Source organism: Mesoplodon mirus, assembly GCF_964341445.2.
Source record: "Mesoplodon mirus genome assembly, chromosome: 1".
Lineage (NCBI taxonomy): Eukaryota > Metazoa > Chordata > Mammalia > Artiodactyla > Ziphiidae > Mesoplodon > Mesoplodon mirus.
The window spans coordinates 193,251,103-193,323,191 of record NC_138976.1 but is presented as its reverse complement, the minus strand read 5'-3'; positions in this window follow the sequence as shown (position 1 = coordinate 193,323,191).

Sequence of the window (72,089 nt, the reverse complement as noted above, 5' to 3'; positions counted from 1 at the left end):
GTTCTGTAGGAGTTGTTCCACGTGTAGATGAATTTCTGATATATCTGTGGGGAGGAAGGTGATCTCCGTGTCTTACTCTTCCACCATCTTCCTCCCTGCTGCTGCTTTTTATTTCTTAGCCCTAGACACTTTTTTAAAGGGCTCGCCTGATTAGGTCAGACCCACCCAGGGTAATCTCCCTTTCAAGTAACTCAAAGTCAACTGATTTTGTGTCCTTAATTACATCTGCAAAGCCCCTTCATTTTTGCCATATAGCATAACCTAACCACATCACTGATATCCCATCATATTCACAGGCCAGGAGGCCAAGGGGATCCCCTCAAAGCGAGATTATACAGGATATGCACACCAGGAGGGAGGAATCTTAAATTCTGTTTGCCACACTTCCTCTATGATTCATTCCCTTTACCTCCAACTGGCACTTCAGCTGGTTGACATTCTATGCCTGCTAAGGGACCCAAACCTTCATGCCTAGGGAATACTGGTCCCTGATGGTCCTGCCTGATTAAGGTTACAGGGGTCTTCCATGAACTTTGACCACTGGGCATGGCATCACTAGGAGGTGCCCCAAGTACCCAGGGATTACCCCCACATACATAGCTTCTCACACCACTTGCCTTCCGCTGCCTCACCCACATCAGGATTAATCACAAAGCCCTGTCCCTCCTGAGCCTCTGTGTTTGCTGTTCATTCCACCTGGAATGTCCTACTTCCTGCCTCACCCATCCTCAAGGCTCTGCAGAGCTCCCTGTTACATGGAGCCTCCCTTGCCTTCCCTCTGGCCACCCTACCCACCAGGCTCATCACCAGTGACACAGGTCACCTTCTGCTTGGTTTCAGAGGCCCTTGTTTCCTGCACGTCTCCTGAGAAGGCTCAGTCCAGGCCCAGAAATCCTGGGGCCCAGAGTGGCCCAAACTGCAGAAAATGAAAGAGAGGGGGTGTTCAGGAAATCCTGGCAGTGACTGAGGCAGTCCTTCAAGATGCTGAGGGCAGGAGGCAGAGAAGGAGGGTGTACTATTGCTCAAGACTTCCCCCCATCCTGATGTCCAGTCACCTCCAGAAGTGCTGTGCAATATCCTACCCACACTTGGACTAAAGGGACAAGCTCTGCCCTGCAGGCTGGGTCAGGAACCTCTGGATGTGGACAGAGGGTTTGGAGAAGGATTTGCGGGGTGAAGCAGACCCCCTCCTAGGATCAGGGACTTTCAGAAGCTGAGTCATCAGGCTTCTTGCTCATTTCCAGCTCCTTTCTGGAATAAGAGAGCCCAGGCTCCTCAGACCAGAGCCCCACTTCCACAGGCCACACAATCTATTTTTCTCTAGACACTATATGCCCTCTGCAGGCCCCATGAGGTTGGAGCACAGGCCAGGGGACTCGCATCCGCTTTCCCTGTGCACTGGATGCCCCCTGCAGGCCTTCTGAGGTTGAGAGCCACAATGGGATGGATTAAACAGAACACACATATACACACAAGCACAAAAGTGGGGACACCCTTACCCACTTACATACGTCCATACCCACGCACACATACACAGGCATATAATCAATCACACAGCCAATCACTCGCATCTACCAAGGACACACCACAGACAGTTAAGCATATAATCACAGTACGGACACAAGGAGACATATAGACACACATACACAATTACACACAAACCGTCATGGGCACACAGACACAAAGACACATATGGACACAATCCTTCCTCCCAGAGAAGAGTATTTGTTTGGAATAAATAGGTTAAAAAGCCACCTGGGGAACAGGGTAATATCATGAATGGTGGACTTGATAAAAGAAGGTACCTAAACTGCCTCTCAGTCTAATGGGGCCTGTTGACTAGAGAGCCTTTTGTATGCTGGGCACTGGAGTGGTTACAGTTGTGGAACAGTATGGACAAGAGTTGGGGTAGAGCTACTAAAAAGAGAAATTTGGAGTTTGCAAGAGCTTAATCTATATAACTTGTATGAAAGCACATTCTTAGAAGTTGGGCTCCTGAACTCAGAAAGCCAGATTGAACTATCCTCACTGCATCCCAGGACACCCTAAAAAGAGAGAGGCCTCCTGATGCTGGTAATATATGGGAGGCGATGAATGAGAAATGGGGATGGACCTAACCACCACTGAATGCACCCACTGTGTGTCAGGCACATGGACCACCTCACAAGATACATATTATTCCCATTTTACAGATCCTGTTCCCTCGACTGTCCAGGGTTCTAAAACCGGATTCAAATACAAGACTTTGAGTATAAAAACCCTGTTGTTTCCACTACATTAGTAATGGCAAATGCAAGGAATATACATTTCCATTCCCTACTCATGTTCCCAACAATGACAGAACGTATATGATTTCCCCACTGATCCAGATCAGTGATTGGCAAACTATGGCCCAGCCAGCCTGCTGCCTGTTTTTGTAAATAAAACTTTATTGGACTATAGCCATGCCTGTTCATTTACATATTGTCTATGGCTGCTTTGGGGCTACAACAGCAAAGCTGACAAGTGACTACAGAGACAGTATGGCCTGCAAAACCTTATTTCCTAGCTGAACCTTTAACACAAAAGTTTGCTAACCTCTGATCCAAACCCAGCCTCAAATTGGAGTTGGCAAGTCTTATTGCCTTTGGTGCCTTGGCATTGAAGGATGGTCAGATAAATAAATAACTGGGATGGATGGATAGATGGATGGACTGAACCAACAGATGGACAGACATATATGGGTAATATGTCAGAGTTTTGCTCCAAATATGTACCAATGTTCTGCCATTTATAAGCGGTGAAACATGGGGTAAATTAATCTTTCTGGATATTAGTTTCCTCATCTGTAAAATGGGGATAATAATACAATGATCATTATCTAGGGCTCTTTCTATTGCGAGTGAAAAAAACCCAACTTAAAGTAGCTTAAGCAAAAAGTTAAATTTGTCATATCACATAACTAGATTAAGATTTGGTCTACTTCAGCACTGGTTGGACTCAGGGAATCAAATTATGTTATCTCCATCTTTTAACTTGACTTCTCTCTAATTTTTTTTTGTGGCAAGCAGGCCTCTCACTGCTGTGGCCTCTCCCGTTGTGGCGCACAGGCTCCGGACGCCCAGGCTCAGTGGCCAGGGCTCTTGGGCCCAGCTGCTCTGCGGCATGTGGGATCTTCCCGGACCGGGGCACGAACCCGCGTCCCCTGCATCGTCAGGTGGACTCTCAACCACTGCACCACCAGGGAAGCCCCAAATTATCTCTATTTTTTTTTTATGTGGAGGCTTCATTCCGGTTATAGACAGGTGATCTTCTAGCAGCAGAAAATATGACCACTGGAAGCCTCAAGTCCACATTTGTATAGTGAGTGATCCAAAACGCAGGGCCTCTTTCTCCTAACATCAAAGCTCATGAAAAGCTTTGAACTGTGCTTGTGACACACACTCAGTTCTTCAATATATTACAGTGCCCAGGGAATGGAGTACTCTGATCAGATCACTACTGTGAACATAGCCACAGAGACCACGTGAAGTGAGAGAGAACTTCCCTAAAGGAAGCAGGAAAAGGAGTATAAAAAAGTGTCTGCATGAACAAAAACATCACTCACAGCATTCTACTTCATATATTTGTCATGAGAAAATGATTTTAGAGCTCTTAGCATGGTGCATGGCACTTAAGTATCAACAAATGTTCATTATTACCGTAACTGATAAATAGATGAATTGATGCATTAAATACACAGCTAATGGTTAAACATACAGATGAATAAATGAAAAGAAAGATGTGAAAACACAGATGAAAGTAAAGATGGGAGAATGGACCAATGAAGAGACAAAGATGGGGAGACATATGGACACATAGATGGACGGATCGATCAATTGATAAATGGATGGATGGATGATGGAAAGATAAGGCAGAAAAAAAAGGGGTCACAGTTAAGTTTGTCACATCATATGCTCTAGGGCTGGTAACGGGAAAGGGACAGCACTCTACAATTGGTGACTCCTGAGAGGTCTCCTGCTCTGGTCTCTGTCTCTTGGGTCCCTCTCATCAGGTGGGTTAAACACTTGCTCCCCTCCCTCATCTCTAGTTTCCTTGTGTCCCTGGGAACTAACCAGCCCCTCTCCTCAGAAATCCCCTCTCAATCCCCAGGATAGGGAAGGCATGGCAGAAGGGGGTGTTCTAAGCCAGGTTCCCCTCATGCTATCGATAATTCTCTGACTCAGTTTGGGGCACAGGAAAATAATGGGGGAGAGGGACAGTGCCGGCTGGGCCAGGAGAGTGAAGCCCAAGAGTCCTGAGATGTGAGATATGGGAGCTGGACCTGCTTCCAAAGATCTTTCCCTTTAGCCCTGCTTGTCGAAGAGAGGAGTAGGTCTCAGATGAGGGATGTGTAGTCACTGTGATAGGCCTATGGAGACCTGGGAGGAGATCTTCCCCAGTCTTACCCTGATACTTGCCATTGTCCTCAGGGAATCTGGGGGACCAGCTGGGTCCCATCTTTCCCACTCCAGTAGTCTTAGGACCACAGAGAAGAGGTGGGAGTTAGGAGAAACCTGGGAAAGAGGGAGCCCTCCCCCCACCATATTGCTCTGACCTCTAACCCAGAACCAAACTCTGACCCCTAGCCTTAAAACTGATGTTCAAATGCCTTCAAGGGGACGACACTGCAAACCTTCCCCTAACAGGGACAATGCAACCCACTTCCCTTGTCCAAAATGTTGAGTGCTGAGGTTCTCAGAGCTAAAGACAAAGAGTGGGAAATGGGGACAGGGAGGCTACTAAGGAGTTATGAAAGGGAGAAAAGGTTCCAGCTAGATGGAGACAGTGGGGAGTGCACTCAGTGGAAAGGTATTCTGCTGCCAACTCATGTACTGCAATTCAATGCAGACACTAACTACCCAGAGCTAGTGTTAGACTCCACAGGTTTAAGGGCACAGTCCCAACAAGCCTGCCTCCACTTGAGCTGCCAGTCACAAGTGGGGTCCCCAGGACACCTGCATTTCTGCCTAACTAGCTACAAGTCCAGAGGTCTTCAAACCCCCCTCAGGTCCAATGGTTCACTAGAATGACCCACACAACTCGGAAGTGCTATCCTGACAACTAGTTTTTTATAAAGTACATATATCAGGAACATCCAAATGAAAAGACACACAAGGAGGGTCTCGGTGCAGAGCTCCCATGCTCTCTCCCCATGGAGACACAAAGGGCATGTCACCCTCCCAGTACATCAATATGTTCACCAACCAGGAAATTCCATGAGCTTTGGTGTACAGAGTTTTTACTGAGATTTCATACATAGGCAGGAATGAATTGTTGGCAACATGACTCGATCTCCTCTGACGGATTGGCTCAAAACCCCAATTCTGCAATGATATGGTTGGTCTTTCTGCTGACCAGGCCTCAGCCCAAGTCACCTCATCTCTTAGCATCAACTCAGGTGTGAGCCGAGGGACTCATAGATAACAAAGACACTCGTATTACTTGAGGTATTCCAAAGATTTAGAGTCTCCCTCTCAGGAACCAGGGACAAAAGCCAAATTGTTTAGTATACAACAGACAGAGCCCTGCATCTGAGTGAAGGGATGTGAATTACTGAAGCCCTGGGGACCAGGCCTCCTCTTCCCGTGCACCAGACTTGACCCAGCTGCAGCAGGGCAGGAGTGTCACTGTGAGTGTGAGTGTAAGTGAGGGTGAGTGCGGTGGAAGCACAGCTTCTCCATGCCCAGACTGCAATGCTTCCCACTGGCATCCGTGGATCTGTCTGTCACCTGTCTGTATGTAGCCCAGGCAGGGGACGATAGGTATGAGAGGGGAAAAGAGTGTGGACTGGTGGGAAGAGGATAGGTGAATCCATTCTCCACACTTCAGCCTGAGGGAACTTTTATTTCACTCATTTCTGGTCATTCTCTCCCATACCGTCCAGCCACAAGGCTCCCTTCCCCCCTCCCCAGACCAAATAGGGCAGCTATTTCCAACCTCCCACACTGGGTTAATTGCTCTTTCTTGGTTTTGCCAAAGCACCCTCCACGGCCCCCAGCCAGTCAGCTTCGTCTATTGTAGTGATCTTATTGTCTCTTTTGATTCCCCTGCCCTGTCCAACCCAGATGACAAGCTCTCTGAGGGCAGAGTCTGTGCCTGTCTTCTCTGCTGTATCCTCATGCCCAAGCACATCACCCGGCACCTAGTAGTCACTCGATAAATATTTGTTGATTAGTGACTGCAGGAACAAAAATCACATGAAAGGAGGTCTCAGCTCAGAGAGGAAGGGCTGTGACCCTCTAACCATGAAGTGACTTGGCCAAGGCCACTCAGCCAACAAGTGTTCCCATAGCCTGGCCTGTCTAGACTGGGCCCTCTCTGGAGCCCTATTCCTCCTCTGCCCAGAATCGTACAAACAGAATGGGGCAGACAAGAAAGGTAATTGTCGGAGCAGAAGCCAGGAAGACAGAGGAGAGGGGATTGGCAAAACAGTACTGGACAGCGTCCCAAAGCTCTTTTCTTGCTGCCTGGTGCTGAGGTCTCCGTCTTCCCAGGGTGCAGCTCTGAAATCTGACTCCACCCTTATAAAAGAGGGTCCGTGCCCTGCCTCTTTGTAACAAACCCTAACTCCACCTCTTTATTGATAGGCTCTGGCTCCACCTTCTGGACTACCCCTCCTCTGAAGAAATGCCCTGGCTCCGCCCCTTCCTGGTAATAGGTAAGCCCCACCCCTAGTGCGTGATGCTGTCTTTGTGACCTAATGCACCGGCGTGTTTCCAGGGTGGAGCCAGAGAGGGTGGGCATTTAGGCTGTGCCGAACCCTCAACCCCCATCCGGGTGACCACAATCCCCGAAAATCCTCACGCGGGACCCCAAATATCCCAGCCCCATGGCCTCGAAGGCCTTTGGCTCTAACCCCCTAAATGCCCCATGCCCCCGAGAGGCCCTACCACCCAATCCCTTAACGACTAGTGCCTCCCAAATCTTCAATCCAACCCTGTCCCAATGTGGCAACTGAGTCTTCCCGGGGGCACCTGTCTCATATTATCTGAGAACAAGTCAGACTGGTCCAGAGAATGACAGAGAAGGGGATCCTCCCAAGGATTTGGGGAATCCTTGATCCAATCATGCCGCTCACCAGGAGACGTTGGGAACCCAGGACATGTCGGGATTGAGGAGATACAAGGGGATGCAGGAAGCTGAGGAGGAGGAGGAGGAGGCGTGAGTGGAGGCGGGGTTCTGCGGAGGAGGAACCTAGCCGCTCCCGGTTGGTGGGGAAGGGGCGGGGAGGGCGCGAGTTCTCTGGGGCGGGAGAAGCGGGAGGGGAGGGGCTTCTTAGGGGGCGTGGACTGGAGGAACCGCCTCTAAAAACCGCCTGTAAAGCGCCTGTAAACCGCCTCTAACCGCCTCTAACCGCCTCTAAAAGGGCGGAGCCTCTAAAGACCGCCTGTAAACCGCCTGTAAACCGCCTCTAACCGCCTCTAAAAGGGCGGAGCCTTCCACGAGAGGGTAGAAGCGTCCAAGGGGCGGTGTCAGTGGAGTCCGCCCGGCCCCGCCCCGCCCCGCCCCGCCCTGCCCTGCTCTGCCTTCTCTTTCCAGGATCTGCAGGGGCTGTTTCTACTTTTTCCCCTGGCTGCACATGTGGTGGAGGGAGCGGAGGCGAAGGGCTTGGGATACCGCGCACCCGCCCAGGGCATGGACGAGGCTAAGTCCGGGAGAACCGGTCGCGGGGAAGCCGGGAGCCCCCGCCCTGCCTCATGCCTGTGTCGGGTCCCCACACAGCTCAGCGCACCCTCAGGAGCAGAAGCTGGAGCTTCTGCGGGGCCTGATGAGCTGTTTGTCAGGCGGACTGGGCACTGCTCTCCAGGGCTCCGGTCGCAACATCCCCCACCGCACCCCTGCTGCCGCTGCCTAGCCAGCTGGTGAGTTAAAGATTTAAACCGAAGCCACCGTCCTGCCCTCCTGATTCTGCCGCCGCTGCTGCCATTCGGGCTGGGAGCCATTCTCCATGCCGGCTGTTTCCATATCGACAGGGCCTCTCTCCCTGATAAGGTGTCCATCCGTGTCCAGGCTCCCATTATTCCTAAGGGCCCCTCATCAGAGTCAGGCCTCCCCTTACTACCAGTGATTGCCTTCCACCACCTAAGCCCCCCGCCCCACCACACACACACTCGTCTCTGTGAGTGGCCTGTATGGAGGGAGCTCAATAATCCTGGCTTTATCTTCCTCCCAGCCTTGTCCCCACGTCCATAAATCCTCACAATCCCAGCACTCTGCTGCCACCTTCCTCCTAGACAGGACTTTGCCTGGTGCCTGAAGCATCTTCTCCTCCTGGGAGTGGATCGAAAATATTTCAAGCCCATAGTTGTAGGAAGTAGGCTGTGAGAGGAGGAAAAGATTCCTAGAAGCTGCCACCCTTGGCCTGCCATAGGGGAATGACTGAGAACTGTTGGAGGTCTTTCCTACAGTTAACACCCCAGCTTCTGGCTCCTTCAGTTGGATCCCGAGTTGAAAGATACTGGGCATCAGGGACTTCCCTGATGGTCCAGTGGATAAGACTCCATGCTCCCACTGCAGGAGGTATGTGTTCTATCCCTGGCTGGGGAATTAAGATACCGCATGCTGCGCGGTGCAGCCAAAAGATAAAAATAAAAAGGTACATAGATACTTGGCATCAGCCCCCCGAAGTGTAACCTCCCTAGGAGAACCCAAGGGCCACTGCTCCCTACCTTTCCTTTCTGTCTTGTCACCGAGTTGGGCTGAAATCGACTAGCAACTGAAGTGATGAAGGGTCAGGGACTCCTAGTGGGTCTGCTTTCAGTTAGGGACTGGCCCCAGCACCGGGGAGGGCGCCACAGAATTAAGTTAAAGGGACAGCACTCTACAATTGGTGTCTCCTGAGAGGTCTCCTCCTCTGGTCTCTGTCTCTTGGATCCCTCTCATCAGGTGTGGGAAACACTTGCTCCCCTCCCTCAGCTCTAGTTTCCTTGTGTCCCTGGGAGCTCACCAGCCCCTCTCCTCAGAAATCCCCTCTCAATTCCCAGGATAGGGAAGGCATGGCAGAAGGGGTTGTTCTAAGCCAGGTTCCCCTCATGCTATCGATAATTCTCTGACTCAGTTTGGGGCACAGGAAAATAATGGGGGAGAGGGACAGTACTGGCTGGGCCAGGAGGTTGAAGCCCCTAGAGTCCTGAGATGGGTGATATGGAGATGGACCTGCTTTCAAAGAACTTTCCCTCTAGCCCTGCTTGTCGAAGAGAGGCATAGGTCTCAGATGAGGGATATGCCGTCACTGTGATAGTCCTATGGAGACCTTGGTGAGATCTTCCCCAGTCTTACCATGCTACTTGCCATTGTCCTCAGGGAATCTGGGGGACCAGCTGTGTCCTATCTTTCCCACTCCAGTAGACTTAGGACCACAGAGAAGAGGTGGGAGTAAGGAGAAACCTGGGAAAGAGGGAGCCCCCCAACCATATTGCTCTGACCTCTAATCCTGAACCAAGCACTGAGCCCTAGCCTTAAACCTCATGTTCCTGGAGCATTGGGATGAAAAGGGCATGGATCATTGTGATGACAATTTTCATGTAGCATTTTGATGACAAGAGTCCCGGGTCATTGTGTTGTCAGGGGTCATGGAGCGTTGTGATGACGGGGTCATGGAGCATTGTGATGAGAAATCATGGAGCATTGGGTTGAAAATATTCATGGAGTATGGTGATGACAGTAGTCATGGAGCATTTTGATGACAAGGGAAAGGAGCATTGTGATGACAAGGTCCTGGAGCATAGTGATGAGAAAACCATGGAGCCTTGTGAAGAAAAGTCTCATGGAGCATTCTGATGAAAATGGGCATGGAACATTTTGATTACAGGGGTCATGGAGCATTGTGATGACAAGGGCATGGAGCATTGTGATGAGAAGGCCATGGAGCATTCTGATGACATGCGTCATGGAGCTTTGTGATGACAAATGAATGGAGCATTGTGATTACAGGTCTCTTGGAGCTTTGAGGTGAAAAGGGCATGGATCATTGTGATGAAAAAGACATGAAGCCTTGTCATGACAGTGTTCAAGAAGCATACTGACGACAAGTGTCAGGGAGCATTGTGATGACAAGTGTACTGAGCATTGTGATGACAAAGGTCATGGACCATTGTGATGAGAAGACCATGGATAACTGTGATAACGAGCGTCATGGGGCGTTGTGATGACAAGTGTTTAGGAACATTGTGATCAAAAGGGTTTGGAGCTTTGTGATGACAGAGGTCATGGAGCATTTTGATTTCATTGTGATGACAATGGCATGAAGCATTATGATGATGGGCATGGTGCACTGTGATGACAGGGTTCATGGAGCATTGAGATGAAAAGGGGCATGGAGCATTGTGATTACAGGGGTCTTGGTGCATTGTGATGGCAAGGGCATGGAGCATTGTGATGAGAAGGCCATGGAGCATTCTGATGACATCCGTCTTGGAGCTTAGTGATGAGAAGGGCATGGAGCATTGTGATTACAGGGTTCTTGGAGCATGGTGAATACAAGGGTCATGGAGCCTTGTGATGACAAGGCCATGGAACACTGTGATGACAGGGGTCATGGAGCATTGTGATGACAAGGGCATGGAGCATAGGTTTGACAAGTTTCATGGAGTATTGTGATGACAGTGGGCATGGTGCATTGTGATGACAAGGATATGGAGCATTGTGATGACAAGATCATGGAGTATTGTGAAGACAGGTGTCAGGGAGCATTGTGATGACATATGTCATGGTCCATTGTGAGGACAATGGCATGTAGCAATGTGATGCCAAGTGTCATGTAGGATTGTGATGACAAACTTAATGGAGCATTGTGATTTCAAGGGCTTGGAGCATTGTGTTGACAAGGGTCATGGAGCATTGTGATGACAAGGGCATGGAGCATTGTGATGACAAGGGCCATTGAGAATTTTGATGACACTTTTGTGAAGCATTGTGATGACAAGCTCAAGGAGCTTGCTAAGACAGCGGTCATGGAGCATTGTGATGACAATTGCATGGAGAATAATGATGACAAGGGCATGTAACATTGTGATGAGAAATGTCATGGAGCATTGTGATGACAAGGACGTGGAGAATTGTGATGACAATGGACATGGAGCATTGTGTTGATCAGGGCATGGAGCATTGTGCTGATCAGGGCATGGAGCATTGTGATGGCAAGACCGTGGAGCATTGTTGTGAGAAGGCCATGGATAATTGTGATGATGAGCATCATGGAGAACTGTAATGACAATGGGCATGGAGCATTGTGATGACAGGGTTCATGGAACATTGTTATGACAGGGGACATGGAGCACTATGATGACAATGGCATGGAGCATTGTGATGAAAGGGGCATGGAGCATTGTGATGAAAAAGGCATGGAGCCTTTTCATGACAGGTTTCATGGATCATTCTGCGACAAGTGTCAGGGAGCATTGTGATGAAAAGTGTTTTGAGCATTGTGATGACAAAGGTCATGGAGCATTGTGATGAAAGTCATCATGGAGCATTGTGATGACAAGTGTGATGGAACATTGCGATCACAAGCGTTTAGAGCATTGTGATGACAGAAGTCATGGATCATTTTGATTTCAGGGAGCATGGAAAATTGTGATGACAAGGGCATGAAGCAATATGATCCCAAGGTTCAGGGAGGATTGTGATGACAAGTGCATCGAGCATTGTGATGACAAGGTCATGTAGCATTTTGCTGACAAAGGCATGGAGCATTGTGCTGACAAGGTCCATGGAGCAATGTGATGACCAGCGTCACAGAGCATTTTGTTTACAGGAGTCATGGAGCTTTGGGATGACAAGGGGATGGATCATTGTGATGACAAGGGTCATGGAGCATTTTGATGACAAGAGTCCCGGATCATTGTGTTGTCTGGGGTCATGGAGTGTTGTGATGACAGTGGTCATGGAGCATTGTGATGACAGGGGTCATGGAGCATAGTGATGACAACGGAATGGAGCATTGTGATGACAAGGTCCTGGAGCATTGTGATGAGAAGACCATGGAGCCTTGTGATGACAAGGCTCATAGAGCATTCTGATGAAAATGGGCATGGAGAATTTTGATTACAGGGGTCATGGAGCATGGTGATGAAAGGGGCATGGAGCATTGTGATAGAAGGCCATGGAGCATTCTGATGACATTAGTCATGGAACTTTTTGATGACAAGGGCATGGAGCATTGTGATTACAGGGGTCTTGGAGCATTGTGATGAAAAGTGTCATGGAGCCTTGTGATGACAAGGCCGTGGAAAATTGTGATGGCAGTGGTCATGGAGCATTGTTATGACAGGGGTAATGGAGCATCGTGATGACAAGGGCATGGAGCATAGTTATGAAAATTTTCATGGATTATTGTGCTGAGAATCGGCATGGAGCATTGTGATGACAAGGTCACGGAACACTGTGATACATGGGTCACGGAGGATTGTAATGACAAGGGCGTTGAGCATTGTGATGAGCAGGTCATCGAGCACTGTGATGACAAGCGTCATGGAGCTTTGTGAAGACAAGGGCATGGAGCAATGTGATGAGAGGGTTCATGGAGCATTGTGATTACAATGGCATGGAACATTGTGATGCCAAGGGTCATGGAGTTTGTGATGACAAAGATCATGGAGCATTTTGATGAGAAGGTCGTGGTGCAATGTGATGAGAATGGCAGGGAGCATTGTGATGACAGGGTCTTGGAGCAATTTGATGAAAAGTGTCATGGAACATGTTGATGACAGTGGTTATGTAACATTGTGATGAAAAGGGTCATGGAGCCTTTGATGACAGGGGTTATGGAACATTGTGATGTCAGGGGTCATGGAGCATTGTGATGATAAGGGCATGTATCATTCTGATGACAGGTGTCATGGAACATTGTGATGACAGGGGTGAGGGAGTATTGTGATGACTAGTGATGGAACACTGTGGTATCAGTGGTGAGAGAGCATTTTGATGAGAAGTGCATGGAGCATTGTGATGAAAAGGTTTATGGAGCATTGTGATGACAATGTTGTGGAGCATTGTGATGACTAGTGCATGGCGCATTGTGATGACATGGGTCAAGGAAAATTGTGCTGACAAGCGCATGGAGCATTGTGATGACAAGGGTCATGGAGCATTGTACTGACAAAAGAATGGAGCATTGTGATGACAAGGGCCTGAAGCAATGTGATCCCAAGTTTCATGGAGGACTGTGATGACAAGCGCATGGAGCATTGTGATGACAAGGTCATGTAGCATTTTACTGACAAAGGCATAGAGCATTGTGATGACAAGGGTCATGGAGAACTGTGATGGCAAGCGTCATGGAGCATTGTGATTACAGGGTTCATCGAGCATTGGGATGAGAAGGGCATGGATCATTGTGATGACAAGTGTCATGGAGCATTGTGATGAGAAGACCATGGATAATTGTGATGATGAGCGTCATGGGGCGTTGTGAGGACAAGTGATATGGAACATTTTGATCACAAGGGTTTGGAGCATTGTGATGACAGAGGTCATGGAGCATGTTGATTTCATTGTGATGACAATAGCATGAAGTATTATGATGATGGGCATGGTGCATTGTGATGACAGGGTTCATGGAGCATTGAGATGACAAGGGCATGGAGCATTGTGATGAGAAAGCCATGGAGCATTCTGATGACATGTGTCATGGAGCTTTGTGATGACAAGGGTCATGGGGAAGTGTTATGACAAGGCCATGGAATATTGTGATGCCAGGGGTCATGGAGCATTGTTATGACAGGGGCAATGGAGCATGGTGATGACAAGGGCATGGAACATTGGTCTGAAAAGTTTCATGGATTATTGTGATGAGAGTGGGCCTGGAGCACTGTGATGACAAGGGCACGGAACACTGTGATACATGGGCCATGGAGCATTGTAATGAGAAGGGCATGAAGCATTGTGATGAGAAGTGCATCAAGCATTGTGATGACAAGCGTCATGGAGCTTTGTGATGAAAAGGGCACGGAGCAATGTGATAAGAGGGTTCATGAAGCATTGTGATGACAATGGCATGGAGCACTGTGATGCCAAGGGTCATGGAGGTTTGTGATGACAAAGGTCATGGAGCATTTTGATGACAAGTGTGTGGTGCACTGTGATGAGAAGGGCAGGGAGCATTGTGATGACAGGGTCATGGAGCAATTTGATGAAAAGGGTCATGGAATATTTTGATGACAAGTGTCATGGAACATTGTGATGTCAGGAGTGATGGAGCATTGTGATGATAAGGGCATGTAGCATTGTGATGACCGGGGTCATGGAGCTTTGTGATCACAAGGGCATGTAGCATTGTCATTACAGGGGTCTTGGAGCATTGTGATGAAAAGGGCATGGATCATTGTGATGAAATAACACGGAGCCCTGTCATGACAGTGTTCAAGGAGCATACTGACGACAAGTGTCAGAGAACATTGTGATGGCAAGTTTATTGAGCATTGTGATGACAAAGGCATGGGGCATTGTGATGAGAAGACCATGGATAATTGTGATGAGGAGCATCATGGGGCGTTGTGATGACAAGAGTTATGGAACAATGTGATCACAAGGGTTTGGAGCATTATGATGACAGAGGTCTTGGTGCATTTTGATTTCATTGTGATGGCAATGGCATGAAGCATTATGATGAAGGGCATGGTGCATTGTGATGACAGGGGCAATGGAGCATGGTGATGACAAGGGCATGGAACATTGGTCTGAAAAGTTTCATGGATTATTGTGATGAGATTGGGCATGGAGCACTGTGATGACAACGGCACGGAACACTGTGATACATGGGTCATGGAGCATTGTAATGAGAAGGGCATGAAGCATTGTGATGAGAAGTGCATCAAGCATTGTGATGACAAGCGTCATGGAGCTTTGTGATGAAAAGGGCATGGAGCAATGTGATAAGAGGGTTCCTGGAGCATTGTGATGACAATGGCATGGAGCACTGTGATGCCAAGGGTCATGGAGGTTTGTGATGACAAAGGCCATGGAGCATTTTGATGACAAGTGTGTGGTGCACTGTGATGAGAAGGGCAGGGAGCATTGTGATGACAGGGTCATGGAGCAATTTGATGAAAAGGGTCATGGAATATTTTGATGACAAGTGTCATGGGACATTGTGATGTCAGGAGTGATAGAGCATTGTAATGGTAAGGGCATGTAGCATTATGATGACCGGGGTCATGGAGATTTGTGATCACAAGGGCATGGAGCATTGTCATTACAGCGGTCTTGGAGCATTGTGATGAAAAGGGCATGGATCATTGTGATGAAATAACACGGAGCCTTGTCATGACAGGGTTCAAGGAGCATACTGACGACAAGTGTCAGGGAGCATTGTGATGGCAAGTGTATTGAGCATTGTGATGACAAAAGCATGGAGCATTGTGATGAGAAGACCATGGATAATTGTGATGAGCATCATGGGGCGTTGTGATGACAAGTGTTATGGAACAATGTGATCACAAGGGTTTGGAGCATTATGATGACAGAGGTCTTGGTGCATTTTGATTTCATTGTGATGGCAATAGCATGAAGCATTATGATGAAGGACATGGTGCATTGTGATGACAGCGGTCATGGAGCATTGAGATGAAAAGCGGCATGGAGCTTTGTGATTACGGGGGTCTTGAAGCATTGTGATGACAAGGGCATGGAGCATTGTGATGAGAAAGCCATGGAGCATACTGATGACATGCGTCATGGAGCTTTGTGATGATAAGGGCATGGAGCATTGCGAAAACAGGGGTCTTGGAGCATTGTGATGACAAGGGTCATGGTGCCTTGTGATGACAAGGCCGTGGAATATTGTGATGTCAGGAGTCAGGGAGCATAAGTCTGAAATGTTTCATGGATTATTATGATGAGCGTGGACATGGAACATTGTGATAAAAAGGCCACGGAACACTGTGATACATGGGACATGGAGGATTGTAATGACAAAGCCATGGAGTATTTTGATGAGAAGGGCATAGAAAATTGTGATGACAAGCGTCATGGAGCATTGTGATGCCAAGGGTCATGGAGATTTGTGATGACAAAGGTTATGGAGCATTTTGATGACAAGGGCGTTGTGCATTGTGATGAGAAGGGCAGGTAGCATTGTGATGAGAGGATCAAGGAGCAATTTGATGAAAAGTGTCCAGGAATATTTTGATGACAGAACTTATGGAACATTGTGATGTCAGGGTCATGGAGCATTGTGAGGATAAGAGCATGTAGCATTGTGATGACAGGGGTCATGGAACATTGTGATGACAGGGGTGAGGGATTATTGTGATGACTAGTGATGGAACCTTGTGATATCACTTGTAAGAGAGCATTTTGATGAGAAGTGAATGGAGCATTGTGATGACAAGTTTTATAGAGCATTGTGATGACAATGTTGTAGAGCACTGTGTTGTCAAGCGCATGGCTTATTGTGATGACATGGGTCATGGAGCATTTTGCTGACATGGGCATGGAGCATTGTGATGACAAGGGTCATGGAACATTGTGCTGACAAAGGAAGGGAGCATTGTGATGGCAAGTGTCAAGGAGCTTTGTGATGAAATGTTCATGGAGCATTGTGGTGACAAATGTCAGAGAGCCTTGTGATGATGAGGGCAGGGACCATTGTGATGACAAGAGTCATGAAGAATTGTGATGACTGGAAACACGGAACATTGTGATGACAGCGGTCATGGAGCATTGTGATGACAAGGGCATGGAATATTGTGATGACAAGGTCATGGAGTATTGTGAAGACAGGTGTTAGGGAGCATTGTGATGACATATGTCATGCTCCATTGTGATGAGAATGGAATGGAGCATTGTGATGCCAAGTGTCATGGAGGATTGTGATGACAAATGTTATTGAACATTGTGATGAGAAGCTTGTGGAGTATTGCGATGACAATGGCATCGAGCATTGTGATGAAAAGGGCATGGAGCATTGTGTTTAAAAAGCATGGAGACTTTTCATGATAGATTTCAAGGAGCATTTTGACGACAAGTGTCAGGGAGCATTGTGATGACATGTGTATTGAGCCTTGTGATGACAATGTTCATGGAGCATTGTGATGACAAGTGCATGGAATATTGTGTTGAAAGGAATCATGGAGCGTTTTGATGACAAGTGTTATGGAAAATTGTGATCACAAGGGTTTGGAGCATAGTGATGACAAGGGCATGAAGTAATGTGATGCCAATGTTCATGGAGGATTGTGAATGACAATGGTAAAGAAGTATTGTGATGACAAGCGCATGGAGCATTGTGATGACAAGTCATGTAACATTTTGCTGACATAGGCATGGAACATTGTGATGGCAAATGTCATGGAGCATTGTGATGAGAAGACCATGGATAATTGTGATGATGAGCCTCATGGGGCGTTGTGAGGACAAGTGATATGGAACATTTTGATCACAAGGGTTTGGAGCATTGTGATGACAGTGGTCATGAAGCATGTTGATTTCATTGTGATGACAATAGCATGAAGCATTATAATGATGGGCATGGTGCATTGTGATGACAGGGTTCATGGAGCATTGAGATGACAAGGGCATGGAACATTGTGATGAGAAAGCCATGGAGAATTCTGATGACATATGTCATGGAGCTTTGTGATGACAAGGGTCATGGGGAAGTGTTATGACAAGGCCATGGAATATTGTGATGCCAGGTGTCATGGAGCATTGTTATGACAGGGGCAATGGAGCATGGTGATGACAAGGGCATGGAACATTGGTCTGAAAAGTTTCATGGATTATTGTGATGAGAGTGGGCATGGAGCACTGTGATGACAAGGGCACGGAACACTGTGATACATGGGCCATGGAGCATTGTAATGAGAAGGGCATGAAGCATTGTGATGAGAAGTGCATCAAGCATTGTGATGACAAGCGTCATGGAGCTTTGTGATGAAAAGGGCATGGAGCAATGTGATAAGAGGGTTCCTGGAGCATTGTGATGACAATGGCATGGAGCACTGTGATGCCAAGGGTCATGGAGGTTTGTGATGACAAAGGTCATGGAGCATTTTGATGACAAGTGTGTGGTGCACTGTGATGAGAAGGGCAGGGAGCATTGTGATGACAGGGTCATGGAGCAATTTGATGAAAAGGGTCATGGAATAGTTTGATGACAAGTGTCATGGAACATTGTGATGTCAGGAGTGATGGAGCATTGTGATGATAAGGGCATGTAGCATTATGATGACTGGGGTCATGGAGATTTGTGATCACAAGGGCATGGAGCATTGTCATTACAGGGGTCTTGGAGCATTGTGATGAAAAGGGCATGGATCATTGTGATGAAATAACACGGAGCCTTGTCATGACAGGGTTCAAGGAGCATACTGACGACAAGTGTCAGGGAGCATTGTGATGGCAAGTGTATTGAGCATTGTGATGACAAAGGCATGGAGCATTGTGATGAGAAGACCATGGATAATTGTGATGAGGAGCATCATGGGGCGTTGTGATGACAAGTGTTATGGAACAATGTGATCACAAGGGTTTGGAGCATTATGATGACAGAGGTCTTGGTGCATTTTGATTTCATTGTGATGGCAATAGCATGAAGCATTATGATGAAGGGCATGGTGCATTGTGATGACAGGGTTCATGGAGCATTGAGATGAAAAGCGGCATGGAGCTTTGTGATTACAGGGGTCTTGCAGCATTGTGATGACAAGGGCAAAGAGCATTGTGATGAGAAAGCCATGGAGCATACTGATGACATGCGTCATGGAGCTTTGTGATGATATGGGCATGGAGCATTGCGATAACAGGGGTCTTGGAGCATTGTGATGACAAGGGTCATGGAGCCTTGTGATGACAAGTCCGTGGAACACTGTGATGTCAGGAGTCATGGAGCATAAGTCTGAAATGTTTCATGGATTATTATGATGAGCGTGGACATGGGACATTGTGATGAAAAGGCCACGGAACACTGTGATACATGGGTCATGGAGGATTGTAATGACAAAGCCATGGAGTATTTTGATGAGAAGGGCATCGAGCATTGTGATGACAAGCGTCATGGAGCATTGTGATGCCAAGGGTCATGGAACTTTGTGATGACAAAGGTTATGGAGCATTTTGATGACAAGGGAGTTGTGCATTGTGATGAGAAGGGCAGGAAGCATTGTGATGACAGGATCAAGGAGCAATTTGTTGAAAAGTGTCCAGGAATATTTTGATGACAGAGTTTATGGAACATTGTGATGTCAGGGGTCTTGGAGCATTGTGAGAATAAGGGCATGTAGCATTGTGATGACAGGGGTCATGGAACATTGTGATGACAGGGGTGAGGGATTTTTGTGATGACTAGTGATGGAACCTTGTGATATCAGTTGTGAGAGAGCATTTTGATGAGAAGTGAATGGAGCATTGTGATGACAAGTTTTATAGAGCATTGTGATGACAATGTTGTAGAGCACTGTGTTGACAAGCGCATGGCTTATTGTGATGACAGGGGTCATGGAGCATTTTGCTGACATGGGCATGGAGCATTGTGATGACAAGGGTCATGGAGCACTGTGCTGACAAAGGAATGGAGCATTGTGATGGCAAGGGTCAAGGAGCTTTGTGATTAAAAGTTCATGGAGCATCGTGGTGACAAATGTCAGAGAGCCTTGTGATGACGAGGGCATGGACCATTGTGATGACAAGAGTCATGAAGCATTGTGATGACTGGAGTCACGGAACATTGTGATGACAGCGGTCATGGAGCATTGTGATGACAAGGGCATGGAGTATTGTGATGACAAGGTCATGGAGAATTGTGAAGACAGGTGTCAGGGAGCATTGTGATGACATATGTCATGCTCCATTGTGATGACAATGGAATGGAGCATTATGCTGCCAAGTGTCATGGAGGATTGTGATGACAAAGGTTATGGAGCATTGTGATGCCAAGTTTGTGGAGTATTGTGATGACAATGGCATGGAGCATTGTGATGAAAAGGGCATGGAGACTTTTCTTGATAGGTTTCAAGGAGCATTTTGACAACAAGTGTCAGGGAGCATTGTGATGACATGTGTATTGAGCCTTGTGATGACAAAGTTCATGGAGCATTGTGATGACAAGTGCATGGAGTATTGTGATGAAAGGAATCATGGAGCGTTTTGATGACAAGTGTTATGGAAAATTGTGATCACAATGGTTTGGAGTATTGTGATGACAGAGGTCATGGATCATTTTGATATCAAGGAGAATGGAGCATTGTGATGACAAGGGCATGAAGAAATGTGATGCCAATGTTCATGGAGGATTGTGAATGACAATGGTAAAGAAGTATTGTGATGACAAGCGCATGGAGCATTGTGATGACAAGTCATGTAGCATTTTGCTGACATAGGCATGGAGCATTGTGATGACAAGGGTCATGGTACACTGCGATGACAATTGTCAGAGAGCGTTGTGATTAGAGGGGTTATGGAATATTGTGATGACAAATGTCATGGAGCATTGTGATGAGAAGACCATGGATAATTGTGATGATGAGCGTCATGGGGCGTTGTGAGGACAAGTGATATGGAACATTTTGATCACAAGGGTTTGGAGCATTGTGATGACAGAGGTCATGGATCATGTTGATTTCATTGTGATGACAATAGCATGAAGCATTATGATGATGAGCATGGTGCATTGTGATGACAGGGTTCATGGAGAATTGAGATGACAAGGGCATGGAGCATTGTGATGAGAAAGCCATGGAGCATTCTGATGAAATGTGTCATTGAGCTTTGTGATGACAAGGGTCATGGGGAAGTGTTATGACAAGGCCATGGAATATTGTGATGCCAGGTGTCATGGAGCATTGTTATGACAGGGGCAATGGAGCATGGTGATGACAAGGGCATGGAACATTGGTCTGAAAAGTTTCATGGATTATTGTGATGAGAGTGGGCATGGAGCACTGTGATGACAAGGGCACGGAACACTGTGATACATGGGTCATGGAGCATTGTAATGAGAAGGGCATGAAGCATTGTGATGAGAAGTGCATCAAGCATTGTGATGACAAGCGTCATGGAGCTTTGTGATGAAAAGGGCATGGAGCAATGTGATAAGAGGGTTCCTGGAGCATTGTGATGACAATGGCATGGAGCACTGTGATGCCAAGGGTCATGGAGGTTTGTGATGACAAAGGTCATGGAGCATTTTGATGACAAGTGTGTGGTGCACTGTGATGAGAAGGGCAGGGAGCATTGTGATGACATGGTCATGGAGCAATTTGATGAAAAGGGTCATGGAATATTTTGATGACAAGTGTCATGGAACATTGTGATGTCAGGAGTGATGGAGCATTGTGATGATAAGGGCATGTAGCATTATGATGACTGGGGTCATGGAGATTTGTGATCACAAGGGCATGGAGCATTGTCATTACAGGGGACTTGGAGCATTGTGATGAAAAGGGCATGGATCATTGTGATGAAATAACACGGAGCCTTGTCATGACAGGGTTCAAGGAGCATACTGACGACAAGTGTCAGGGAGCATTGTGATGGCAAGTGTATTGAGCATTGTGATGACAAAGGCATGGAGCATTGTGATGAGAAGACCATGGATAATTGTGATGAGGAGCATCATGGGGCGTTGTGATGACAAGTGTTATGGAACAATGTGATCACAAGGGTTTGGAGCATTATGATGACAGAGGTCTTGGTGCATTTTGATTTCATTGTGATGGCAATAGCATGAAGCATTATGATGAAGGGCATGGTGCATTGTGATGACAAGGTTCATGGAGCATTGAGATGAAAAGCGGCATGGAGCTTTGTGATTACAGGGGTCTTGCAGCATTGTGATGACAAGGGCAAAGAGCATTGTGATGAGAAAGCCATGGAGCATACTGATGACATGCGTCATGGAGCTTTGTGATGATATGGGCATGGAGCATTGCGATAACAGGGGTCTTGGAGCATTGTGATGACAAGGGTCATGGAGCCTTGTGATGACAAGTCCGTGGAACACTGTGATGTCAGGAGTCATGGAGCATAAGTCTGAAATGTTTCATGGATTATTATGATGAGCGTGGACATGGAACATTGTGATGAAAAGGCCACGGAACACTGTGATACATGGGTCATGGAGGATTGTAATGACAAAGCCATGGAGTATTTTGATGAGAAGGGCATCGAGCATTGTGATGACAAGCGTCATGGAGCATTGTGATGCCAAGGGTCATGGAACTTTGTGATGACAAAGGTTATGGAGCATTTTGATGACAAGGGAGTTGTGCATTGTGATGAGAAGGGCAGGAAGCATTGTGATGACAGGATCAAGGAGCAATTTGTTGAAAAGTGTCCAGGAATATTTTGATGACAGAGTTTATGGAACATTGTGATGTCAGGGGTCATGGAGCATTGTGAGAATAAGGGCATGTAGCATTGTGATGACAGGGGTCATGGAACATTGTGATGACAGGGGTGAGGGATTTTTGTGATGACTAGTGATGGAACCTTGTGATATCAGTTGTGAGAGAGCATTTTGATGAGAAGTGAATGGAGCATTGTGATGACAAGTTTTATAGAGCATTGTGATGACAATGTTGTAGAGCACTGTGTTGACAAGCGCATGGCTTATTGTGATGACAGGGGTCATGGAGCATTTTGATGACATGGGCATGGAGCATTGTGATGACAAGGGTCATGGAGCACTGTGCTGACAAAGGAATGGAGCATTGTGATGGCAAGGGTCAAGGAGCTTTGTGATTAAAAGTTCATGGAGCATCGTGGTGACAAATGTCAGAGAGCCTTGTGATGACGAGGGCATGGACCATTGTGATGACAAGAGTCATGAAGCATTGTGATAACTGGAGTCACGGAACATTGTGATGACAGCGGTCATGGAGCATTGTGATGACAAGGGCATGGAGTATTGTGATGACAAGGTCATGGAGAATTGTGAAGACAGGTGTCAGGGAGCATTGTGATGACATATGTCATGCTCCATTGTGATGACAATGGAATGGAGCATTGTGCTGCCAAGTGTCATGGAGGATTGTGATGACAAAGGTTATGGAGCATTGTGATGCCAAGCTTGTGGAGTATTGTGATGACAATGGCATGGAGCATTGTGATGAAAAGGGCATGGAGACTTTTCTTGATAGGTTTCAAGGAGCATTTTGACAACAAGTGTCAGGGAGCATTGTGATGACATGTGTATTGAGCCTTGTGATGACAAAGTTCATGGAGCACTGTGATGACAAGTGCATGGAGTATTGTGATGAAAGGAATCATGGAGCGTTTTGATGACAAGTGTTATGGAAAATTGTGATCACAATGGTTTGGAGTATTGTGATGACAGAGGTCATGGATCATTTTGATATCAAGGAGAATGGAGCATTGTGATGACAAGGGCATGAAGAAATGTGATGCCAATGTTCATGGAGGATTGTGAATGACAATGGTAAAGAAGTATTGTGATGACAAGCGCATGGAGCATTGTGATGACAAGTCATGTAGCATTTTGCTGACATAGGCATGGAGCATTGTGATGACAAGGTTCATGGTACACTGCGATGACAATTGTCAGAGAGCGTTGTGATTAGAGGGGTTATGGAATATTGTGATGACAAATGTCATGGAGCATTGTGATGAGAAGACCATGGATAATTGTGATGATGAGCGTCATGGGGCGTTGTGAGGACAAGTGATATGGAACATTTTGATCACAAGGGTTTGGAGCATTGTGATGACAGAGGTCATGGATCATGTTGATTTCATTGTGATGACAATAACATGAAGCATTATGATGATGAGCATGGTGCATTGTGATGACAGGGTTCATGGAGAATTGAGATGACAAGGGCATGGAGCATTGTGATGAGAAAGCCATGGAGCATTCTGATGACATGTGTCATTGAGCTTTGTGATGACAAGGGTCATGGGGAAGTGTTATGACAAGGCCATGGAATATTGTGATGCCAGGTGTCATGGAGCATTGTTATGACAGGGGCAATGGAGCATGGTGATGACAAGGGCATGGAACATTGGTCTGAAAAGTTTCATGGATTATTGTGATGAGAGTGGGCATGGAGCACTGTGATGACAAGGGCACGGAACACTGTGATACATGGGTCATGGAGCATTGTAATGAAAAGGGCATGAAGCATTGTGATGAGAAGTGCATCAAGCATTGTGATGACAAGTGTCATGGAGCTTTGTGATGAAAAGGGCATGGAGCAATGTGATAAGAGGGTTCCTGGAGCATTGTGATGACAATGGCATGGAGCACTGTGATGCCAAGGGTCATGGAGGTTTGTGATGACAAAGGTCATGGAGCATTTTGATGACAAGTGTGTGGTGCACTGTGATGAGAAGGGCAGGGAGCATTGTGATGACAGGGTCATGGAGCAATTTGATGAAAAGGGTCATGGAATAGTTTGATGACAAGTGTCATGGAACATTGTGATGTCAGGAGTGATGGAGCATTGTGATGATAAGGGCATGTAGCATTGTGATGACAAGGGTCATGGAGATTTGTGATCACAAGGGCATGGAGCATTGTCAGTAGAGTGGTCTTGGTGCATTGTGATGAAAAGGGCATGGAGCATTGTGATGAGAAGACCATGGATATTTGTGATGAGGAGCATCATGGGGCGTTGTGATGACAAGTGTTATGGAACAATGTGATCACAAGGGTTTGGAGCATTATGATGACAGAGGTCTTGGTGCATTTTGATTTCATTGTGATGGCAATAGCATGAAGCATTATGATGAAGGGCATGGTGCATTGTGATGACAGGGTTCATGGAGCATTGAGATGAAAAGCGGCATGGAACTTTGTGATTACAGGGGTCTTGCAGCATTGTGATGACAAGGGCATGGAGCATTGTGATGAGAAAGCCATGGAGCATACTGATGACATGCGTCATGGAGCTTTGTGATGATAAAGGCATGGAGCATTGCGATAACAGGGGTCTTGGAGCATTGTGATGAGAAGGGTCATGGAGCCTTGTGATGACAAGGCCGTGGAAGATTGTGATGTCAGGAGTCATGGAGCATAAGTCTGAAATGTTTCATGGATTATTATGATGAGTGTGGACATGGAGCATTGTGAGGAAAAGGCCCCGGAACACTGTGATACATGGGTCATGGAGGATTGTAATGACAAAGCCATGGAGTATTTTGATAAGAAGGGCATCAAGCTTTGTGATGACTAGCGGCATGGAGCATTGTGATGCCAAGGGTCATGGAGCTTTGTGATGACAAAGGTTATGGAGCATTTTGATGACAAGGGCGTTGTGCATTGTGATGAGAAGGGTAGGAAACATTGTGATGACAGGATCAAGGAGCAATTTGATGAAAAGTGTCCAGGAATATTTTGATGACAGAGGTTATGGAACATTGTGATGTCAGGGGTCATGGAGCATTGTGAGGATAAGGGCATGTAGCATTGTGATGACAGGGGTCATGGAACATTGTGATGACAGGGGTGAGGGATTATTGTGATGACTAGTGATGGAACCTTGTGATATAAGTTGTGAGAGAGCATTTTGATGAGAAGTGAATGGAGCATTGTGATGACAAGTTTTATGGAGCATTGTGATGACAATGTTGTAGGGCATTGTGTTTACTAGCGCATGGCTTATTGTGATGACATGGGTCATGGAGCATTTTGCTGACATGGGCATGGAGCATTGTGATGACAAGGGTCATGGAGCATTGTGCTGACAAAGGAATGGAGCATTGTGATGGCATGGGTCAAGGAGCTTTGTGATGAAATGTTCATGGAGCATTGTGGTGACAAATGTCAGAGAGCCTTGTGATGACGAGGGCATGGACCATTGTGATGACAAGAGTCATGAAGCATTGTGATGACTGGAGTCACGGAACATTGTGATGACAGCGGTCATGGAGCATTGTGATGACAATGGCATGGAGTATTGTGATGACAAGGTCATGGAGTATTGTGAAGACAGGTGTCAGGGAGAATTGTGATGACATATGTCATGCTCCATTGTGATGACAATGGAATGGAGCATTGTGATGCCAAGTTTCATGGAGGATTGTGATGACAAATTTTATGGAGCATTGTGTTGACAAGCTTGTGGAGTATTGTGATGACAATGGCATGGAGCATTGTGATGAAAAGGGCATGGAGCATTGTGATGAAAAATGCATGGAGACTTTTCATGATAGGTTTCAAGGAGCATTTTGACAACAAGTGTCAGGGAGCATTGTGATGACATGTGTATTGAGCCTTGTGATGACAAAGTTCATGGAGAATTGTGATGACAAGTGCATGGAGTATTGTGATGAAAGGAATCATGGAGCGTTTTGATGACAAGTGTTATGGAAAATTGTGATCACAAGGGTGTGGAGCATTGTGATGACAGAGGTCATGGATCATTTTGATTTCAAGGAGCATGGAGCATTGTGATGACACGGGCATGAAGTAATGTGATGCCAATGTTCATGGAGGATTGTGGATGACAATGGTAAAGAAGTATTGTGATGACAAGCGCATGGAGCATTGTGATGACAAGTCATGTAGCATTTTGCTAACATAGGCATGGAGCATTGGGATGACAAGGGTCATGGTACACTGCGATGACAATTGTCAGAGAGCGTTGTGATTAGAGGGGTTATGGAACATTGTGATGACAAATGTCATGGAGCATTGTGATGAGAAGTCCATGGATAATTGTGATGATGAGCGTCATGGGGCGTTGTGAGGACAAGTGATATGGAACATTTTGATCACAAGGGTTTGGAGCATTGTGATGGCAGAGGTCATGGATCATGTTGATTTCATTGTGATGACAATAGCATGAAGCATTATGATGATGGGCATGGTACATTGTGATGACAGGTTTCATGGAGAATTGAGATGACAAGGCCATGGAGCATTGTGATGAGAAAGCCATGGAGCATTCTGATGACATGTGTCTTGGAGCTTTGTGATGACAAGGGTCATGGGGAAGTGTTATGACAAGGCCATGGAATATTGTGATGCCAGGGGTCATGGAGCATTGTTATGACAGGGGCAATGGAGCATTGTGATGACAAGGGCATGGAACATTGGTCTGCAAAGTTTCATGGATTATTGTGATGAGAGTGGGCATGGAGCACTGTGATGACAAGGGCACGGAACACTGTGATACATGGGTCATGGAGCATTGTAATGAGAAGGGCATGAAGCATTGTGATGAGAAGTGCATCAAGCATTGTGATGACAAGCGTCATGGAGCTTTGTGATGAAAAGGGCATGGAGCAATGTGATAAGAGGGTTCCTGGAGCATTGTGATGACAATGGCATGGAGCACTGTGATGCCAAGGGTCATGGAGGTTTGTGATGACAAAGGTCATGGAGCATTTTGATGACAAGTGTGTGGTGCACTGTGATGAGAAGGGCAGGGAGCATTGTGATGACAGGGTCATGGAGCAATTTGATGAAAAGGGTCATGGAATATTTTGATGACAAGTGTCATGGAACATTGTGATGTCAGGAGTGATGGAGCATTGTGATGATAAGGGCATGTAGCATTGTGATGACAGGGGTCATGGAACTTTGTGATCACAAGGGCATGGAGCATTGTCATTACAGGGGTCTTGGAGCATTGTGATGAAAAGGGCATGCATCATTGTGATGAAATAACACGGAGCCTTGTCATGACAGGGTTCAAGGAGCATACTGACGACAAATGTCAGGGAGCATTGTGATGACAAGTGTATTGAGCATTGTGATGACAAAGGCATGGAGCATTGTGATGAGAAGACCATGGATAATTGTGATGAGGAGCATCATGGGGCGTTGTGATGACAGGTGTTATGGAACAATGTGATCACAAGGGTTTGGAGCATTATGATGACAGAGGTCTTGGTGCATTTGATTTCACTCTGATGGCAATAGCATGAAGCATGATGATGAAGGGCATGGTGCATTTTGATGACAGTGTTCATGGAGCATTGAGATGAAAAGCGGCATGGAGCTTTGTGATTACAGGGGTCTTGAAGCATTGTGATGACAAGGGCATGGAACATTGTGATGAGATAGCCATGGAGCATACTGATGACATGCGTCATGGAGCTTTGTGATGATAAGGGCATGGAGCATTGCGATAGCAGGGGTCTTGGAGCATTGTGATGACAAGGGTCATGGAGCCTTGTGATGACAAGGCCGTGGAACATTGTGATGTCAGGGGTCATGGAGCATAAGTCTGAAATGTTTCATGGATTATTATGATGAGTGTGGACATGGAGCATTGTGAGGAAAAGGCCACGGAACACTGTGATACATGGGTCATGGAGGATTGTAATGACAAAACCATGGAGTATTTTGATGAGAAGGGCATCGAGCATTGTGATGACAAGCGTCATGGAGCATTGTGATGCCAAGGGTCATGGAGCTGTGTGATGACAAAGGTTATGGAGCATTTTGATGACAAGGGCGTTGTGCATTGTGATGAGAAGGGCAGGAAGCATTGTGATGACAGGATCAAGGAGCAATTTGATGAAAAGTGTTCAGGAATATTTTGATGACAGAGGTTATGGAACATTGTGATGTCAGGGGTCATGGAGCATTGTGAGGATAAGGGCATGTAGCATTGTGATGACAGGGGTCATGGAACATTGTGATGACAGGGGTGAGGGATTATTGTGATGACTAGTGATGGAACCTTGTGATATCAGTTGTGAGAGAGCATTTTGATGAGAAGTGAATGGAGCATTGTGATGACAAGTTTTATAGAGCATTGTGATGACAATGTTGTAGAGCATTGTGTTGACAAGCGCATGGCTTATTGTGATGACATGGGTCATGGAGCATTTTGCTGACATGGGCATGGAGCATTGTGATGACAAGGGTCATGGAGCATTGTGCTGACAAAGGAATGGAGCATTGTGATGGCATGGGTCAAGGAGCTTTTTGATGAAAATTTCATAGAGCATTGTGGTGACAAATGTCAGAGAGCCTTGTGATGACGAGGGCATGGACCATTGTGATGACAAGAGTCATGAAGCATTGTGATGACTGGAGTCACGGAACTTTGTGATGACAGCGGTCATGGAGCATTGTGATGACCAGGGCATGGAGTATTGTGATGACAAGGTCATGGAGAATTGTGAAGACAGGTGTCAGGGAGCATTGTGATGACATATGTCATGCTCGATTGTGATGAGAATGGCATGGAGCATTGTGATGAAAAGGGCATGTAGCATTGTGATGAAAAAGGCATGGAGACTTTTCTTGATAGGTTTCAAGGAGCATTTTGACGACAAGTGTCAGGGAGCATTGTGATGACATGTGTATTGAGCCTTGTGATGACAAAGTTCATGGAGCATTGTGATGACAAGTGCATGGAGTATTGTGATGAAAGGAATCATGGAGCGTTTTGATGACAAGTGTTATGTAAAATTGTGATCAAAATGGTTTGGAGCATTGTGATGACAGAGGTCATGGATCATTTTGATTTCAAGGAGCATGGAGCATTGTGATGACAAGGGCATGAAGTAATGTGATGCCAATGTTCATGGAGGATTGTGAATGACAATGGTAAAGAAGTATTGTGATGACAAGCGCATGGAGCATTGTGATGACAAGTCATGTAGCATTTTGCTGACATAGGCATGGAGCATTGTGATGACAAGGGTCATGGTACACTGCGATGACAATTGTCAGAGAGCATTGTGATTAGAGGGGTTATGGAACATTGTGATGACAAATGTCATGGAGCATTGTGATGAGAAGACCATGGATAATTGTGATGATGAGCGTCATGGGGCGTTGTGAGGACAAGTGATATGGAACATTTTGATCACAAGGGTTTGGAGCATTGTGATGACAGAGGTCATGGAGCATGTTGATTTCATTGTGATGACAATAGCATGAAGCATTATGATGATGGGCATGGTACATTGTGATGACAGGGTTCATGGAGCATTGAGATGACAAGGGCATGGAGCATTGTGATGAGAAAGCCATGGAGCATTCTGATGACATGTGTCATGGAGCTTTGTGATGACAAGGGTCATGGGGATGTGTTATGACAAGGCCATGGAATATTGTGATGCCAGGGGTCATGGAGCATTGTTATGACAGGGGCAATGGAGCATGGTGATGACAAGGGCATGGAACATTGGTCTGCAAAGTTTCATGGATTATTGTGATGAGAGTGGGCATGGAGCACTGTGATGACAAGGGCACGGAACACTGTGATACATTGGTCATGGAGCATTGTAATGAGAAGGGCATGAAGCATTGTGATGAGAAGTGCATCAAGCATTGTGATGACAAGCGTCATGGAGCTTTGTGATGAAAAGGGCATGGAGCAATGTGATAAGAGGGTTCCTGGAGCATTGTGATGACAATGGCATGGAGCACTGTGATGCCAAGGGTCATGGAGGTTTGTGATGACATAGTCATGGAGCATTTTGATGACAAGTGTGTGGTGCACTGTGATGAGAAGGGCAGGGAGCATTGTGATGACAGGGTCATGGAGCAATTTGATGAAAAGGGTCATGGAATATTTTGATGACAAGTGTCATGGAACATTGTGATGTCAGGAGTGATGGAGCATTGTGATGATAAGGGCATGTAGCATTGTGATGACAGAGGTCATGGAACTTTGTGATCACAAGGGCATGGAGCATTGTCATTACAGGGGTCTTGGAGCATTGTGATGAAAAGGGCATGGATCATTGTGATGAAATAACACGGAGCCTTGTCATGACAGGGTTCAAGGAGCATACTGACGACAAATGTCAGGGAGCATTGTGATGGCAAGTGTATTGAGCATTGTGATGACAAAGGCATGGAGCATTGTGATGAGAAGACCATGGATAATTGTGATGAGGAGCATCATGGGGCGTTGTGATGACAGGTGTTATGGAACAATGTGATCACAAGGGTTTGGAGCATTATGATGACAGAGGTCTTGGTGCATTTGATTTCACTCTGATGGCAATAGCATGAAGCATGATGATGAAGGGCATGGTGCATTTTGATGACAGGGTTCATGGAGCATTGAGATGAAAAGCGGCATGGAGCTTTGTGATTACAGGGGTCTTGAAGCATTGTGATGACAAGGGCATGGAACATTGTGATGAGATAGCCATGGAGCATACTGATGACATGCGTCATGGAGCTTTGTGATGATAAGGGCATGGAGCATTGCGATAGCAGGGTTCTTGGAGCATTGTGATGACAAGGGTCATGGAGCCTTGTGATGACAAGGCCGTGGAACATTGTGATGTCAGGGGTCATGGAGCATAAGTCTGAAATGTTTCATGGATTATTATGATGAGTGTGCACATGGAGCATTGTGAGGAAAAGGCCACGGAACACTGTGATACATGGGTCATGGAGGATTGTAATGACAAAGCCATGGAGTATTTTGATGAGAAGGGCATCGAGCATTGTGATGACAAGCGTCATGGAGCATTGTGATGCCAAGGGTCATGGAGCTTTGTGATGACAAAGGTTATGGAGCATTTTGATGACAAGGGCGTTGTGCATTGTGATGAGAAGGGCAGGAAGCATTGTGATGACAGGATCAAGGAGCAATTTGATGAAAAGTGTCCAGGAATATTTGGATGACAGAGGTTATGGAACATTGTGATGTCAGGGGTCATGGAGCATTGTGAGGATAAGGGCATGTAGCATTGTGATGACAGGGGTCATGGAACATTGTGATGACAGGGGTGAGGGATTATTGTGATGACGAGTGATGGAACCTTGTGATATCAGTTGTGAGAGAGCATTTTGATGAGAAGTGAATGGAGCATTGTGATGACAAGTTTTATAGAGCATTGTGATGACAATGTTGTAGAGCATTGTGTTGACAAGCGCATGGCTTATTGTGATGACATGGGTCATGGAGCATTTTGCTGACATGGGCATGGAGCATTGTGATGACAAGGGTCATGGAGCATTGTGCTGACAAAGGAATGGAGCATTGTGATGGCATGGGTCAAGGAGCTTTTTGATGAAAATTTCATAGAGCATTGTGGTAACAAATGTCAGAGAGCCTTGTGATGACGAGGGCATGGACCATTGTGATGACAAGAGTCATGAAGCATTGTGATGACTGGAGTCACGGAACTTTGTGATGACAGCGGTCATGGAGCATTGTGATGACAAGGGCATGGAGTATTGTGATGACAAGGTCATGGAGAATTGTGAAGACAGGTGTCAGGGAGCATTGTGATGACATATGTCATGCTCGATTGTGATGAGAATGGAATGGAGCATTGTGATGCCAAGTGTCATGGAGGATTGTGATGACAAAGGTTATGGAGCATTGTGATGAGAAGCTTGTGGAGTATTGTGATGACAATGGCCTGGAGCATTGTGATGAAAAGGGCATGGAGCATTGTGATGAAAAAGGCATGGAGACTTTTCATGATAGTTTTCAAGGAGCATTTTGACGACAAGCGTCAGGGAGCATTGTGATGACATGTGTATTGAGCCTTGTGATGACAAAGTTCATGGAGCATTGTGATGACAAGTGCATGGAGTATTGTGATGAAAGGAATCATGGAGCGTTTTGATGACAAGTGTTATGGAAAATTGTGATCACAAGGGTTTGGAGCATTGTGATGACAGAGGTCATGGATCATTTTGATTTCAAGGAGCATGGAGCATTGTGATGACAAGGGCATGAAGTAATGTGATGCCAATGATTATGGAGGATTGTGAATGACAATGGTAAAGACGTATTGTGATGACAAGCGCATGGAGCATTGTGATGACAAGTCATGTAGCATTTTGCTGACATAGGCATGGAGCATTGTGATGACAAGGGTCATGGTACACTGCGATGACAATTGTCAGAGAGCGTTGTGATTAGAGGGGTTATGGAACATTGTGATGTCAAGTGTCATGGAGCATTGTGATGAGAAGACCATGGATAATTGTGATGATAAGCGTCATGGGGCGTTGTGAGGACAAGTGATATGGAACATTTTGATCACAAGGGTTTGGAGCATTGTGATGACAGAGGTCATGGAGCATGTTGATTTCATTGTGATGACAATAGCATGAAGCATTTTGATGATGGGCATGGTGCATTGTGATGACAGGGTTCATGGAGCATTGAGATGACAAGGGCATGGAGCATTGTGATGAGAAAGCCATGGAGCATTCTGATGACATGTGTCATGGAGCTTTGTGATGACAAGGGTCATGGGGAAGTGTTATGACAAAGCCATGGAATATTGTGATGCCAGGTGTCATGGAGCATTGATATGACAGGGGCAATGGAGCATTGTGATGACAAGGGCATGGAACATTGGTCTGAAAAGTTTCATGGATTATTGTGATGAGAGTGGGCATGGAACACTGTGATGACAAGGGCACGGAATACTGTGATACATGGGTCATGGAGCATTGTAATGAGAAGGGCATGAAGCATTGACATGAGAAGGGCATCAAGCATTGTGATGACAAGCGTCATGGAGCTTTGTGATGAAAAGGGCATGGAGCAATGTGATAAGAGGGTTCCTGGAGCATTGTGATGACAATGGCATGGAGCACTGTGATGCCAAGGGTCATGGAGGTTTTTGATGACAAAGGTCATGGAGCATTTTGATGACAAGTGTGTGGTGCACTGTGATGAGAAGGGCAGGGAGCATTGTGATGACAGGGTCATGGAGCAATTTGATGTAAAGGGTCATGGAATATTTTGATGACAAGTGTCATGGAACATTGTGATGTCAGGAGTGATGGAGCATTGTGATGATAAGGGCATGTAGCATTGTGATGACAGGGGTCATGGATCTTTGTGATCACAAGGGCATGGAGCATTGTCATTACAGGGGTCTTGGAGCATTGTGATGAAAAGGGCATGGATCATTGTGATGAAATAACACGGAGCCTTGTCATGACAGGTTTCAAGGAGCATACTGACGACAAGTGTCAAGGAGCATTGTGATGAGAAAGGCATGGAGCATTGTGATGAGAAGACCATGGATAATTGTGATGAGGAGCATCATGGGTCGTTGTGATGACAAGTGTTATGGAACAATGTGATCACAATGGTTTGGAGCATTATGATGACAGAGGTCTTGGTGCATTTTGATTTCATTGTGATGGCAATAGCATGAAGCATTATGATGAAGGGCATGGTGCATTGTGATGACAGTGTTCATGGAGCATTGAGAAGAATATCGGCATGGAGCTTTGTGATTACAGGGGTTTTGAAGCATTGTGATGACAATGGCATGGAACATTGTGATGAGAAATCCATGGAGCATACTGATGACATGCGTCATGGAGGATTGTGAAGATAAGGGCATGGAGCATTGCGATAGCAGTGTTATTGGAGCATTGTGATAACAAGGGTCATGGAGCCTTGTGATGACAAGGCCGTGGAACATTGTGATGTCAGGGGTCATGGAGCATAAGTCAGAAATGTTTCATGGATTATTATGATAAGCGTGGACATGGAGCATTGTGATGAAAAGGCCAAGGAACACTGTGATACATGGGTCATGGAGGATTGTAATGACAAAGCCATGGAGTAATTTGATGAGAAGTGCATCGAGCATTGTGATGACAAGCATCATGGAGCATTGTGATGCCAAGGGTCATGGAGCTTTGTGATGACTTGAGTCACGGAACATTGTGATGACAGCGGTCATTGAGCTTTGTGATGACAAGGGCATGGAGTATAGTGATGACAAGTTCATGGAGTATTGTGAAGACAGGTGTCAGGGAGCATTGTGATGACATATGTTATGCTCCATTGCGATGACAATGGAATGGAGCATTGTGATGCCAAGTGTCAAGGAGGATTGTGATGACAAAGGTTATGGAGCATTGTGATGACAAGCTTGTGGAGTATTGTGATGACAATGGCCTGGAGCATTGTGATGAAAAGGGCATGGAGCATTGTGATGAAAAAGCATGGAGACTTTTCATGATAGGTTTCAAGGAGCATTTTGACGACAAGTGTCAGGGAGCATTGTGATGACGTGTATTGAGCGTTGTGATGACAAACTTCATGGAGCATTGTGATGACAAGTGCATGGAGTATTGTGATGAAAGGAATCATGGAGCGTTTTGATGACAAGTGTTATGGAAAATTGTGATCACAATGGTTTGGAGCATTGTGATAACAGAGGTCATGGATCATTTTGATTTCAAGGAGAATGGAGCATTGTGATGACAAGGGCATGAAGTAATGTGATGCCCATGTTCATGGAGGATTGTGAATGACAATGGTAAAGAAGTATTGTGATGACAAGTCATGTAGCATTTTGCTGACATAGGCATGGAGCATTGTGATGACAAGGGTCATGGTACACTGCAATGACAATTGTCAGAGAGCGTTGTGATTAGAGGGGTTATGGAGCATTGTGATGACATGTGTATTGAGCCTTGTGATGACAAAGTTCATGGAGGATTGTGATGACAAATGCATGGAGTATTGTGATGAAAGGACTCATGGAGCGTTTGGATGACAAGTGTTATGGAAAATGGTGATCACAAGGGTTTGGAGCATTGTGATGACAGAGGTTATGGATCATTTTGATTTCAAGGAGCATGGAGCATTGTGATGACAAGGGCATGAAGTAATGTGATGCCAACGTTCATGGAGGATTGTGAATGACAATGGTAAAGAAGTATTGTGATGACAAGCGCATGGAGCATTGTGATGACAAGTCATGTAGCATTTTGCTGACATAGGCATGGAGCATTGTGATGACAAGTGTCATGGTACACTGCGATGACAATTGTCAGAGAGCGTTGTGATTAGAGGGGTTATGGAACATTGTGATGACAAATGTCATGGAGCATTGTGATGAGAAGACCATGGATAATTGTGATGATGAGCGTCATGGGGCGTTGTGAGGACAAGTGATATGGAACATTTTGATCACAAGGGTTTGGAGCATTGTGATGACAGAGGTCATGGATCATGTTGATTTCATTGTGATGACAATAGCATGAAGCATTATGATGATGGGCATGGTGCATTGTGATGACAGGGTTCATGGAGCATTGAGATGACAAGGGCATGGAGCATTGTGATGAGAAAGCCATGGAGCATTCTGATGACATGTGTCATGGAGCTTTGTGATGACAAGGGTCATGGGGAAGTGTTATGACAAGGCCATGGAATATTGTGATGCCAGGGGTCATGGAGCATTGTTATGACAGGGGCAATGGAGCATTGTGATGACAAGGGCATGGAACATTGGTCTGCAAAGTTTCATGGATTATTGTGATGAGAGTGGGCATGGAGCACTGTGATGACAAGGGCACGGAACACTGTGATACATGGGTCATGGAGCATTGTAATGAGAAGGGCATGAAGCATTGTGAAGAGAAGTGCATCAAGCATTGTGATGACAAGCGTCATGGAGCTTTGTGATGAAAAGGGCATGGAGCAATGTGATAAGAGGGTTCCTGGAGCATTGTGATGACAATGGCATGGAGCACTGTGATGCCAAGGGTCATGGAGGTTTGTGATGACAAAGGTCATGGAGCATTTTGATGACAAGTGTGTGGTGCACTGTGATGAGAAGGGCAGGGAGCATTGTGATGACAGGGTCATGGAGCAATTTGATGAAAAGGGTCATGGAATATTTTGATGACAAGTGTCATGGAACATTGTGATGTCAGGAGTGATGGAGCATTGTGATGATAAGGGCATGTAGCATTGTGATGACCGGGGTCATGGAGCTTTGTGATCACAAGGGCATGGAGCATTGTCATTACAGGGGTCTTGGAGCATTGTGATGAAAAGGGCATGCATCATTGTGATGAAATAACACGGAGCCTTGTCATGACAGGGTTCAAGGAGCATACTGACGACAAGTGTCAGGGAGCATTGTGATGACAAGTGTATTGAGCATTGTGATGACAAAGGCATGGAGCATTGTGATGAGAAGACCATGGATAATTGTGATGAGGAGCATCATGGGGCGTTGTGATGACAGGTGTTATGGAACAATGTGATCACAAGGGTTTGGAGCATTATGATGACAGAGGTCTTGGTGCATTTGATTTCACTCTGATGGCAATAGCATGAAGCATGATGATGAAGGGCATGGTGCATTTTGATGACAGGGTTCATGGAGCATTGTGATGAAAAGCGGCATGGAGCTTTGTGATTACAGGGGTCTTGAAGCATTGTGATGACAAGGGCATGGAACATTGTGATGAGATAGCCATGGAGCATACTGATGACATGCGTCATGGAGCTTTGTGATATTAAGGGCATGGAGCATTGCAATAGCAGGGGTCTTCGAGCATTGTGATGACAAGGGTCATGGAGCCTTGTGATGACAAGGCCGTGGAACATTGTGATGTCAGGGGTCATGGAGCATAAGTCTGAAATGTTTCATGGATTATTATGATGAGTGTGGACATGGAACATTGTGATGAAAAGGCCCCGGAACAATGTGATACATGGGTCATGGAGGATTGTAATGACAAAGCCATGGAGTATTTTGATGAGAAGGGCATCGAGCATTGTGATGACAAGCGTCATGGAGCATTGTGATGCCAAGGGTTATGGAGCTTTGTGATGACAAAGGTTATGGAGCATTTTGATGACAAGGGCGTTGTGCATTGTGATGAGAAGGGCAGGAAGCATTGTGATGACAGGATCAAGGAGCAATTTGATGAAAAGTGTCCAGGAATATTTTGATGACAGAGGTTATGGAACATTGTGATGTCAGGGTTCTTGGAGCATTGTGAGGATAAGGGCATGTAGCATTGTGATGACAGGGGTCATGGAACATTGTGATGACAGGGGTGAGGGATTATTGTGATGACTAGTGATGGAACCTTGTGATATCTGTTGTGAGAGAGCATTCTGATGAGAAGTGAATGGAGCATTGTGATGACAAGGTTTATAGAGCATTGTGATGACAATGTTGTAGAGCACTGTGTTGACAAGCGCATGGCTTATTGTGATGACATGGGTCATGGAGCATTTTGCTGACATGGGCATGGAGCATTGTGATGACAAGGGTCATGGAGCATTGTGCTGACAAAGGAATGGAGCATTGTGATGGCAAGGTTCAAGGAGCTTTGTGATGAAAAGTTCATGGAGCATTCTGGTGACAAATGTCAGAGAGTCTTGTGATGACGAGGGCATGGACCATTGTGATGACAAGAGTCATGAAGCATTGTGATGACTGGAATCACGGAACATTGTGATGACAGCGGTCATGGAGCATTGTGATGACCAGGGCATGGAGTATTGTGATGACAAGGTCATGGAGTATTGTGAAGACTGGTGTCAGGGAGAATTGTGATGACATATGTCATGCTCCATTGTGATGACAATGGAATGGAGCATTGTGATGCCAAGTGTCATGGAGGGTTGTGATGACAAAGGTTATGGAGCATTGTGATGAGAAGCTTGTGGACTATTGTGATGACAATGGCATGGAGCATTGTGATGAAAAGGGCATGGAGCATTGTGTTTAAAAAGCATGGAGACTTTTCATGATAGGTTTCAAGGAGCATTTGACGACAACTGTCAGGGAGCATTGTGATGACATGTGTATTGAGCCTTGTGATGACAAAGTTCATGGAGCATTGTGATGACAAGTGCATGGAGTATTGTGATGAAAGGAATCATGGAGCGTTTTGATGACAAGTGTTATGGAAAATTGTGATCACAATGGTTTGGAGCATTGAGATGACAGAGTTCATGGATCATTATGATTTCAAGGAGCATGGAGCATTGTGATGACAAGGGCATGAAGTAATGTGATGCCAACGTTCATGGAGGATTGTGAATGACAATGGTAAAGAAGTATTGTGATGACAAGCGCATGGAGCATTGTGATGACAAGTCATGTAGCTTTTTGCTGACATAGGCATGGAGCATTGTGATGACAAGTGTCATGGTACACTGCGATGACAATTGTCAGAGAGCGTTGTGATTAGAGGGGTTATGGAACATTGTGATGACAAGTGTCATGGAGCATTGTGATGAGAAGACCATGGATAATTGTGATGATGAGCGTCATGGGGCATTGTGAGGACAAGTGATATGGAACATTTTGATCGCAAGGGTTTGGAGCATTGTGATGACAGAGGTCATGGAGCATGTTGATATCATTGTGATGACAATAGCATGAAGCATTATGATGATGGGCATGGTGCATTGTGATGACAGGGTTCATGGAGCATTGAGATGACAAGGGCATGTAGCATTGTGATGAGAAAGCCATGGAGCATTCTGATGACATGTGTCATGGAGCTTTGTGATGACAAGGGTCATGGGGAAGTGTTATGACAAGGCCATGGAATATTGTGATGCCAGGGGTCATGGAGCATTGTTATGACAGGGGCAATGGAGCATTGTGATGACAAGGGCATGGAACATTGGTCTGCAAAGTTTCATGGATTATTGTGATGAGAGTGGGCATGGAGCACTGTGATGACAAGGGCACGGAACACTGTGATACATGGGTCATGGAGCATTGTAATGAGAAGGGCATGAAGCATTGTGATGAGAAGTGCATCAAGCATTGTGATGACAAGCGTCATGGAGCTTTGTGATGAAAAGGGCATGGAGCAATGTGATAAGAGGGTTCCTGGAGCATTGTGATGACAATGGCATGGAGCACTGTGATGCCAAGGGTCATGGAGGTTTGTGATGACAAAGGTCATGGAGCATTTTGATGACAAGTGTGTGGTGCACTGTGATGAGAAGGGCAGGGAGCATTGTGATGACAGGGTCATGGAGCAATTTGATGAAAAGGGTCATGGAATATTTTGATGACAAGTGTCATGGAACATTGTGATGTCAGGAGTGATGGAGCATTGTGATGATAAGGGCATGTAGCATTGTGATGACAGGGGTCATGGAGCTTTGTGATCACAAGGGCATGGAGCATTGTCATTACAGGGGTCTTGGAGCATTGTGATGAAAAGGGCATGCATCATTGTGATGAAATAACACGGAGCCTTGTCATGACAGGGTTCAAGGAGCATACTGACGACAAGTGTCAGGGAGCATTGTGATGACAAGTGTATTGAGCATTGTGATGACAAAGGCATGGAGCATTGTGATGAGAAGACCATGGATAATTGTGATGAGGAGCATCATGGGGCGTTGTGATGACAGGTGTTATGGAACAATGTGATCACAAGGGTTTGGAGCATTATGATGACAGAGGTCTTGGTGCATTTGATTTCACTCTGATGGCAATAGCATGAAGCATGATGATGAAGGGCATGGTGCATTTTGATGACAGGGTTCATGGAGCATTGAGATGAAAAGCGGCATGGAGCTTTGTGATTACAGGGGTCTTGAAGCATTGTGATGACAAGGGCATGGAACATTGTGATGAGATAGCCATGGAGCATACTGATGACATGCGTCATGGAGCTTTGTGATGATAAGGGCATGGAGCATTGCGATAGCAGGGGTCTTGGAGCATTGTGATGACAAGGGTCATGGAGCCTTGTGATGACAAGGCCGTGGAACATTGTGATGTCAGGGGTCATGGAGCATAAGTCTCAAATGTTTCATGGATTATTATGATGAGTGTGGACATGGAGTATTGTGAGGAAAAGGCCACGGAACACTGTGATACATGGGTCATGGAGGATTGTAATGACAAAGCCATGGTGTATTTTGAGGAGAAGGGCATCGAGCATTGTGATGACAAGCGTCATGGAGCATTGTGATGACAAGGGTCATGGAGCTTTGTGATGACAAAGGTTATGGAGCATTTTGATGACAAGGGCGTTGTGCATTGTGATGAGAAGGGCAGGAAGCATTGTGATGACAGGATCAAGGAGCAATTTGATGAAAAGTGTCCAGGAATATTTTGATGACAGAGGTTATGGAACATTGTGATGTCAGGGGTCATGGAGCATTGTGAGGATAAGGGCATGTAGCATTGTGATGACAGGGGTCATGGAACATTGTGATGACAGGGGTGAGGGATTATTGTGATGACTAGTGATGGAACCTTGTGATATCAGTTGTGAGAGAGCATTTTGATGGGAAGTGAATGGAGCATTGTGATGACAAGTTTTATAGAGCATTGTGATGACAATGTTTTGGAGCATTGTGTTGACAAGCACATGGCTTATTGTGATGACATGGGTCATGGAGCATTTTGCTGACATGGGCATGGAGCATTGTGATGACAAGGGTCATGGAGCATTGTGCTGACAAAGGAATGGAGCATTGTGATGGCATGGGTCAAGGAGCTTTTTGATGAATATTTCATAGAGCATTGTGGTGACAAATGTCAGAGAGCCTTGTGATGACGAGGGCATGGACCATTGTGATGACAAGAGTCATGAAGCATTGTGATCACTGGAGTCACGGAACTTTGTGATGACAGCGGTCATGGAGCATTGTGATGACAAGGGCATGGAGTATTGTGATGACAAGGTCATGGAGAATTGTGAAGACAGGTGTCAGGGAGCATTGTGATGACATATGTCATGCTCGATTGTGATGAGAATGGCATGGAGCATTGTGATGAAAAGGGCATGGAGCATTGTGTTGAAAAAGGCATGGAGACTTTTCTTGATAGGTTTCAAGGAGCATTTTGACGACAAGTGTCAGGGAGCATTGTGATGACATGTGTATTGAGCCTTGTGATGACAAAGTTCATGGAGCATTGTGATGACAAGTGCATGGAGTATTGTGATGAAAGGAATCATGGAGCGTTTTGATGACAAGTGTTATGGAAAATTGTGATCAAAATGGTTTGGAGCATTGTGATGACAGAGGTCATGGATCATTTTGATTTCAAGGAGCATGGAGCATTGTGATGACAAGGGCATGAAGTAATGTGATGCCAATGTTCATGGAGGATTGTGAATGACAATGGTAAAGAAGTATTGTGATGACAAGCGCATGGAGCATTGTGATGACAAGTCATGTAGCATTTTGCTGACATAGGCATGGAGCATTGTGATGACAAGGGTCATGGTACACTGCGATGAAAATTGTCAGAGAGCATTGTGATTAGAGGGGTTATGGAACATTGTGATGACAAATGTCATGGAGCATTGTGATGAGAAGACCATGGATAATTGTGATGATGAGCGTCATGGGGCGTTGTGAGGACAAGTGATATGGAACATTTTGATCACAAGGGTTTGGAGCATTGTGATGACAGAGGTCATGGAGCATGTTGATTTCATTGTGATGACAATAGCATGAAGCATTATGATGATGGGCATGGTGCATTGTGATGACAGGGTTCATGGAGCATTGAGATGACAAGGGCATGGAGCATTGTGATGAGAAAGCCATGGAGCATTCTGATGACATGTGTCATGGAGCTTTGTGATGACAAGGGTCATGGGTATGTGTTATGACAAGGCCATGGAATATTGTGATGCCAGGGGTCATGGAGCATTGTTATGACATGGGCAATGGAGCATTGTGATGACAAGGGCATGGAACATTGGTCTGCAAAGTTTCATGGATTATTGTGATGAGAGTGGGCATGGAGCACTGTGATGACAAGGGCACGGAACACTGTGATACATGGGTCATGGAGCATTGTAATGAGAAGGGCATGAAGCATTGACATGAGAAGGGCATCAAGCATTGTGATGACAAGCGTCATGGAGCTTTGTGATGAAAAGGGCATGGAGCAATGTGATAAGAGGGTTCCTGGAGCATTGTGATGACAATGGCATGGAGCACTGTGATGCCAAGGGTCATGGAGGTTTGTGATGACAAAGGTCATGGAGCATTTTGATGACAAGTGTGTGGTGCACTGTGATGAGAAGGGCAGGGAGCATTGTGATGACAGGGTCATGGAGCAATTTGATGAAAAGGGTCATGGAATATTTTGATGACAAGTGTCATGGAACATTGTGATGTCAGGAGTGATGGAGCATTGTGATGATAAGGGCATGTAGCATTGTGATGACAGGGGTCATGGATCTTTGTGATCACAAGGGCATGGAGCATTGTCATTACAGGGGTCTTGGAGCATTGTGATGAAAAGGGCATGGATCATTGTGATGAAATAACACGGAGCCTTGTCATGACAGGTTTCAAGGAGCATACTGACGACAAGTGTCAAGGAGCATTGTGATGAGAAAGGCATGGAGCATTGTGATGAGAAGACCATGGATAATTGTGATGAGGAGCATCATGGGGCGTTGTGATGACAAGTGTTATGGAACAATGTGATCACAATGGTTTGGAGCATTATGATGACAGAGGTCTTGGTGCATTTTGATTTCATTGTGATGGCAATAGCATGAAGCATTATGATGAAGGGCATGGTGCATTGTGATGACAGGGTTCATGGAGCATTGAGAAGAATATCGGCATGGAGCTTTGTGATTACAGGGGTTTTGAAGCATTGTGATGACAAGGGCATGGAACATTGTGATGAGAAATCCATGGAGCATACTGATGACATGCGTCATGGAGGATTGTGAAGATAAGGGCATGGAGCATTGCGATAGCAGTGTTATTGGAGCATTGTGATGACAAGGGTCATGGAGCCTTGTGATGACAAGGCCGTGGAACATTGTGATGTCAGGGGTCATGGAGCATAAGTCAGAAATGTTTCATGGATTATTATGATAAGCGTGGACATGGAGCATTGTGATGAAAAGGCCAAGGAACACTGTGATACATGGGTCATGGAGGATTGTAATGACAAAGCCATGGAGTAATTTGATGAGAAGTGCATCGAGCATTGTGATGACAAGCATCATGGAGCATTGTGATGCCAAGGGTCATGGAGCTTTGTGATGACTTGAGTCACGGAACATTGTGATGACAGCGGTCATTGAGCTTTGTGATGACAAGGGCATGGAGTATAGTGATGACAAGTTCATGGAGTATTGTGAAGACAGGTGTCAGGGAGCATTGTGATGACATATGTTATGCTCCATTGCGATGACAATGGAATGGAGCATTGTGATGCCAAGTGTCATGGAGGATTGTGATGACAAAGGTTATGGAGCATTGTGATGACAAGCTTGTGGAGTATTGTGATGACAATGGCCTGGAGCATTGTGATGAAAAGGGCATGGAGCATTGTGATGAAAAAGCATGGAGACTTTTCATGATAGGTTTCAAGGAGCATTTTGACGACAAGTGTCAGGGAGCATTGTGATGACGTGTATTGAGCGTTGTGATGACAAACTTCATGGAACATTGTGATGACAAGTGCATGGAGTATTGTGATGAAAGGAATCATGGAGCGTTTTGATGACAAGTGTTATGGAAAATTGTGATCACAATGGTTTGGAGCATTGTGATAACAGAGGTCATGGATCATTTTGATTTCAAGGAGAATGGAGCATTGTGATGACAAGGGCATGAAGTAATGTGATGCCCATGTTCATGGAGGATTGTGAATGACAATGGTAAAGAAGTATTGTGATTACAAGCGCATGGAGCATTGTGATGACAAGTCATGTAGCATTTTGCTGACATAGGCATGGAGCATTGTGATGACAAGGGTCATGGTACACTGCAATGACAATTGTCAGAGAGCGTTGTGATTAGAGGGGTTATGGAGCATTGTGATGACATGTGTATTGAGCCTTGTGATGACAAAGTTCATGGAGGATTGTGATGACAAATGCATGGAGTATTGTGATGAAAGGACTCATGGAGCGTTTGGATGACAAGTGTTATGGAAAATTGTGATCACAAGGGTTTGGAGCATTGTGATGACAGAGGTTATGGATCATTTTGATTTCAAGGAGCATGGAGCATTGTGATGACAAGGGCATGAAGTAATGTGATGCCAACGTTCATGGAGGATTGTGAATGACAATGGTAAAGAAGTATTGTGATGACAAGCGCATGGAGCATTGTGATGACAAGTCATGTAGCATTTTGCTGACATAGGCATGGAGCATTGTGATGACAAGTGTCATGGTACACTGCGATGACAATTGTCAGAGAGCGTTGTGATTAGAGGGGTTATGGAACATTGTGATGACAAATGTCATGGAGCATTGTGATGAGAAGACCATGGATAATTGTGATGATGAGCGTCATGGGGCGTTGTGAGGACAAGTGATATGGAACATTTTGATCACAAGGGTTTGGAGCATTGTGATGACAGAGGTCATGGAGCATGTTGATTTCATTGTGATGACAATAGCATGAAGCATTATGATGATGGGCATGGTGCATTGTGATGACAGGGTTCATGGAGCATTGAGATGACAAGGGCATGGAGCATTGTGATGAGAAAGCCATGGAGCATTCTGATGACATGTGTCATGGAGCTTTGTGATGACAAGGGTCATGGGGAAGTGTTATGACAAGGCCATGGAATATTGTGATGCCAGGGGTCATGGAGCATTGTTATGACAGGGGCAATGGAGCATTGTGATGACAAGGGCATGGAACATTGGTCTGCAAAGTTTCATGGATTATTGTGATGAGAGTGGGCATGGAGCACTGTGATGACAAGGGCACGGAACACTGTGATACATGGGTCATGGAGCATTGTAATGAGAAGGGCATGAAGCATTGTGATGAGAAGTGCATCAAGCATTGTGATGACAAGCGTCATGGAGCTTTGTGATGAAAAGGGCATGGAGCAATGTGATAAGAGGGTTCCTGGAGCATTGTGATGACAATGGCATGGAGCACTGTGATGCCAAGGGTCATGGAGGTTTGTGATGACAAAGGTCATGGAGCATTTTGATGACAAGTGTGTGGTGCACTGTGATGAGAAGGGCAGGGAGCATTGTGATGACAGGGTCATGGAGCAATTTGATGAAAAGGGTCATGGAATATTTTGATGACAAGTGTCATGGAACATTGTGATGTCAGGAGTGATGGAGCATTGTGATGATAAGGGCATGTAGCATTGTGATGACCGGCGTCATGGAGCTTTGTGATCACAAGGGCATGGAGCATTGTCATTACAGGGGTCTTGGAGCATTGTGATGAAAAGGGCATGCATCATTGTGATGAAATAACACGGAGCCTTGTCATGACAGGGTTCAAGGAGCATACTGACGACAAGTGTCAGGGAGCATTGTGATGACAAGTGTATTGAGCATTGTGATGACAAAGGCATGGAGCATTGTGATGAGAAGACCATGGATAATTGTGATGAGGAGCATCATGGGGCGTTGTGATGACAGGTGTTATGGAACAATGTGATCACAAGGGTTTGGAGCATTATGATGACAGAGGTCTTGGTGCATTTGATTTCACTCTGATGGCAATAGCATGAAGCATGATGATGAAGGGCATGGTGCATTTTGATGACAGGGTTCATGGAGCATTGTGATGAAAAGCGGCATGGAGCTTTGTGATTACAGGGGTCTTGAAGCATTGTGATGACAAGGGCATGGAACATTGTGATGAGATAGCCATGGAGCATACTGAGAACATGCGTCATGGAGCATTGTGATATTAAGGGCATGGAGCATTGCAATAGCAGGGGTCTTGGAGCATTGTGATGACAAGGGTCATGGAGCCTTGTGATGACAAGGCCGTGGAACATTGTGATGTCAGGGGTCATGGAGCATAAGTCTGAAATGTTTCATGGATTATTATGATGAGTGTGGACATGGAACATTGTGATGAAAAGGCCCCGGAACACTGTGATACATGGGTCATGGAGGATTGTAATGACAAAGCCATGGAGTATTTTGATGAGAAGGGCATCGAGCATTGTGTTGACAAGCGTCATGGAGGATTGTGATGCCAAGGGTTATGGAGCTTTGTGATGACAAAGGTTATGGAGCATTTTGATGACAAGGGCGTTGTGCATTGTGATGAGAAGGGCAGGAAGCATTGTGATGACAGGATCAAGGAGCAATTTGGTGAAAAGTGTCCAGGAATATTTTGATGACAGAGGTTATGGAACATTGTGATGTCAGGGTTCTTGGAGCATTGTGAGGATAAGGTCATGTAGCATTGTGATGACAGGGGTCATGGATCTTTGTGATCACAAGGGCATGGAGCATTGTCATTACAGGGGTCTTGGAGCATTGTGATGAAAAGGGCATGGATCATTGTGATGAAATAACACGGAGCCTTGTCATGACAGGTTTCAAGGAGCATACTGACGACAAGTGTCAAGGAGCATTGTGATGAGAAAGGCATGGAGCATTGTGATGAGAAGACCATGGATAATTTTGATGAGGAGCATCATGGGGCGTTGTGATGACAAGTGTTATGGAACAATGTGATCACAATGGTTTGGAGCATTATGATGACAGAGGTCTTGGTGCATTTTGATTTCATTGTGATGGCAATAGCATGAAGCATTATGATGAAGGGCATGGTGCATTGTGATGACAGGGTTCATGGAGCATTGAGAAGAATATCGGCATGGAGCTTTGTGATTACAGGGGTTTTGAAGCATTGTGATGACAAGGGCATGGAACATTGTGATGAGAAATCCATGGAGCATACTGATGACATGCGTCATGGAGGATTGTGAAGATAAGGGCATGGAGCATTGCGATAGCAGTGTTATTGGAGCATTGTGATGACAAGGGTCATGGAGCCTTGTGATGACAAGGCCGTGGAACATTGTGATGTCAGGGGTCATGGAGCATAAGTCAGAAATGTTTCATGGATTATTATGATAAGCGTGGACATGGAGCATTGTGATGAAAAGGCCAAGGAACACTGTGATACATGGGTCATGGAGGATTGTAATGACAAAGCCATGGAGTAATTTGATGAGAAGTGCATCGAGCATTGTGATGACAAGCATCATGGAGCATTGTGATGCCAAGGGTCATGGAGCTTTGTGATGACTTGAGTCACGGAACATTGTGATGACAGCGGTCATTGAGCTTTGTGATGACAAGGGCATGGAGTATAGTGATGACAAGTTCATGGAGTATTGTGAAGACAGGTGTCAGGGAGCATTGTGATGACATATGTTATGCTCCATTGCGATGACAATGGAATGGAGCATTGTGATGCCAAGTGTCATGGAGGATTGTGATGACAAAGGTTATGGAGCATTGTGATGACAAGCTTGTGGAGTATTGTGATGACAATGGCCTGGAGCATTGTGATGAAAAGGGCATGGAGCATTGTGATGAAAAAGCATGGAGACTTTTCATGATAGGTTTCAAGGAGCATTTTGACGACAAGTGTCAGGGAGCATTGTGATGACGTGTATTGAGCGTTGTGATGACAAACTTCATGGAACATTGTGATGACAAGTGCATGGAGTATTGTGATGAAAGGAATCATGGAGCGTTTTGATGACAAGTGTTATGGAAAATTGTGATCACAATGGTTTGGAGCATTGTGATAACAGAGGTCATGGATCATTTTGATTTCAAGGAGAATGGAGCATTGTGATGACAAGGGCATGAAGTAATGTGATGCCCATGTTCATGGAGGATTGTGAATGACAATGGTAAAGAAGTATTGTGATTACAAGCGCATGGAGCATTGTGATGACAAGTCATGTAGCATTTTGCTGACATAGGCATGGAGCATTGTGATGACAAGGGTCATGGTACACTGCAATGACAATTGTCAGAGAGCGTTGTGATTAGAGGGGTTATGGAGCATTGTGATGACATGTGTATTGAGCCTTGTGATGACAAAGTTCATGGAGGGTTGTGATAACAAATGCATGGAGTATTGTGATGAAAGGACTCATGGAGCGTTTGGATGACAAGTGTTATGGAAAATGGTGATCACAAGGGTTTGGAGCATTGTGATGACAGAGGTTATGGATCATTTTGATTTCAAGGAGCATGGAGCATTTTGATGACAAGGGCATGAAGTAATGTGATGCCAACGTTCATGGAGGATTGTGAATGACAATGGTAAAGAAGTATTGTGATGACAAGCGCATGGAGCATTGTGATGACAAGTCATGTAGCATTTTGCTGACATAGGCATGGAGCATTGTGATGACAAGTGTCATGGTACACTGCGATGACAATTGTCAGAGAGCGTTGTGATTAGAGGGGTTATGGAACATTGTGATGACAAGTGTCATGGAGCATTGTGATGAGAAGACCATGGATAATTGTGATGATGAGCGTCATGGGGCGTTGTGAGGACAAGTGATATGGAACATTTTGATCACAAGGGTTTGGAGCATTGTGATGACAGAGGTCATGGAGCATGTTGATTTCATTGTGATGACAATAGCATGAAGCATTATGATGATGGGCATGGTGCATTGTGATGACAGGGTTCATGGAGCATTGAGATGACAAGGGCATGGAGCATTGTGATGAGAAAGCCATGGAGCATTCTGATGACATGTGTCATGGAGCTTTGTGATGACAAGGGTCATGGGGAAGTGTTATGACAAGGCCATGGAATATTGTGATGCCAGGGGTCATGGAGCATTGTTATGACAGGGGCAATGGAGCATTGTGATGACAAGGGCATGGAACATTGGTCTGCAAAGTTTCATGGATTATTGTGATGAGAGTGGGCATGGAGCACTGTGATGACAAGGGCACGGAACACTGTGATACATGGGTCATGGAGCATTGTAATGAGAAGGGCATGAAGCATTGTGATGAGAAGTGCATCAAGCATTGTGATGACAAGCGTCATGGAGCTTTGTGATGAAAAGGGCATGGAGCAATGTGATAAGAGGGTTCCTGGAGCATTGTGATGACAATGGCATGGAGCACTGTGATGCCAAGGGTCATGGAGGTTTGTGATGAAAAGGTCATGGAGCATTTTGATGACAAGTGTGTGGTGCACTGTGATGAGAAGGGCAGGGAGCATTGTGATGACAGGGTCATGGAGCAATTTGATGAAAAGGGTCATGGAATATTTTGATGACAAGTGTCATGGAACATTGTGATGTCAGGAGTGATGGAGCATTGTGATGATAAGGGCATGTAGCATTGTGATGACCGGGGTCATGGAGCTTTGTGATCACAAGGGCATGGAGCATTGTCATTACAGTGGTCTTGGAGCATTGTGATGAAAAGGGCATGCATCATTGTGATGAAATAACACGGAGCCTTGTCATGACAGGGTTCAAGGAGCATACTGACGACAAGTGTCAGGGAGCATTGTGATGACAAGTGTATTGAGCATTGTGATGACAAAGGCATGGAGCATTGTGATGAGAAGACCATGGATAATTGTGATGAGGAGCATCATGGGGCGTTGTGATGACAGGTGTTATGGAACAATGTGATCACAAGGGTTTGGAGCATTATGATGACAGAGGTCTTGGTGCATTTGATTTCACTCTGATGGCAATAGCATGAAGCATGATGATGAAGGGCATGGTGCATTTTGATGACAGGGTTCATGGAGCATTGTGATGAAAAGCGGCATGGAGCTTTGTGATTACAGGGGTCTTGAAGCATTGTGATGACAAGGGCATGGAACATTGTGATGAGATAGCCATGGAGCATACTGATGACATGCGTCATGGAGCTTTGTGATGATAAGGGCATGGAGCATTGCGATAGCAGGGGTCTTGGAGCATTGTGATGACAAGGGTCATGGAGCCTTGTGATGACAAGGCCGTGGAACATTGTGATGTCAGGGGTCATGGAGCATAAGTCTGAAATGTTTCATGGATTATTATGATGAGTGTGGACATGGAACATTGTGATGAAAAGGCCCCGGAACACTGTGATACATGGGTCATGGAGGATTGTAATGACAAAGCCATGGAGTATTTTGATGAAAAGGGCATCGAGCATTGTGATGACAAGCGTCATGGAGCATTGTGATGCCAAGGGTTATGGAGCTTTGTGATGACAAAGGTTATGGAGCATTTTGATGACAAGGGCGTTGTGCATTGTGATGAGAAGGGCAGGAAGCATTGTGATGACAGGATCAAGGAGCAATTTGATGAAAAGTGTCCAGGAATATTTTGATGACAGAGGTTATGGAACATTGTGATGTCAGGGGTCTTGGAGCATTGTGAGGATAAGGGCATGTAGCATTGTGATGACAGGGGTCATGGAACATTGTGATGACAGGGGTGAGGGATTATTGTGATGACTAGTGATGGAACCTTGTGATATCTGTTGTGAGAGAGCATTTTGATGAGAAGTTAATGGAGCATTGTGATGACAAGGTTTATAGAGCATTGTGATGACAATGTTGTAGAGCACTGTGTTGACAAGCGCATGGCTTATTGTGATTACATGGGTCATGGAGCATTTTGCTGACATGGGCATGGAGCATTGTGATGACAAGGGTCATGGAGCATTGTGCTGACAAAGGAATGGAGCATTGTGATGGCAAGGTTCAAGGAGCTTTGTGATGAAAAGTTCATGGAGCATTGTGGTGACAAATGTCAGAGAGTCTTGTGATGACGAGGGCATGGACCACTGTGATGACAAGAGTCATGAAGCATTGTGATGACTGGAATCACGGAACATTGTGATGACAGCGGTCATGGAGCATTGTGATGACCAGGGCATGGAGTATTGTGATGACAAGGTCATGGAGTATTGTGAAGACAGGTGTCAGGGAGAATTGTGATGACATATGTCATGCTCCATTGTGATGACAATGGAATGGAGCATTGTGATGCCAAGTGTCATGGAGGATTGTGATGACAAAGGTTATGGAGCATTGTGATGAGAATCTTGTGGACTATTGTGATGACAATGGCATGGAGCATTGTGATGAAAAGGGCATGGAGCATTGTGTTTAAAAAGCATGGAGACTTTTCATGATAGGTTTCAAGGAGCATTTGACGACAAGTGTCAGGGAGCATTGTGATGACATGTGTATTGAGCCTTGTGATGACAAAGTTCATGGAGCATTGTGATGACAAGTGCATGGAGTATTGTGATGAAAGGAATCATGGAGCGTTTTGATGACAAGTGTTATGGAAAATTGTGATCACAATGGTTTGGAGCATTGTGATGACAGAGGTCATGGATCATTATGATTTCAAGGAGCATGGAGCATTGTGATGACAAGGGCATGAAGTAATGTGATGCCAACGTTCATGGAGGATTGTGAATGACAATGGTAAAGACGTATTGTGATGACAAGCGCATGGAGCATTGTGATGACAAGTCATGTAGCATTTTGCTGACATAGGCATGGAGCATTGTGATGACAAGGGTCATGGTACACTGCGATGACAATTGTCAGAGAGCGTTGTGATTAGAGGGGTTATGGAACATTGTGATGACAAGTGTCATGGAGCATTGTGATGAGAAGACCATGGATAATTGTGATGATGAGCGTCATGGGGCGTTGTGAGGACAAGTGATATGGAACATTTTGATCACAAGGGTTTGGAGCATTGTGATGACAGAGGTCATGGAGCATGTTGATTTCATTGTGATGACAATAGCATGAAGCATTATGATGATGGGCATGGTGCATTGTGATGACAGGGTTCATGGAGCATTGAGATGACAAGGGCATGGAGCATTGTGATGAGAAAGCCATGGAGCATTCTGATGACATGTGTCATGGAGCTTTGTGATGACAAGGGTCATGGGGAAGTGTTATGACAAGGCCATGGAATATTGTGATGCCAGGGGTCATGGAGCATTGTTATGACAGGGGCAATGGAGCATTGTGATGACAAGGGCATGGAACATTGGTCTGCAAAGTTTCATGGATTATTGTGATGAGAGTGGGCATGGAGCACTGTGATGACAAGGGCACGGAACACTGTGATACATGGGTCATGGAGCATTGTAATGAGAAGGGCATGAAGCATTGTGATGAGAAGTGCATCAAGCATTGTGATGACAAGCGTCATGGAGCTTTGTGATGAAAAGGGCATGGAGCAATGTGATAAGAGGGTTCCTGGAGCATTGTGATGACAATGGCATGGAGCACTGTGATGCCAAGGGTCATGGAGGTTTGTGATGACAAAGGTCATGGAGCATTTTGATGACAAGTGTGTGGTGCACTGTGATGAGAAGGGCAGGGAGCATTGTGATGACAGGGTCATGGAGCAATTTGATGAAAAGGGTCATGGAATATTTTGATGACAAGTGTCATGGAACATTGTGATGTCAGGAGTGATGGAGCATTGTGATGATAAGGGCATGTAGCATTGTGATGACCGGCGTCATGGAGCTTTGTGATCACAAGGGCATGGAGCATTGTCATTACAGGGGTCTTGGAGCATTGTGATGAAAAGGGCATGCATCATTGTGATGAAATAACACGGAGCCTTGTCATGACAGGGTTCAAGGAGCATACTGACGACAAGTGTCAGGGAGCATTGTGATGACAAGTGTATTGAGCATTGTGATGACAAAGGCATGGAGCATTGTGATGAGAAGACCATGGATAATTGTGATGAGGAGCATCATGGGGCGTTGTGATGACAGGTGTTATGGAACAATGTGATCACAAGGGTTTGGAGCATTATGATGACAGAGGTCTTGGTGCATTTGATTTCACTCTGATGGCAATAGCATGAAGCATGATGATGAAGGGCATGGTGCATTTTGATGACAGGGTTCATGGAGCATTGTGATGAAAAGCGGCATGGAGCTTTGTGATTACAGGGGTCTTGAAGCATTGTGATGACAAGGGCATGGAACATTGTGATGAGATAGCCATGGAGCATACTGAGAACATGCGTCATGGAGCATTGTGATATTAAGGGCATGGAGCATTGCAATAGCAGGGGTCTTGGAGCATTGTGATGACAAGGGTCATGGAGCCTTGTGATGACAAGGCCGTGGAACATTGTGATGTCAGGGGTCATGGAGCATAAGTCTGAAATGTTTCATGGATTATTATGATGAGTGTGGACATGGAACATTGTGATGAAAAGGCCCCGGAACACTGTGATACATGGGTCATGGAGGATTGTAATGACAAAGCCATGGAGTATTTTGATGAGAAGGGCATCGAGCATTGTGTTGACAAGCGTCATGGAGGATTGTGATGCCAAGGGTTATGGAGCTTTGTGATGACAAAGGTTATGGAGCATTTTGATGACAAGGGCGTTGTGCATTGTGATGAGAAGGGCAGGAAGCATTGTGATGACAGGATCAAGGAGCAATTTGGTGAAAAGTGTCCAGGAATATTTTGATGACAGAGGTTATGGAACATTGTGATGTCAGGGTTCTTGGAGCATTGTGAGGATAAGGTCATGTAGCATTGTGATGACAGGGGTCATGGATCTTTGTGATCACAAGGGCATGGAGCATTGTCATTACAGGGGTCTTGGAGCATTGTGATGAAAAGGGCATGGATCATTGTGATGAAATAACACGGAGCCTTGTCATGACAGGTTTCAAGGAGCATACTGACGACAAGTGTCAAGGAGCATTGTGATGAGAAAGGCATGGAGCATTGTGATGAGAAGACCATGGATAATTTTGATGAGGAGCATCATGGGGCGTTGTGATGACAAGTGTTATGGAACAATGTGATCACAATGGTTTGGAGCATTATGATGACAGAGGTCTTGGTGCATTTTGATTTCATTGTGATGGCAATAGCATGAAGCATTATGATGAAGGGCATGGTGCATTGTGATGACAGGGTTCATGGAGCATTGAGAAGAATATCGGCATGGAGCTTTGTGATTACAGGGGTTTTGAAGCATTGTGATGACAAGGGCATGGAACATTGTGATGAGAAATCCATGGAGCATACTGATGACATGCGTCATGGAGGATTGTGAAGATAAGGGCATGGAGCATTGCGATAGCAGTGTTATTGGAGCATTGTGATGACAAGGGTCATGGAGCCTTGTGATGACAAGGCCGTGGAACATTGTGATGTCAGGGGTCATGGAGCATAAGTCAGAAATGTTTCATGGATTATTATGATAAGCGTGGACATGGAGCATTGTGATGAAAAGGCCAAGGAACACTGTGATACATGGGTCATGGAGGATTGTAATGACAAAGCCATGGAGTAATTTGATGAGAAGTGCATCGAGCATTGTGATGACAAGCATCATGGAGCATTGTGATGCCAAGGGTCATGGAGCTTTGTGATGACTTGAGTCACGGAACATTGTGATGACAGCGGTCATTGAGCTTTGTGATGACAAGGGCATGGAGTATAGTGATGACAAGTTCATGGAGTATTGTGAAGACAGGTGTCAGGGAGCATTGTGATGACATATGTTATGCTCCATTGCGATGACAATGGAATGGAGCATTGTGATGCCAAGTGTCATGGAGGATTGTGATGACAAAGGTTATGGAGCATTGTGATGACAAGCTTGTGGAGTATTGTGATGACAATGGCCTGGAGCATTGTGATGAAAAGGGCATGGAGCATTGTGATGAAAAAGCATGGAGACTTTTCATGATAGGTTTCAAGGAGCATTTTGACGACAAGTGTCAGGGAGCATTGTGATGACGTGTATTGAGCGTTGTGATGACAAACTTCATGGAACATTGTGATGACAAGTGCATGGAGTATTGTGATGAAAGGAATCATGGAGCGTTTTGATGACAAGTGTTATGGAAAATTGTGATCACAATGGTTTGGAGCATTGTGATAACAGAGGTCATGGATCATTTTGATTTCAAGGAGAATGGAGCATTGTGATGACAAGGGCATGAAGTAATGTGATGCCCATGTTCATGGAGGATTGTGAATGACAATGGTAAAGAAGTATTGTGATTACAAGCGCATGGAGCATTGTGATGACAAGTCATGTAGCATTTTGCTGACATAGGCATGGAGCATTGTGATGACAAGGGTCATGGTACACTGCAATGACAATTGTCAGAGAGCGTTGTGATTAGAGGGGTTATGGAGCATTGTGATGACATGTGTATTGAGCCTTGTGATGACAAAGTTCATGGAGGGTTGTGATGACAAATGCATGGAGTATTGTGATGAAAGGACTCATGGAGCGTTTGGATGACAAGTGTTATGGAAAATGGTGATCACAAGGGTTTGGAGCATTGTGATGACAGAGGTTATGGATCATTTTGATTTCAAGGAGCATGGAGCATTTTGATGACAAGGGCATGAAGTAATGTGATGCCAACGTTCATGGAGGATTGTGAATGACAATGGTAAAGAAGTATTGTGATGACAAGCGCATGGAGCATTGTGATGACAAGTCATGTAGCATTTTGCTGACATAGGCATGGAGCATTGTGATGACAAGTGTCATGGTACACTGCGATGACAATTGTCAGAGAGCGTTGTGATTAGAGGGGTTATGGAACATTGTGATGACAAGTGTCATGGAGCATTGTGATGAGAAGACCATGGATAATTGTGATGATGAGCGTCATGGGGCGTTGTGAGGACAAGTGATATGGAACATTTTGATCACAAGGGTTTGGAGCATTGTGATGACAGAGGTCATGGAGCATGTTGATTTCATTGTGATGACAATAGCATGAAGCATTATGATGATGGGCATGGTGCATTGTGATGACAGGGTTCATGGAGCATTGAGATGACAAGGGCATGGAGCATTGTGATGAGAAAGCCATGGAGCATTCTGATGACATGTGTCATGGAGCTTTGTGATGACAAGGGTCATGGGGAAGTGTTATGACAAGGCCATGGAATATTGTGATGCCAGGGGTCATGGAGCATTGTTATGACAGGGGCAATGGAGCATTGTGATGACAAGGGCATGGAACATTGGTCTGCAAAGTTTCATGGATTATTGTGATGAGAGTGGGCATGGAGCACTGTGATGACAAGGGCACGGAACACTGTGATACATGGGTCATGGAGCATTGTAATGAGAAGGGCATGAAGCATTGTGATGAGAAGTGCATCAAGCATTGTGATGACAAGCGTCATGGAGCTTTGTGATGAAAAGGGCATGGAGCAATGTGATAAGAGGGTTCCTGGAGCATTGTGATGACAATGGCATGGAGCACTGTGATGCCAAGGGTCATGGAGGTTTGTGATGAAAAGGTCATGGAGCATTTTGATGACAAGTGTGTGGTGCACTGTGATGAGAAGGGCAGGGAGCATTGTGATGACAGGGTCATGGAGCAATTTGATGAAAAGGGTCATGGAATATTTTGATGACAAGTGTCATGGAACATTGTGATGTCAGGAGTGATGGAGCATTGTGATGATAAGGGCATGTAGCATTGTGATGACCGGGGTCATGGAGCTTTGTGATCACAAGGGCATGGAGCATTGTCATTACAGTGGTCTTGGAGCATTGTGATGAAAAGGGCATGCATCATTGTGATGAAATAACACGGAGCCTTGTCATGACAGGGTTCAAGGAGCATACTGACGACAAGTGTCAGGGAGCATTGTGATGACAAGTGTATTGAGCATTGTGATGACAAAGGCATGGAGCATTGTGATGAGAAGACCATGGATAATTGTGATGAGGAGCATCATGGGGCGTTGTGATGACAGGTGTTATGGAACAATGTGATCACAAGGGTTTGGAGCATTATGATGACAGAGGTCTTGGTGCATTTGATTTCACTCTGATGGCAATAGCATGAAGCATGATGATGAAGGGCATGGTGCATTTTGATGACAGGGTTCATGGAGCATTGTGATGAAAAGCGGCATGGAGCTTTGTGATTACAGGGGTCTTGAAGCATTGTGATGACAAGGGCATGGAACATTGTGATGAGATAGCCATGGAGCATACTGATGACATGCGTCATGGAGCTTTGTGATGATAAGGGCATGGAGCATTGCGATAGCAGGGGTCTTGGAGCATTGTGATGACAAGGGTCATGGAGCCTTGTGATGACAAGGCCGTGGAACATTGTGATGTCAGGGGTCATGGAGCATAAGTCTGAAATGTTTCATGGATTATTATGATGAGTGTGGACATGGAACATTGTGATGAAAAGGCCCCGGAACACTGTGATACATGGGTCATGGAGGATTGTAATGACAAAGCCATGGAGTATTTTGATGAAAAGGGCATCGAGCATTGTGATGACAAGCGTCATGGAGCATTGTGATGCCAAGGGTTATGGAGCTTTGTGATGACAAAGGTTATGGAGCATTTTGATGACAAGGGCGTTGTGCATTGTGATGAGAAGGGCAGGAAGCATTGTGATGACAGGATCAAGGAGCAATTTGATGAAAAGTGTCCAGGAATATTTTGATGACAGAGGTTATGGAACATTGTGATGTCAGGGGTCTTGGAGCATTGTGAGGATAAGGGCATGTAGCATTGTGATGACAGGGGTCATGGAACATTGTGATGACAGGGGTGAGGGATTATTGTGATGACTAGTGATGGAACCTTGTGATATCTGTTGTGAGAGAGCATTTTGATGAGAAGTTAATGGAGCATTGTGATGACAAGGTTTATAGAGCATTGTGATGACAATGTTGTAGAGCACTGTGTTGACAAGCGCATGGCTTATTGTGATTACATGGGTCATGGAGCATTTTGCTGACATGGGCATGGAGCATTGTGATGACAAGGGTCATGGAGCATTGTGCTGACAAAGGAATGGAGCATTGTGATGGCAAGGTTCAAGGAGCTTTGTGATGAAAAGTTCATGGAGCATTGTGGTGACAAATGTCAGAGAGTCTTGTGATGACGAGGGCATGGACCACTGTGATGACAAGAGTCATGAAGCATTGTGATGACTGGAATCACGGAACATTGTGATGACAGCGGTCATGGAGCATTGTGATGACCAGGGCATGGAGTATTGTGATGACAAGGTCATGGAGTATTGTGAAGACAGGTGTCAGGGAGAATTGTGATGACATATGTCATGCTCCATTGTGATGACAATGGAATGGAGCATTGTGATGCCAAGTGTCATGGAGGATTGTGATGACAAAGGTTATGGAGCATTGTGATGAGAATCTTGTGGACTATTGTGATGACAATGGCATGGAGCATTGTGATGAAAAGGGCATGGAGCATTGTGTTTAAAAAGCATGGAGACTTTTCATGATAGGTTTCAAGGAGCATTTGACGACAAGTGTCAGGGAGCATTGTGATGACATGTGTATTGAGCCTTGTGATGACAAAGTTCATGGAGCATTGTGATGACAAGTGCATGGAGTATTGTGATGAAAGGAATCATGGAGCGTTTTGATGACAAGTGTTATGGAAAATTGTGATCACAATGGTTTGGAGCATTGTGATGACAGAGGTCATGGATCATTATGATTTCAAGGAGCATGGAGCATTGTGATGACAAGGGCATGAAGTAATGTGATGCCAACGTTCATGGAGGATTGTGAATGACAATGGTAAAGACGTATTGTGATGACAAGCGCATGGAGCATTGTGATGACAAGTCATGTAGCATTTTGCTGACATAGGCATGGAGCATTGTGATGACAAGGGTCATGGTACACTGCGATGACAATTGTCAGAGAGCGTTGTGATTAGAGGGGTTATGGAACATTGTGATGACAAGTGTCATGGAGCATTGTGATGAGAAGACCATGGATAATTGTGATGATGAGCGTCATGGGGCGTTGTGAGGACAAGTGATATGGAACAATTTGATCGCAAGGGTTTGGAGCATTGTGATGACAGAGGTCATGAAGCATGTTGATTTCATTGTGATGACAATAGCATGAAGCATTATGATGATGGGCATGGTGCATTGTGATGACAGGGTTCATGGAGCATTGAGATGACAAGGGCATGTAGCATTGTGATGAGAAAGCCATGGAGCATTCTGATGACATGTGTCATGGAGCTTTGTGATGACAAGGGTCATGGGGAAGTGTTATGACAAGGCCATGGAATATTGTGATGCCAGGGGTCATGGAGCATTGTTATGACAGGGGCAATGGAGCATTGTGATGACAAGGGCATGGAACATTGGTCTGCAAAGTTTCATGGATTATTGTGATGAGAGTGGGCATGGAGCACTGTAATGACAAGGGCACGGAACACTGTGATACATGGGTCATGGAGCATTGTAATGAGAAGGGCATGAAGCATTGTGATGAGAAGTGCATCAAGCATTGTGATGACAAGCGTCATGGAGCTTTGTGATGAAAAGGGCATGGAGCAATGTGATAAGAGGGTTCCTGGAGCATTGTGATGACAATGGCATGGAGCACTGTGATGCCAAGGGTCATGGAGGTTTGTGATGACAAAGTATTGGAGCATTTTGATGACAAGTGTGTGGTGCACTGTGATGAGAAGGGCAGGGAGCATTGTGATGACAGGGTCATGGAGCAATTTGATGAAAAGGGTCATGGAATATTTTGATGACAAGTGTCATGGAACATTGTGATGTCAGGAGTGATGGAGCATTGTGATGATAAGGGCATGTAGCATTGTGATGACAGGGGTCATGGAGCTTTGTGATCACAAGGGCATGGAGCATTGTCATTACAGGGGTCTTGGAGCATTGTGATGAAAAGGGCATGCATCATTGTGATGAAATAACACGGAGCCTTGTCATGACAGGGTTCAAGGAGCATACTGACGACAAGTGTCAGGGAGCATTGTGATGACAAGTGTATTGAGCATTGTGATGACAAAGGCATGGAGCATTGTGATGAGAAGACCATGGATAATTGTGATGAGGAGCATCATGGGGCGTTGTGATGACAGGTGTTATGGAACAATGTGATCACAAGGGTTTGGAGCATTATGATGACAGAGGTCTTGGTGCATTTGATTTCACTCTGATGGCAATAGCATGAAGCATGATGATGAAGGGCATGGTGCATTTTGATGACAGGGTTCATGGAGCATTGAGATGAAAAGCGGCATGGAGCTTTGTGATTACAGGGGTCTTGAAGCATTGTGATGACAAGGGCATGGAACATTGTGATGAGATAGCCATGGAGCATACTGATGACATGCGTCATGGAGCTTTGTGATGATAAGGGCATGGAGCATTGCGATAGCAGGGGTCTTGGAGCATTGTGATGACAAGGGTCATGGAGCCTTGTGATGACAAGGCCGTGGAACATTGTGATGTCAGGGGTCATGGAGCATAAGTCTGAAATGTTTCATGGATTATTATGATGAGTGTGGACATGGAGCATTGTGAGGAAAAGGCCACGGAACACTGTGATACATGGGTCATGGAGGATTGTAATGACAAAGCCATGGAGTATTTTGATGAGAAGGGCATCGAGCATTGTGATGACAAGCGTCATGGAGCATTGTGATGCCAAGGGTCATGGAGCTTTGTGATGACAAAGGTTATGGAGCATTTTGATGACAAGGGCGTTGTGCATTGTGATGAGAAGGGCAGGAAGCATTGTGATGACAGGATCAAGGAGCAATTTGATGAAAAGTGTCCAGGAATATTTGGATGACAGAGGTTATGGAACATTGTGATGTCAGGGGTCATGGAGCATTGTGAGGATAAGGGCATGTAGCATTGTGATGACAGGGGTCATGGAACATTGTGATGACAGGGGTGAGGGATTATTGTGATGACTAGTGATGGAACCTTGTGATATCAGTTGTGAGAGAGCATTTTGATGAGAAGTGAATGGAGCATTTTGATGACAAGTTTTATAGAGCATTGTGATGACAATGTTTTGGAGCATGGTGTTGACAAGCGCATGGCTTATTGTGATGACATGGGTCATGGAGCATTTTGCTGACATGGGCATGGAGCATTGTGATGACAAGGGTCATGGAGCATTGTGCTGACAAAGGAATGGAGCATTGTGATGGCATGGGTCAAGGAGCTTTTTGATGAAAATTTCATAGAGCATTGTGGTGACAAATGTCAGAGATCCTTGTGATGACAAGGGCATGGACCATTGTGATGACAAGAGTCATGAAGCATTGTGATGACTGGAGTCACGGAACATTGTGATGACAGCGGTCATGGAGCAATGTGATGACAAGGGCATGGAGTATTGTGATGACAAGGTCATGGAGTATTGTGAAGACAGGGGTCAGGGTGCATTGTGATGACATATGTCATGCTCGATTGTGATGAGAATGGAATGGAGCATTGTGATGAGAAGCTTGTGGAGTATTGTGATGACAATGGCCTGGAGCATTGTGATGAAAAGGGCATGGGGCATTGTGATGAAAAAGGCATGGAGACTTTTCATGATAGGTTTCAAGGAGCATTTTGACGACAAGCGTCAGGGAGCATTATGATGACATGTGTATTGAGCCTTCTGATGACAAAGTTCATGGAGCATTGTGATGACAAGTGCATGGAGTATTGTGATGAAAGGAATCATGGAGCGTTTTGATGACAAGTGTTATGGAAAATTGTGATCACAAGGGTTTGGAGCATTGTGATGACAGAGGTCATGGATCATTTTGATTTCAAGGAGCATGGAGCATTGTGATGACAAGGGCATGAAATAATGTGATGCCAATGTTCATGGAGGATTGTGAATGACAATGGTAAAGAAGTATTGTGATGACAAGCGCATGGAGCATTGTGATGACAAGTCATGTAGCATTTTGCTGACATAGGCATGGAGCATTGTGATGACAAGGGTCATGGTACACTGCGATGACAATTGTCAGAGAGCGTTGTGATTAGAGGGGTTATGGAACATTGTGATGACAAGTGTCATGGAGCATTGTGATGAGAAGACCATGGATAATTGTGATGATGAGCGTCATGGGGCGTTGTGAGGACAAGTGATATGGAACATTTTGGTCACAAGGGTTTGGAGCATTGTGATGACAGAGGTCATGGAGCATGTTGATTTCATTGTGATGACAATAGCATGAAGCATTATGATGATGGGCATGGTGCATTCTGATGACAGGGTTCATGGAGCATTGAGATGACAAAGGCATGGAACATTGGTCTGCAAAGTTTCATGGATTATTGTGATGAGAGTGGGCATGGAGCACTGTGATGACAAGGGCACGGAACACTGTGATACATGGGTCATGGAGCATTGTAATGAGAAGGGCATGAAGCATTGTGATGAGAAGTGCATCAAGCATTGTGATGACAAGCGTCATGGAGCTTTGTGATGAAAAGGGCATGGAGCAATATGATAAGAGGGTTCCTGGAGCATTGTGATGACAATGGCATGGAGCACTGTGATGCCAAGGGTCATGGAGGTTTGTGATGCCAAAGGTCATGGAGCATTTTGATGACAAGTGTGTGGTGCACTGTGATGAGAAGGGCAGGGAGCATTGTGATGACAGGGTCATGGAGCAATTTGATGAAAAGGGTCATGGAATATTTTGATGACAAGTGTCATGGAACATTGTGATGTCAGGAGTGATGGAGCATTGTGATGATAAGGGCATGTAGCATTGTGATGACAGGGGTCATGGATCTTTGTGATCACAAGGGCATGGAGCATTGTCATTACAGGGGACTTGGAGCATTGTGATGAAAAGGGCATGGATCATTGTGATGAAATAACACGGAGCCTTGTCATGACAGGGTTCAAGGAGCATACTGACGACAAGTGTCAAGGAGCATTGTGATGACAAAGGCATGGAACATTGTGATGAGAAGACCATGGATAATTGTGATGAGGAGCATCATGGGGCGTTGTGATGACAAGTGTCATGGAACATTGTGATGTCAGGAGTGATGGAGCATTGTGATGATAAGGGCATGTAGCATTGTGATGACAGGGGTCATGGATCTTTGTGATCACAAGGGCATGGAGCATTGTCATTACAGGGGTCTTGGAGCATTGTGATGAAAAGGGCATGGTTCATTGTGATGAAATAACACGGAGCCTTGTCATGACAGGGTTCAAGGAGCATACTGACGACAAGTGTCAGGGAGCATTGTGATGACAAGTGTATTGAGCATTGTGATGACAAAGGCATGGAGCATTGTGATGAGAAGACCATGGATAATTGTGATGAGGAGCATCATGGGGCGTTGTGATGACAGGTGTTATGGAACAATGTGATCACAAGGGTTTGGAGCATTATGATGACAGAGGTCTTGGTGCATTTGATTTCATTGTGATGGCAATAGCATGAAGCATGATGATGAAGGGCATGGTGCATTGTGATGACAGGGTTCATGGAGCATTGAGATGAAAAGCGGCATGGAGCTTTGTGATTACAGGGGTCTTGCAGCATTGTGATGACAAGGGCATGGAACATTGTGATGAGATAGCCATGGAGCATACTGATGACATGCGTCATGGAGCTTTGTGATGATAAGGGCATGGAGCATTGCGATAGCAGGGGTCTTGGAGCATTGTGATGACAAGGGTCATGGAGCCTTGTGATGACAAGGCCGTGGAACATTGTGATGTCAGGGGTCATGGAGCATAAGTCTGAAATGTTTCATGGATTATTATGATGAGCGTGGACATGGAGCATTGTGATGAAAAGGCCCCAGAACTCTGTGATACATGGGTCATAGAGGATTGTAATGACAAAGCCATGGAGTATTTTGATGAGAAGGGCATCGAGCATTGTGATGACAAGCGTCATGGATCATTGTGATGCCAAGGGTCATGGAGCTTTGTGATGACAAAGGTTATGGAGCATTTTGATGACAAGGGCGTTGTGCATTGTGATGAGAAGGGCAGGAAGCATTGTGATGACAGGATCAAGGAGCAATTTGATGAAAAGTGTCCAGGAATATTTTGATGACAGAGGTTATAGAACTTTGTGATGTCAGGGGTCATGGAGCATTGTGAGGATAAGGGCATGTAGCATTGTGATGACAGGGGTCATGGAACATTGTGATGACAGGGGTGAGGGATTATTGTGATGACTAGTGATGGAACCTTGTGATATTAGTTGTGAGAGAGCATTTTGATGAGAAGTGAATGGAGCATTGTGATGACAAGTTTTATGGAGCATTGTGATGACAATGTTGTAGAGCATTGTGTTGACAAGCGCATGGCTTATTGTGATGACATGGGTCATGGAGCATTTTGCTGACATGGGCATGGAGCATTGTGATGACAAGGGTCATGGAGCATTGTGCTGACAAAGGAATGGAGCATTGTGATGGCATGGGTCAAGGAGCTTTTTGATGAAAATTTCATAGAGCATTGTGGTGACAAATGTCAGAGAGCCTTGTGATGACGAGGGCATGGACCATTGTGATGACAAGAGTCATGAAGCATTGTGATGACTGGAGTCACGGAACTTTGTGATGACAGCGGTCATGGAGCATTGTGATGACAAGGGCATGGAGTATTGTGATGACAAGGTCATGGAGAATTGTGAAGACAGGTGTCAGGGAGCATTGTGATGACATATGTCATGCTCCATTGTGATGACAATGGAATGGAGCATTGTGATGCCAAGTGTCATGGAGGATTGTGATGACAAAGGTTATGGAGCATTGTGATGAGAAGCTTGTGTAGTATTGTGATGACAATGGCATGGAGCATTGTGATGAAAAGGGCATGGAGCATTGTGATGAAAAAAGCATGGAGACTTTTCATGATAGGTTTCAAGGAGCATTTTGACGACAAGGGTCAGGGAGCATTATGATGACATGTGTATTGAGCCTTGTGATGACAAAGTTCATGGAGCATTGTGATGACAAGTGCATGGAGTATTGTGATGAAAGGAATCATGGAGCGTTTTGATGACAAGTGTTATGGAAAATTGTGATCACAAGGGTTTGGAGCATTGTGATGACAGAGGTCATGGATCATTTTGATTTCAAGGAGCATGGAGCATTGTGATGACAAGGGCATGAAGTAATGTGATGCCAATGTTCATGGAGGATTGTGAATGACAATGGTAAAGAAGTATTGTGATGACAAGCGCATGGAGCATTGTGATGACAAGTCATGTAGCATTTTGCTGACATAGGCATGGAGCATTGTGATGACAAGGGTCATGGTACACTGCGATGACAATTGTCAGAGAGCGTTGTGATTAGAGGGGTTATGGAACATTGTGATGACAAGTGTCATGGAGCATTGTGATGAGAAGACCATGGATAATTGTGATGATGAGTGTCATGGGGCGTTGTGAGGACATGTGATATGGAACATTTTGGTCACAAGGGTTTGGAGCATTGTGATGACAGAGGTCATTGAGCATGTTGATTTCATTGTGATGACAATAGCATGAAGCATTATGATGATGGGCATGGTGCATTGTGATGACAGGGTTCATGGAGCATTGAGATGACAAGGGCATGGAGCATTGTGATGAGAAAGCCATGGAGCATTCTGATGATATGTGTCATGGAGCTTTGTGATGACAAGGGTCATGGGGAAGTGTTATGACAAGGCCATGGAATATTGTGATGCCAGGGGTCATGGAGCATTGTTATGACAGGGGCAATGGAGCATTGTGATGACAAGGGCATGGAACATTGGTCTGCAAAGTTTCATGGATTATTGTGATGAGAGTGGGCATGGAGCACTGTGATGACGAGGGCACGGAACACTGTGATACATGGGTCATGGAGCATTGTAATGAGAAGGGCATGATGCATTGTGATGAGAAGGGCATCAAGCATTGTGATGACAAGCGTCATGGAGTTTTGTGATGAAAAGGGCATGGAGCAATGTGATAAGAGGGTTCCTGGAGCATTGTGATGACAATGGCATGGAGCACTGTGATGCCAAGGGTCATGGAGGTTTGTGATGACAAAGGTCATGGAGCATTTTGATGACAAGTGTGTGGTGCACTGTGATGAGAAGGGCAGGGAGCATTGTGATGACAGGGTCATGGAGCAATTTGTTGAAAAGGGTCATGGAATATTTTGATGACAAGTGTCATGGAACATTGTGATGTCAGGAGTGATGGAGCATTGTGATGATAAGGGCATGTAGCATTGTGATGACAGGGGTCATGGATCTTTGTGATCACAAGGGCATGGAGCATTGTCATTACAGGGGTCTTGGAGCATTGTGATGAAAAGGGCATGGTTCATTGTGATGAAATAACACGGAGCCTTGTCATGACAGGGTTCAAGGAGCATACTGACGACAAATGTCAAGGAGCATTGTGATGACAAAGGCATGGAACATTGTGATGAGAAGACCATGGATAATTGTGATGAGGAGCATCATGGGGCGTTGTGATGACAAGTGTCATGGAAAATTGTGATGTCAGGAGTGATGGAGCATTGTGATGATAAGGGCATGTAGCATTGTGATGACAGGGGTCATGGAGCTTTGTGATCACAAGGACATGGAGCATTGTCATTACAGGGGTCTTGGAGCATTGTGATGAAAAGGGCATGGATCATTGTGATGAAATAACACGGAGCCTTGTCATGACAGGGTTCAAGGAGCATACTGACGACAAGTGTCAGGGAGCATTGTGATGACAAGTGTATTGAGCATTGTGATGACAAAGGCATGGAGCATTGTGATGAGAAGACCATGGATAATTGTGATGAGGAGCATCATGGGGCGTTGTGATGACAGGTGTTATGGAACAATGTGATCACAAGGGTTTGGAGCATTATGATGACAGAGGTCTTGGTGCATTTGATTTCATTGTGATGGCAATAGCATGAAGCATGATGATGAAGGGCATGGTGCATTGTGATGACAGGGTTCATGGAGCATTGAGATGAAAAGCGGCATGGAGCTTTGTGATTACAGGGGTCTTGCAGCATTGTGATGACAAGGGCATGGAGCATTGTGATGAGAAAGCCATGGAGCATACTGATGACATGTGTCATGGAGCTTTGTGATGATAAGGGCATGGAGCTTTGCGATAACAGGGGTCTTGGAGCACTGTGATGACAAGGGTCATGGAGCCTTGTGATGACAAGGCCGCGGAACATTGTGATGTCAGGAGTCATGGAGCATAAGTCTGAAATGTTTCATGGATTATTATGATGAGCGTGGACATGGAACATTGTGATGAAAAGGCCACAGAACACTGTGATACATGGGTAATGGAGGATTATAATGACAAAGCCATGGAGTATTTTGATGAGAAGGGCATCGAGCATTGTGATGACAAGCGTCATGGAGCATTGTGATGCCAAGGGTCATGGAGCTTTGTGATGACAAAGGTTATGGAGCATTTTGATGACAAGGGCGTTGTGCATTGTGATGAGAAGGGCAGGAAGCATTGTGATGACAGGATCAAGGAGCAATTTGATGAAAAGTGTCCAGGATTATTTTGATGACAGAGTTTATGGAACATTGTGATGTCAGGGGTCATGGAGCATTGTGAGGATAAGGGCATGTAGCATTGTGATGACAGGGGTCATGGAACATTGTGATGACAGGGGTGAGGGATTATTGTGATGACTAGTGATGGAACCTTGTGATATCATTTGTGAGAGAGCATTTTGATGAGAAGTGAATGGAACATTGTGATGACAAGTTTTATAGAGCATTGTGATGACAATGTTGTAGAGCACTGTGTTGACAAGCGCATGGCTTATTGTGATGACATGGGTCATGGAGCATTTTGCTGACATGGGCATGGAGCATTGTGATGACAAGGGTCATGGAGCATTGTGCTGACAAAGGAATGGAGCATTGTGATGGCATGGGTCAAGGAGCTTTTTGATGAAAATTTCATAGAGCATTGTGGTGACAAATGTCAGAGAGCCTTGTGATGACGAGGGCATGGACCATTGTGATGACAAGAGTCATGAAGCATTGTGATGACTGGAGTCACGGAACATTGTGATGACAGCGGTCATGGAGTATTGTGAAGACAGGTGTCAGGGACCATTGTGGTGACATATGTCAGGCTCGATTGTGATGACAATGGAATGGAGCATTGTGATGCCAAGTGTCATGGAGGATTGTGATGACAAAGGTTATGGAGCATTGTGATGAGAAGCTTGTGGAGTATTGTGATGACAATGGCCTGGAGCATTGTGATGAAAAGGGCATGGTGCATTGTGATGAAAAAGGCATGGAGACTTTTCTTGATAGGTTTCAAGGAGCATTTTGACGACAAGTGTCAGGGAGCATTGTGATGAAATGTGTATTGAGCCTTGTGATGACAAAGTTCATGGAGCATTGTGATGACAAGTGCATGGAGTATTGTGATGAAAGGAATCATGGAGCGTTTTGATGACAAGTGTTATGGAAAATTGTGATCACAATGGTTTGGAGCATTGTGATGACAGACGTCATGGATCAATTTGATTTCAAGGAGCATGGAGCATTGTGATGACAAGGGCATGAAGTAATGTGATGCCAACGTTCATGGAGGATTGTGAATGACAATGGTAAAGAAGTATTGTGATGACAAGCGCATGGAGCATTGTGATGACAAGTCATGTAGCATTTTGCTGACATAGGCATGGAGCATTGTGATGACAAGGGTCATGGTACACTGCGATGACAATTGTCAGAGAGCGTTGTGATTAGAGGGGTTATGGAACATTGTGATGACAAGTGTCATGGAGCATTGTGATGAGAAGACCATGGATAATTGTGATGATGAGCGTCATGGGGCGTTGTGAGGACAAGTGATATGGAACATTTTGATCACAAGGGTTTGGAGCATTGTGATGACAGGGGTCATGGAGCATGTTGATTTCATTGTGATGACAATAGCATGAAGCATTATGATGATGGGCATGGTGCATTGTGATGACAGGGTTCATGGAGCATTGAGATGACAAGGGCATGGAGCATTGTGATGAGAAAGCCGTGGAGCATTCTGATGACATGTGTCATGGAGCTTTGTGATGACAAGGGTCATGGGGAAGTGTTATGACAAGGCCATGGAATATTGTGATGCCAGGGGTCATGGAGCATTGTTATGACAGGGGCAATGGAGCATTGTGATGACAAGGGCATGGAGCATTGTGATGACAAGGGCATGGACCACTGTTATGCCAATGGTGATGTAGGTTTGTGATGACAAAGGTCATGGAGCATTTTGATGACAAGTGTGTGGTGCACTGTGATGAGAAGGGCAGGGAGCCTTGTGATGCCAGGGTCATGGAGCAATTTGATGAAAAGGGTCATGGAATATTTTGATGACAAGAGACATGGAACGTTGTGGTGTCAGGAGTGATGGAGCATTGTGATGATAAGGGCATATAGCATTGTGATGACGGGTCATGGAGCTTTGTGATCACAAGGGCATGGAGCATTGTCATTACAGGGGACTTGGAGCATTGTGATGAGAAGGGCATGGAACATTGTGATGAAATAACACGGAGGCTTCTCATGACAGGGTTCAAGGAGCATACTGACGACAAGTGTCAGGGAGCATTGTGATGGCAAGTGTATTGAGCATTGTGATGACAAAGGCATGGAGCATTGTGATGAGAAGACCATGGATAATTGTGATGAGGAGCATCATGGGGCGTTGTGATGACAAGTGTTATGGAACAATGTGACCACAAGGGTTTGGAGCATTATGATGACAGAGGTCTTGGTGCATTTTGATTTCATTGTGATGGCAATAGCATGAAGCATTATGATGAAGGGCATGGTGCATTGTGATGACAGGGTTCATGGAGCATTGAGATGAAAAGCGGCATGGAGCTTTGTGATTACAGGGGTCTTGAAGCATTGTGATGACAAGGGCATGGAGCATTGTGATGAGAAAGCCATGGAGCATACTGATGACATGCGTCATGGAGCTTTGTGATGATATGGGCATGGAGCATTGCGATAACAGGGGTCTTGGAGCATTGTGATGACAAGGGTAATGGAGCCTTGTGATGACAAGGCAGTGGAACATTATGATGTCAGGTGCCATGGAGCATAAGTCTGAAATGTTTCATGGATTATTATGATGAGCGTGGACATGGAACATTGTGATGAAAAGGCCACGGAACACTGTGATACATGGGTCATGGAGGATTGCAATGACAAAGCCATGGAGTATTTTGATGAGAAGGGCATCGAGCATTGTGATGACAAGCGTCATGGAGCATTGTGATGCCAAGGGTCATGGAGCTTTGTGATGACAAAGGTTATGGAGCATTTTGATGACAAGGGCGTTGTGCATTGTGATGAGAAGGGCAGGAAGCATTGTGATGACAGGATCAAGGAGCAATTTGGTGAAAAGTGTCCAGGAATATTTTGATGACAGAGGTTATGGAACATTGTGATGTCAGGGGTCATGGAGCATTGTGAGGATAAGGTCATGTAGCATTGTGATGACAGGGGTCATGGAACATTGTGATGACAGGGGTGAGGGATTATTGTGATGACTAGTGATGGAACCTTGTGATATCAGTTGTGAGAGAGCATTTTGATGAGAAGTGAATGGAGCATTGTGATGACAAGTTTTATAGAGCATTGTGATGACAATGTTGTAGAGCACTGTGTTGACAAGCGCATGGCTTATTGTGATGACATGGGTCATGGAGCATTTTGCTGACATGGGCATGGAGCATTGTGATGACAAGGGTCATGGAGCATTGTGCTGACAAAGGAATGGAGCATTGTGATGGCAAGTGTCAAGGAGCTTTGTGATGAAATGTTCATGGAGCATTGTGGTGACAAATGTCAGAGAGCCTTGTGATGACGAGGGCATGGACCATTGTGATAACAAGAGTCATGAAGCATTGTGATGACTGGAGTCACGGAACATTGTGATGACAGCGGTCATGGAGCATTGTGATGACAAGGGCATGGAGTATTGTGATGACAAGGTTATGGAGAATTGTGAAGACATGTGTCAGGGAGCATTGTGATGACATATGTCATGCTCCATTGTGATGACAATGGAATGGAGCATTGTGATGCCAAGTGTCATGGAGGATTGTGATGACAAAGGTTATGGAGCATTGTGATGACCAGCTTGTGGAGTATTGTGATGACAATGGCATGGAGCATTGTGATGAAATGGGCATGGAGCATTGTGATGAAAAAGGCATGGAGACTTTTCTTGATAGGTTTCAAGGAGCATTTTGACGACAAGTGTCAGGGAGCATTGTGATGACATGTGTATTGAGCCTTGTGATGACAAAGTTCATGGAGCATTGTGATGACAAGTGCATGGAGTATTGTGATGAAAGGAATCATGGAGCGTTTTGATGACAAGTGTTATGGAAAATTGTGATCACAATGGTTTGGAGCATTGTGATGACAGAGGTCATGGATCATTTTGATTTCAAGGAGCATGGAGCATTGTGATGACAAGGGCATGAAGTAATGTGATGCCAATGTTCATGGAGGATTGTGAATAACAATGGTAAAGAAGTATTGTGATGACAAGCGCATGGAGCATTGTGATGACAAGTCATGTAGCATTATGCTGACATAGGCATGGAGCATTGTGATGACAGGGGTCATGGTACACTGCGATGACAATTGTCAGGGAGCGTTGTGATTAGAGGGGTTATGGAACATTGTGATGACAAATGTCATGGAGCATTGTGATGAGAAGACCATGGATAATTGTGATGATGAGCGTCATGGGGCTTTGTGAGGACAAGTGATATGGAACATTTTGATCACAAGGGTTTGGAGCATTGTGATGACAGGGGTCATGGAGCATGTTGATTTCATTGTGATGACAATAGCATGAAGCATTAT